Source organism: Carassius auratus, chromosome 7, assembly GCF_003368295.1.
Source record: "Carassius auratus strain Wakin chromosome 7, ASM336829v1, whole genome shotgun sequence".
NCBI classification, from domain to species: domain Eukaryota; kingdom Metazoa; phylum Chordata; class Actinopteri; order Cypriniformes; family Cyprinidae; genus Carassius; species Carassius auratus.
The window spans coordinates 27192953-27265041 of NC_039249.1; the positions used below are offsets into that span (position 1 = coordinate 27192953).

General features: G+C 36.3%; 2 protein-coding genes across 3 annotated transcripts; both read left to right on the plus strand.

The window, feature by feature from the left end:
• The first annotated feature begins 3352 nt into the window (after positions 1-3352).
• On the plus strand, positions 3353-9764 carry LOC113105391 (sterile alpha motif domain-containing protein 3-like). The gene is made up of 7 exons (XM_026266427.1): positions 3353-3374; positions 4108-4147; positions 5544-5667; positions 7147-8105; positions 8554-8604; positions 8741-8833; positions 9170-9764. Exons 3-7 carry the CDS (start codon positions 5661-5663, stop codon positions 9485-9487), a joined length of 1428 nt encoding a protein of 475 aa, XP_026122212.1. The 5' UTR covers positions 3353-3374; positions 4108-4147; positions 5544-5660; the 3' UTR covers positions 9488-9764.
• Positions 9765-18742: 8978 nt separating this feature from the next.
• LOC113106382 (patj homolog) lies at positions 18743-58124 on the plus strand. Of its 2 annotated transcripts, XM_026268251.1 has the most exons (14): positions 18743-18825; positions 22291-22344; positions 24625-24794; positions 28781-28879; positions 29415-29539; positions 30508-30721; positions 32798-32934; positions 35295-35397; positions 37664-37746; positions 39982-40191; positions 41541-41702; positions 50435-50530; positions 51153-51330; positions 56716-56849. In XM_026268251.1, the coding sequence occupies exons 7-12, from the start codon at positions 32827-32829 to the stop codon at positions 50486-50488; spliced, it is 720 nt and encodes a 239-aa protein (XP_026124036.1). In that variant the 5' UTR covers positions 18743-18825; positions 22291-22344; positions 24625-24794; positions 28781-28879; positions 29415-29539; positions 30508-30721; positions 32798-32826; the 3' UTR covers positions 50489-50530; positions 51153-51330; positions 56716-56849. The 2 variants fall into 2 exon arrangements, with proteins under 2 accessions (XP_026124036.1, XP_026124035.1); XM_026268250.1 differs by lacking the exons at positions 18743-18825; positions 22291-22344; positions 24625-24794; ... (6 more) ...; positions 39982-40191; positions 41541-41702 and adding exons at positions 49194-50351; positions 54149-54217 and having other exon boundaries at positions 56716-58124.
• Positions 58125-72089: the final 13965 nt, after the last annotated feature.

Genomic DNA, 72089 nt, shown 5'->3' on the forward strand with positions numbered 1-72089 from the left:
AAGCTACACACAGATTTTTGCTCACATATAAATGAACACAGTGCTGTGATTCACTCTGAAACATGCAACACTCATTAAACCATATTGCAATTTTCAATATTATTATAGTGCTGCTTTATTTGACTTCTGGCTCTCCTCCTGTGCTCAAGCTGTTGAACTCATTGTAAAGCAGCCATTGCTGAGTACTTTGAAACACACAGATAGGGCTTTAAGCGAAGTCATTACTAAACCTGCTACTGATGCATATGAGTGATGAATGGAAACACTTTGCTGTCTAATATTCAGGAATCTAAATGAACTTGTTATACATGAGGGATTCATCAGTTGCTTCTGGCAGTAATAAAGCACAGTTTAACTGGATAGTTTCTCATATTGTAATTGGATTCTTAACAGGTTTTTAATCTTAAAACAGCCTTTTGTCATGCTGGATGTTTTCATTGTTTAATGCTTTGTCTTTGGACAAGACAATGGCCAAAACGTTCTCTTCATCGGCAGTCAGAGGACGAACAGCCCTGGCACTACCACCTGTCTCATTTGCCTCTCTTTTACAATCTATAGCCTTCTGTTTTGTGACACTAGCACAGTCCATCCACTTCCTCAGTTCTTCATATCCATGGCCAGCTGCTGTTAATGGTTTTCTTTTCATCCTTCAAAACCAATTTAAATTCAGTCTTTTAAAATTGTGGTTTCTGCAGTATTTTTAAACATGTTTCTTGAATACACAGGACTTAAACCCTGGAGACCCACTGTCCTGCCTAGTTTAGATTCAACCCTAGTCAAACACACCTGAACCAGCTAATCAAGGTCTCCAGGATCACTTGATAAAACACAAGCAGGTGTGCTGAAGCAGGCTGGAAATAAACTTTAGAGGACAGCAGCTCTAGTTCATAACTTGTATGCCAAATATCCTCATCAAAATAAGCAACATGTGCACAACAATTGATCACTTGCAGATCATTATTTAGTTATCTGGATTATATATTCATTCTCTTGCTAATATACTTGTGTGTGTGCTACTTGTCTGCACACTATATACATAAAAATAATATACACATAGTAGGCACAGAAATAGTAGTTTTTGGTAACACTTCAGAATAGGTAACACCTATTAGTTGCTTATTAGCATGCATATTACTAGATTATTAGCCATGTATTAGTGCTAATTAAGAACATGTTAATACTTTATTCTACATGATCTTATTCTACATCCCTTATCTTACCCAATACCTAAACCTAGCAACTACCTTACTAACTATCAATAAGCAGCAAATTAAGAATTTATTGAGAGAAATATCGTAGTTAATAGTTAACAAGTGTCACCTATTCTAAAGTGTTACCGTTTTTTTTTATTAGAAAAGTAGTTTTAAAAAGAGAGCTACATGCATATGTGGGGTGCTTCCCATTAGAGATTCCAAATGCCTCCTTTAAAAATCAAAATTCCATCTTTGAAATTCGAAATCCTTCTTCAAAATTCAAATGCTTCCTTCAAAATTACCCCTTCAAAATTCTCCCTTTGAAATTCCCAGTGCCTTTTGAAATACCAAATGTTTCCTTGAAAATTCCAAATATCCATATAAAAATTCACAATCCCCCCACTGAAATTCCAAATGTCTACTTCAGAATTCCAAATGCTTCCTCTGAAATACCAAGTTCCCAAATGTCCACTTTAAAATTCTAAATTCTTCTTTTGAAAATTCGAAATGCTTACTTCAAAATTCCAAATATCTACTGCAAAAATCCAAGGTCCACCTTTGGAATTCCAAATGCTCCCTTTAAAATTCTAAAGGCTTTCTTCAAAATTCCAAATTCTCCCTTTTAAATTCCACATGGCCCCTCTGGCAGTTCATCCTAGTGCTGTTCATGCATCTTGTTCATATAGGCAGAAACACGAAGCAATCACACCCCCATCTGTTCGATCAATAAATAATTATCAACACTGATAAACCAACATGATTCGAAAGATGGATGTGCTTATTTGAGTTACTATGTTATTTTGGCAAAACAGTTGTTTCCAAACTGGGGAAAAATGGAAGTGCATTAGCCCTGATATTCCGAACGAGCTGCTGGAAGTTGCAGTGGTTCATGCAGGCAGAGGACATGACCGCAGCAGGGATCTCACAAACATTTCTGATGTCTTGCAAGCACTCAATCTTGACCCTGAGATGTGCTGTGGATTCAGGTTTGATGGTGCATCAGTTCTGTGTTGCCTCAGAGAAAGGGTTTTGAGCAAACTTGATAGAAACCCTTAGGAAGCTTCGCATCGACTCTAGATGTTGTGCAAAGCACAAGACTGAGCATGACCTACTGTCACATAGGTTTTGATAAAAGAAAATGTGTTTTGATCATTTTCTAAAGCTTCGTAATGGGGTCTAACATGCATTACAGCTGTCTAGAAATCCAAAAGCAACCACATGAAAATGGTCTGCAATTCACTTTGGAGCTTTCAGCATGACTCACATAGTAAACTATAAGGCTATAAGAAATGTTTGCTGAGTTTGCTGATATTTCTAGTCAGGCTAAACTCAAATTCAGTCTGAATATCTCTTTTAACTACTGCAAACAAAGACATTTGTGTTTCTTTTCATAATTTTTTAAACATGTTTTGAGAGACTTTTCCACTAAGGGTCTGTAATCCGTCAACCTCTTTGTCAGAGGCAGTTCATTTGATCAAGGAGCTCAAGGAGAGTTTTAGTGTATACAAGGATGAATCAAACAATGACTTTGATCAAACCAAAAAGATAGCTTATGATAAAACATGACATCAAAAAAAAAAATTCTTGCTTCTGTTAAATAATGTTGCCAGCCAGCTTGGACACCTGTATGGAAAATGGCTCTAGTGAAGGACAATTGGGACTTGACAATTCTGTGAAATGGCATATTGGACAGGCAGATGATGGGACTGAAATGTTATTTTAAGACAGACTGATGGGAGCTGTGGGTCAACCTCAAAAACATTTGTTGTTATTATGGTGTTTCCACTCCCATTGTAAGATGAAAGTACCATCTCTTGGCTCACTAAATGTCGGCTGCACTGCTGGTGGGATGCAGTCAAAGTTTAATAATTCAGGTTATGGGTTTATTCCAATCCCTAAGTACAAAACCAACACTGTAAAATGTAACTGATGATCTTACTAATAAAATTGAGTGAATCTAACTTATTTTGAATAAGTTTGTTGACCTTACTAAGTTTAATAAAGTATGGTCAACTTTTTAGCACGGAAAGTTAATAAACTCAAAATATTCAATTACCCTCTACTTAAAATAATAAGTATTTTGAAAATGTTTGAGTTGTCATGCGCGGTGCTACCAGTAGGTGGAGCCGATTAGAAACGGAAACGGAATACCATTATTTCTGGTGAAGAGCACATGGAAAGGTGAGTCAGTGCTTGATTGACTTATTTTTAATGTCTGAATTGCTTTGTATACATAATTAATCGTGTAATAATCATATTAAATTAACTAGTGTTACACATGAACATTGGATGCGTTTTTATTTTAATCAAATTATTGGATTGTGTTGGATTGTGTTAATCGAAATGAGGAGTCTAGCATTGTAAGTCTCTAATTGTTAGGTCCATGCTTTCAATCAAGGAACATTTAAAAAACATTTTTTTTTTTTTGTTTGTGAGTAGGTTCTCAGTGAAGAACTTATAATAGAGTAACTTTAATAAGAATAAAGTTATAATGCATACACTCAAGCCTATGTAGTTTTTTATTGAATTAGCATATTATGTAATGTGTATCTTTGTTCCTATTTATTTATTAACAATGATAAAATAATGGTTACGTTTTTTTTTTTAATCTTCATCCATTCTGGTCTAAAATGTCTGCTATTCTATTATAATTGCTTATATAGTATAGATGATATTTCTATTTTATATGCTGTTACTTTGTTAGTATTTTTCATTTACTTTTTTAAATGGGGAAATTTGTTTGGCTTTAATGCATAATAATAAAACCAACATGAAGTAGAATTGTGATTTCATATTTTGCCATATCGCCCTACCATATTTCATATGTTTGAACACTACATATTGATTCGTAAATGTAAATGCAAAACTTGACATTTAGAAGTGTGTATGTTAATATTATTTTCTTCATTTGCAGAGCTTGTTTTGTGAGATGACTTGAGACATGCAATGGAAATGTAAGTACTGTTTTTTTTCCTGTGAAAAGAGAGCTCTCCTATTGAAGCATTATCGCATTAAACATGGAAGCTACGCCAGAACTACACCATTTCCATGCCTTCATGCAGACTGTTTGTGTTCTTTCAAGTCATTTAATGCATTGAAGGTGCACTTAACAAGAAGTCATTCCCAACACGATGGAGAACAAACAAGTGTATCAAAAGAATCTCAATTAATATTTCACTGTCCACTCTGCGAATTTAAGGAACCTTGTACAGAATCTGAGTTTTTCACCCACTTGCGTCAGCATTTAAAAAGGAATGAAAAGGTTCAGTGCCCATTCAATGACTGCAATTTTGAGACCAGGATTTATTCTACATTTAATGCTCACAAATGTAAGGAACACCAATTAAGCAGTCAGAGGAAGTTAAAACCCAGCATTGCAGTTGAAATTCAAAATTTAGCTGCAGAATTACCACAAGATGTTGCTCAAAATACGTCGTAACCATGAGTCAATGGATTCTACTGAATTTGGCGAAAATGAAAAAGACGACCAGACTCAAAATCTGGATCATTTGCAGAATCAACTAGAACGTAATTTAGGCTTGCTCTTTCTTAAGATGCAAACCATTCTGCATATCTCCGATTCAGCAGTACAGGAAGTAATTCAACAAATCAACCAGATCTTTCTTCTGTCAAAGCCCCTTTTGTGTAATGCCGTACAGCAGATTCTAGATCAACATGGAGTCAGTGATAATGCTTCTGTTTTGAGAGACATTGTGAAAGCTGTCACAGAAAATAATTTGATCTTGAAAATGACTGATTCTGGTGAGCCTCTCTCTACAGTCGGTAAAAGAGCATCATATTTTCAGAAAGAGTTTCCAATTGTTGTACCAACAGAATATAAACTTGGGAAAGACTCACAATCATTTGCTTATGTGCCAATTCTAAATATGCTACAGGTGCTTTTAAACAGAACTGATGTTTTTGAGAAAGTTCTTGCTCCTTTTGAAAATGCAAATGGGATCAACTCTTACAAAGACAGCACTAACTATCGTGAGAATGATTTTTTGGTGGCAGGGACATTTAGGATTTTGCTTACCATGTACACTGATGAATTTGAGATTGCTAATCCTCTTGGCACTTCAAAAAAGAAACACAAGATGTTCGGCGTCTATTGGGTTCTTGCTAATCTTCCATCTAAACACCGGTCATCTCTTCAGGCAATTCAGCTGGCACTTTTATGCAAGGCTAGTGAAGTAAAACAATATGGATATGAGAAAGTCCTTCACCCTCTTGTACAAGACCTCAAAACTCTGGAGACACATGGTGTCTTTTTGGAGCAATTAGGGGAATGTGTTAAGGGAACTGTTCTCAATGTATCTGCTGACAATCTTGGTGCTCATTCCTTGGCAGGATTTCAAGAGAGCTTCATCGTGGAACACCCTTGCCGCTTTTGCATGGTGAAAAAGAGTGAAATTCAACAGAAAGACGTACTGTCAGGAAGATTTGAACCCAGGACAAAGGTGAATCATGACAGGCAAGTTGAGGAAGTTTTAAAAGACCAAAATTTGGTAAAACAGTATGGTGTAAAAGGCAGGTGTGTTTTAAATGAGCTTGATCATTTTCACTCTGTCAGTGGCTTTCCACCTGACATCATGCATGATCTCTTGGAGGGTGTAATACCCATTGAAATGGCACTGTGCCTCAATGATTTAATCAACAAAAAGTACATCACCCTTGAGTATGTGAACAGAACAATCAAACAATTTCCATACAAATTCATAGACAAGACCGATCAACCTCAGGTCATTCCAACTACATTTGCCTCAAGAGGCACGATTGGGGGCAACGGCCATGAAAATTGGGCACTTTTAAGACTTCTCCCACTAATGATTGGCTTCGATATCCAGAAAATGATGCAACATGGGAGATTTTAATGCTTTTGAAAGACATTCTAGAACTGGCGACATCCTTCAGATTTACTGATGATACTATTGATTTTCTTGGGGCTAAAATTTCAGAGCACAGAGGTTTGCTTTTAAAAGTATTTCCTCATTTTGTGTTGCGTCCCAAACACCACTACATCGAACATTATCCACAACTAATAAGGACATATGGGCCACTTAGAGATGTCTGGACCATGCGTTTTGAAGGCAAGCATAAGTTCTTCAAACAAATTATTTGTGAGACAAAAAATTTCAAAAATGTCACACAAACTCTGGCACTCAGACATCAGAGAATGATAGCATACCACATGGACTCGTCATCCTTTTTTAAACCTTCTGTCCAGATGGACAAAGTCACATGTACACTGACTTCATCTTTTCCTGAGAGTGTACAGAATGTGCTTCAGCAGAATTTTGTTACCCAAAGCACTGTCCTTGTCACATCTAAAGTGTGCATTGATGGGATCAACTACAGTCCTGATATGGTTCTGTCTGCTGGTGCAACTTCATGTCTGCCTGATTTTAGGCAAATTGTAAAAAATTGTCATCATCAACACTGAAATTTTGTTTGTATGCAAACAACAGCCAGAGCGTGGTACATTGAGCATCTACGTTCCTATGAACTGTGCAGCCATGTATCAGAAATTACAGTCACAAAGCTGTTTGAATTGAATGACCCTTTTCCACTATCACCCTACAAAATTCAGGGCAGAACATTTGTTACAGCAAAACATTATATATTTTGCTAAATTGAACATTTAAAGGGACAGTCCACCTAAAAAAGTAAATTCCGTTATTTACTCACCCTCATATTATTTCAAACCTACATGACTTTCTTTTGGTGTATAAAATATATTTTAAATAGTGTTTATTAACAAACAGTTTCAGTTCCCCAATGACTTCCATGGCAACCTGAACGTGTTTGGTTTCCAAATTCCTTAAGTGTACAGCAAAAGAAAGTCATACAGGGTTAAAACAACATGAGGGTGAGTAAATAAAATAATTTCCAGTTTTATCCCTTTATTATTGTGAACTCGAGTGTAAATTTAATTGATTTTTCTCATTGTTAGGTTCACAGAACGCAATGGAGACAAGAACTATACTTAGAGTGATAGTGAATGAAAATGACATACGGAAAATCACACTGCATAGTAAACCACAAACTTTGGAGACATTGATGGAGCATCTTGAAGAGAAGTTGGGTCTTCCATACAAGTTTTCTCTTCAGTACGAAGATGCTGATTTTAACAATGCACTAATTAACCTCACAGACATTGCAGATTTACCTGAGAGGCCCACCTTAAAGGTGATCTCTCTTGTACCATCTCCTACAGCAAGTACAGCTGACACAGACATTGTATCTTTGTCTTCTGAAGAAGGGTCATCTCATGTACGCCAGGCTCAGTGGCCAGAGACATTTGAAGTCCCCAATTTTCCTGTAGATATTGAGTTCCGATTGCGCCAAGGAAACCTTCTGTATATGAGAGACCAGACATATATGCAAGTTCCCAGGGACATGAAGCACGAAATTCTTGAAAAACTTGCTGAGTGTATGTACAGCTTCAAAGCATATCCCTCTGACGAAGATTTCAATGATGTTGCATCTTCACTAGTCAAAAAACATCCATGCCTCACTGAACCAGGTTCCTCCACTGGATGGAATGGCTGGAAGAACAGCCTCAAGTTTAAAATGGGAAATTACAGAACGAAGCTACGAAGAGCTGGATGCACAGATGTTCTTATAAATGTAGGGAAAAGGGGAGGCCAAGATCCTTTGAGAAGTGTTAAAAGGCCTAAACATTTTGAAATTAATTTTCTTCCCAATTATCCTGCTGGTGAGGATGAGTGCAGCATGGAATCTAAACGCTTACAACTTGTGGAGGAAATGAAAAAATGTCATCCAAGTTCCACCCTGATATCACAGAACATGGATTCCACTTTTTCCTTGAGGAGAAAGGAGATTGTTGAGATTGAGTCTCCAGTAAAAGAGACTCTTCAAAGATGGCCATCACTCTTCACAGAACGACAAGTAAGTAACAAATAAATCACACAACCTATAACAACATTTACTTACCCTCATGCCATTCCAGATTTATATGAATTTCTTCAGATACAAATTCTTAAAGTCGTCCATCTCTGAGTGTGAAGAATGTGAAAGCTCTTAAAAGTATATATACATTGATCGTGACATCATTCCATATGACCTTATATTAACTCTCTTTTTCTAAATATACACATTTGCGTTTATCTGAAGAATATCTGTTACATTTGGGACACCATGAGAGTAATTGTGGCTATTTTCAAATATCCCTTTAACACAGTAACCAAAAGCCTAATAGATAAAGCATTGTTCTTTTTCCTTTTACAGATCAATGCAGAGTTTGTTCGCATCACAAGCAAAAACCTCAAGCAAGATTTTTTCACAGCACTTGATCAACATACAGCTCGATTTCTGAAAATTTTTGAAACCAAAAAAGGGGGCAGTTGGAAAAAAGCTTTCAGAGTTTCTTGATCAAATTAAGTTGAAGGTAAGCTCGTCATTGCTTCTTTCTTAAACTAAATTCTGTAAAACTTCATTCTATGTAAGTTTTTTTTTTCATGGCAATGTCATCACTTAATTTTAAAATGGGTTTCTTTCTGACTAATTTTAACTTCTTTTTCCAGGGCACTGACATCACTGCTAATCGCACAGCAGTTCTTCGTGGACTTCCTCTCCTTCTTGGAGAAGAAACCTCTGACTTTTTCAAAGCAACATTGGCAAGTACCATTCTTTGTATATTTCATTCTAAACTCTAATCCTCTACACATACATCACAAATAGGCATTCAGTCCCAGAAACAGACCAGACACAAAACTTTTTAAATGTAATTGTACATTTTCTTATGTATGTTCTGCCGTCATTGTACTGTTCATTGTGTTTTACAATGTCTAATTTTCACATAACATTTTAAGCATTGTTTATCTCTGTTAGTTGTATGTTGAACAGAAAGTGATGGTACTGATTCTTTAAGATACATGTACATTTGTGAGATTTAATTTTTCTAATGTAACCAGAATTTTAATAGTGCTGTTTTTTTGTTTTGTTTTTATTAGGACTGTGATTGTGACATACCCCAGATTTCCATCGGGATTCTGACTGTGATAACAGAAGGCAGCCAGGATTCTTCACAAGCACTGCATTTAGAGAATTCACACACCGCAATTATCCTTGAAGGAGCCATTGTGATGGACAATATTGAAAACCTCCCGGATGCCATGTGGCTACTTTTTGGGCTGATATATGCGCTCAATTTGGAGTACCCTCCACAGCTCAAGAACACCTTTGATTTTATTCAAAGAGTGTTTCTTTCTCTGGGACACAAATCCCTGAAACCAAAACTACAGTCCCTTAAAAACATGCTGCTCATGTAAGTGAAGGCTTTTTCAGATTGTTTTAAAGTGATAGTCCGCCCAAAACTGAACGTTCTGTCATTATTTACACTCCCTCATCTCTTTCCAAAACTGTAAGTGAAAGGGTCTAGTCTTAAAACAAGTCACAAAGACATCTTGATAATCTTTTTGGATCTTTTTTTAGTTTTGGTTACCTGGACTTTTAATAGAGGGACATAAACCGCTCAGGGTTAATTTAAAATATTTGAGTTTCAAAGACTATCCAAACTTACAGGTTTGGTATGAGATGTGGGAAGTAAATTATGACAGAATTGTCAGTTTTGGGCTATCCCTTTACTGTATCTTTAAGCTTGTTGCACAGATTTTCTAAAATACACAAAAAGGTTTTGAATCGTATAATGGTTTTATTGTTGAATATTTTTGTTTAACATATTTTTACACTGCAAAGTTTAAAAAATTGCATTAAGCTAACGTTGATGCTTTTAAAAGGTCAACTGTTCCTCAGTTCATTTCAGGTCAAAGATTGTCAAATTCGAAATTCATTCATCAGTCATATATATATATATATATTTTTTGGTTGCACTTGCGCTGCTCATTTGTTAACAGGAGATGTGCTTTTTGTGATTAAAGTAAAAATCGTTTTATATTTAGGAGTGTCTAAAGATTGCTTGGTACACTGTATTTTACAATTGATAATAAAATAATGTTTTACCTGAGGTCAGGTGTTGCTTTTTGTCATCACTTAATTTTTTTAGTTCAGCTTACTTCAATTTTTTAAGGCAATCAGTTTCCACATTTTTTCCTAGTAATGTGAACTCTAATAAGAAGTTAACACAACTAATGATTTTGAGTCAGCTTTACTCAAGTATACTTGATTAAAAAGTTTGGTATACAAATGTTATTAAGTTGTGCCAACTAAAAAATTATAAAATACTTTACTTGGAAATTTTAAGGCAATCGGTTTCCTCAATTTTTCTAAGTAAAGTCAACTAATTACATTTTACAGTGAACCAATGTCTTAGCAAGCAACACTACTTCATGGAGAAAACCTTCCTGTGGATCCAACTGTTTTTTCTTTGTATGTGTGTATGTTAACAACTCTTCTGGTACAGTCTGTCTGATGAAAACCTCTGTGTTTTCATCAATATATGTTTGCTAGAGCCAGGCCACCTGTGCTGCTGAATTTGCTGACCGAATTTCTGAAACACTGTGTTCTTCGAATAATGTTTTTTTCTTTGATGCAACCTGTTAAAAAAGTAAACTTGAAACACAAAACAAGTAAACTGGCCTAATATGGGGGGGGGGGGTCTCTTGTTTTTCCCTCAACTCTTCAATGTCTTCAACTATAAAGTGTCACAGCTTGGCTTGATAGCAGCAACAGTACACCAACCGCACCAAAACCATTTTCTCCATCGTTTGACAGTTTGAGAGATTTTTGGTTTGGAGAATACTGATTCTCTATATTCTACAAATTGAAGTCTTGAAACTCCAAGAACTGAATTTGTTGAGCTTTGTTGTTTGTAGTTAATGTGAGGATCTACTGTATATTGGTGGACTTAAAATGTGGCTTAAAAAAAGTGAAATTAGGACTGAGAGAAGCTCCAGTTTTTCAGATACCACTTGGTTTGATTTAATGCGATTATTTTAAAGTCATTTTTAAGTCTACTTGTCAAGGCCATTGCTTATCACTAATATTTCATTACAGTGCCTGATTCTTTTTGGAGGCTCTTAAAAAAGAATTGTGAAATAAACTTTTGATTCCATTTCAGACTGCAGAGTAAATGGCTGTGGATTGAAGCATTTGCAAAATGCATGAATGTGAATGTAAGAGTACATGTTCCACTGACTGCTGAGGATAACTGCTTGTAAAGGCTTCGGGACTGGGTGTGTGTGTGTGTGTGTGTTCTTGACATGGTGTAATTTTCCCACAGAGTGATTAATCACATGGCTTTTACAGCTCAGGTTATTGGCTTGAGGAAAGATGGTATTGTGATGAATGGGAATGTTGATGCTCTTTCGCCAGGTAATGGTTTCCTCATTCCATGCCTCTCCTCCTCATACATCTATTCTTATTTCTCACACATCATCTCTTTCTACACTTTCTTCCATCTCTTCTCAGTCCTGCTATTCCTCTTGCTCTTTTTTCTTTGGGCCTCATTTTCTTTGCCCTGGGTTTTCAGAGATGACCCTTTCTATGCAGAGCGAAGTCATGACAGTGTTGTGAAAAATGTAGTAAATTGTGCTGAATGTGTTTTGGCTTCAATATTAGCTGGTGTCAACAGTTTTGAATCTTGCATAATAGAGAGTTGTGTATTTCATTATTAAATTAATATACACAAAGCATTTATGTAAATAATGAGGAGTTTAATAATATTTTTTAAAAACTAACACTAGTTTTAAAAAAATGGTGCTAAAACTAGCACTTTAATGTTTATAATAAATTTTTTAAGGACTGTAATACTTTTCCCACTGTTTCTTCTCGCTAACTTTCATGAGTGTCACAACATTAGCATTTTTGGACAATCATTATATACAGTAAGTCCAATTTCTCAACACTTAAGTCACTTTTTCACAGTCCTCCTAACTAACTTTCATGCTTTGCACATCTGTTGATTTCATATTACTACCAAAGCACTTCCATCATTTCTCAAATCAACACATTGTTCCATAACACTACCAAAGATTTTCTACAAACCCTACAAACACACTTTGTCGTGCAAAGTAACTTAAAAATGCTAAAAACGGTAAGCATCACACAAAGTTTTTCAATGTAAAATTACTTTACAAAAGAATAATGACATTTCTCTACTATTTCAAATTCAATGTGTAGAGCCCATGCTTAGGTCTATGGCAACTTTAAATATTTTTTTTCTAATTTCTGTATATGTAAAATGTAGAATTTGGATTGATATTTTGGAAAATGTTGTGAGCAACAAAACGTGTGAAGACACTAAACACAAAAATCATCTCATCTTAGAGTTGGAGTTTGGTAATAATGACTGCGGTCTATTAAGCTGGTAATTCATTTTACAAACTGAAGTAAATCATTTTTATCAATTATTTTTAAGTTTCTCTAGGACTCTTGTAATTGTTGCTGTGCTGACCATTTTCACATTCCCAAAAGTGATATTGTCTACAAGCACTTTGGCCCAAATTTCTCACCCGTTTATTGCATTGTTGGCAATTTCCTGCACATCTGCAAAGACTGAATCTCTCCCTCCTGTGGGAGGCAAACTTTGGATGCTAAAACACAAAGCAATCACTGTAATAGGTCTCAAAATGTCAGTATAAAAATGTAAACCTACTATATCAGTGAAGGATGCAAGCCTCACCTGTGGTTTTGCTGGAAAATGTGTCCTGTTGATGCAGCTGCTGAACTTTTCCACTCTAATCAGTCTTGCATATTTCCAAACAAAAACTATTGTTCAGTTTGTCTCCATTTATTAAAAGATTAAATGAAACTACAACAGCACACCTGGCTACATTTTAGCTGACAGTGCAATTAACTGTTTTTGGAATTATTATTGTTTCATTTTAGTTTTTAATTTCTATATATTTTAGCATAATAATTTAGTACAAAAGCGGTCTTTGGTGGGGAACCCTATGGTACAAAAGCTAAAAGGTGCATATTTGTAAATTCTTACCTTAAAATTGTACAAAATAATACCTTAGAAGTACATAATTATTGTATCATAAATGCTACATGTTAGTCCATCAAGCATACGTACAGTATTAGTATCTTTTGAAATGGTACCACCCTTTTTTCTCAGGAGAAAAGGTTCAAAAGCTGTCACTGGGGCAGTACCCTTTCAAATGCTACACGTTTGTATCTTACTCATGCCTAAAGAATGCAGTTTAATCCCTTAATGGTACATATTTGTACCTAAAGTGTGCATACCTTTTGAGTACCACCCCAATGACAGCTTTTTTTCTCTTATACTGTGTGTGTGTGAGTGTGTGTGTGTGTGTGTGTGTGTGTGTGTGTGTGTGTGTGTGTGTGTGTGCGTGTGTTTGTGTGAAAGGGTTCCTAAATGTACAAGAGTCACTTTGGTTGCCAATTTAGAGGGACAACTTTGCACCTTGTTTACCCCTTATATACAATCATCTACCTTACAGTATTACTGCCCTGAGGTAACCCTCAGTATGCACCGTTTAGGGTTCAATGACCTGCAAAGATATCCCCTCAAGGTTACTGCCATAGTAAAGGTATTTTACCAGTTTTTTTACACATACATTCATATTCATACACAATCTCTGCCAACATTTCGGCCTGCACAACAGTTAATATTTCATCCAAAACGGTTCTTCAAATACATCTCTAAAACTATTCCCCAAGCTGTTACCAAAATACTGAATACTACATGACATAAAAATAGACAAGCAACAGTAATAAATCAATATTGTATATTTAATATATTCTTGATTTATTATTGTATTTTGTTTTATGTTTTAATCTACTAATATCATGTTAAGAAAACGTCACTTCACTGTGTGAAATATGTTTTAAGAAAACATAAAATATTTGTTTTAAGAAAATGTGTAACTTTGTAACTACTCTGTTTCATCAAGGGCGACTCTGAAGAATGTTGTAGCCTCGTGTGATTAAGGTTTATATAATTTAGCATTCCTATTCCATCTTTCTTATGTCTGCTAAAGGTAAACTGGAGAATTTTTGTTTCAGAATGAGTGGTTCCAAACAGGACTTGAGTTTTGGGACAAGCTGCGGGAGAGATTCAGCCGTCTGACTCCATTCACCCAGAACAAATGGTGATAGTGACCCACGCTGAGAGCCAATATGATGGTGTGAGAGTCTGTGGCATCATGTGGGGTTTGAGGAGAAGGATTTCTCACTAATACACAGCCAATTTCACTGTGACAGACACAGCAATCAGAGTGTAACTATTTTAAGTATCTTTTTAGCCTTTATTCTTAAAAGTATATTTTAAAAAAACTGTACTAGCAGATGATATAATATTGATAACTATTTAAAAGGCCATTTAAGTGACTTGAAGAAAGGCAATTTCATGATTTCTTCTTAACACATTTCAGTAGACTTTAAATGCAATTTTTAATAACACAAAATAAATGTTTACTTTAAAATAAATTTTAAATTATAATTTAAATCATGTAATTGTTCCAAACACGCCAGGTTCCGCCTCCACTCAAACACTACGCACGCCCTCACCTGAATACTGAGCACATCCACCTGATCCTCTTTATCACCCAATCACCTCGGCACCAAAAATACCACACACACGCACTCAATCGATGTCTGGTCTCGTTCGCAACAAGGTCTTACCTGTATGCTCACTCTAAGGACTAACTCTTCCTGTACTTACCTCTCTCCAGCGATTCTCCGAAGATCCCGATTCCCAGTGTGCGTGTGTGTGGTTCACCTTCCTCCTCTGACATCTTCACCCAGCTTGCACTGATCCATTCTTCACTCAACCCAACACTACCTGCTCCTCTGCTTGTGTCTATTAATAAACCCATCTGTATGTTACTCCTCAGCCTGTAACAGTAATGTTAAAGTTCACATATTTTGATGTGTTTACTAACATACCAAAGCCACAAAAAGTTCGATTTTTATACGATTTATTATTTTTATTGTAGCGTGTTATTAAATATTATGTTAAAACTAAGATTTAAATGTACTAACTTCCAGCTTAATCATTACAAAGGTTTAATTACAAATATATTTAAAAACATGACATAGAAGTTTTAAGAGAAATTACAGTAAAGTATACACTTTACCATAAATGCTTGTCATACAGCAGTACATTAACCATATTTCAAAGCCAATAAAAGTTATTATAAAATTACATTTAAAGATGTATTTAAGTTCTACTTGAGTTCATTCTAAGTTCAACTTGCATTTAATATAAATTTAAACTATAATACATTTTATATAAGTGCATTTAGCAACATGTAGTTTCCACTTAAGAATTATTTTTCACTTGGAAGGAATGGAAAGACCTTCACCTTCTTCTGCTTCTCCAGACGCCACTGATCATCCTGCTCCTAAACTGAAATTATGTGTGGGAACTTGTATATTTCTGATGGAAATGACTGGCCATATTGCAATAACAACACCTAAGAATTTTCCATTGTATGGTCCAACTCCCGCTTTCCCAACACGCCTGCAGTTTAGGAGAAAAATTTCCAGTTTAATCTGAAGCATCCTGATTATGACAACCAGCACAGCTTGGGTGTTGAAGTCAAATAAAATCCTAATTACATTGCTTGCAAGGCCAAGAATGTACAGTTAGCATCAGGGATTAATATAAGTCATCAGCAGGGGCTTAATGAGGGATGTTTTCTGCATATCACAGATTTGGCAGAACTGATTCACTTCACTCTTAAAGCCAAGCCAGTGGAAGTGGCCCCTGAAACGATCGACCGTCCTTTTAATCCTCAAAGGACCTCCTGTGGGAGGCAAATGATCCAGTCTCATTACAGTTTCTGCTTCAGCGTTCGGTACCACCAACAGTTCCTGGATACAGAGCCGACCTGTTGCTTCCTTGTTGAAGGGTTTCCAGTGTATGCTCCCATCCAGAAAATGGATCATGAAAAAAATAACATCTCACTCTAGCTGTTTCTGAAAACCTGCAAAACACTTACAAATACATACAATACAATGTAATTACCCACTGAGAGAAACACTAGTGGCAGTAAAATACCAACAACTTTTATTCCTTTTCACAAAAATTATGATTACTTTAGCAGATTATTGATTAATAAAGACTTATTTTCATGTGGTTCCTCGCAAATTACCATGTTATATTACCTAAAAACTCTTACCATAGTTCATGAATTGTAAACTAAAACAGTTTGACATTTGCATCACATAAACAGCTCTATATTTTTGGCTTATCTGGTGTAGTAATTAAACAGCATTAAACTTGAGATGCAAAGCACTCTCGTAAGTTCTGTGAAACACAAATCACGATAAAAGACCTCAAAGACTGTAGAAACTAGATAAAATGGGAAGATTGATTCAGCAGTGTGTATTACCTCATGTTTGCTTTAGGTTTGTGAACCATATAGCAAACCTCTCAGAACATTTCCGAACTGCCGTGATATAAACAATGACCATTGTATTAAACTGTTTTAAGAACAATGAACAAACTATTTTGTGAAAGAGAGTTTGCTTTAAAACTTCTGTGAAATGTGCTACAAGGAATGCAATATCATTTTGCAACCATTATATAGACGTACAGTATTCATGCTTTTTCATGACGCTGTGCTGTTAATTAAACCTGCATCTGGAATCAAGGAAAATGATATTGCTTATAGCACATCTGTGGGTGTGTCATGTGTAAAATGCAGTGAAATAGACCTAGATCAATGTATTTCAGGTTCTGCACTAATATAGCCATGGTCACGTATTTCCAATGAGCCTGTGTTTCAGAGACATGGGCCTTGTTTCATTTACAGTCTGTTTATGTGGCTTTCAGAGGCACAGCAGAGGTGAGTTTAACTGAAGAGGTGTTTTTATAGGCCCTGAAGGGACTGTGATACATTTAACTTTCATTTCCATCTGCGGCATTGTCACTTCATTTGATTTGATCAGAATGTCACAACTGGTACAGAGAGGAGACATTAATCCTGTAAAACAGTGAGTGCAAGGGACTTGCTCTTTTCTAGGTGTTTCAGAGCCACAGTTCTCAGAGTGTTTGAGGGCAAATTTATCCAGAAGTTATATACATCTGACAAAACCTCCTTTCGGGTCTTCATTTGTTAAAGCATGAGTTAACAAATTATGTTAACATCTTGGACCATTGTGGCTTGATCTGTGCAGATTTCTCTCCTAAATCAGACAAGGCAGCTTTTTCACTGAGGGAAGCAGTATTATGAACAGGGGATGTGTGTGTTTAAAGTAAAAAAATATCTTAATGATGGATTTGTTTCTTACAAACACACAGTTTCTCAAGATTTGAACTGATGGACTGTAGTGATGTGGATTACTTGTGGATTATTGTGATGTTTTTATCAGCTGTTTGGACTCTCATTCTGACGGCACCCATTCACTGCAGAGCATCCGTTTGTTGAGACACTGATGCAATGCTACTGTACATTTCTCCAAATCTGATGAAGAAACAAACTCATCCTAATCTTGGATTTTCTGAGGGTGAATACATTTTCAACAAATTTTCTATTCATTTCACTTAGTAATTTCAACTTCACCAATTATTTTGTTTCTATGACTTTCTAAAAGAGGAAAAATATTGAGCAATTAAGCTGTTTTGATCTGTTATTTTTAGAAAACAAAACACTATTACCAAACACTAATAATGAAAATAAAAAAAATTACCAAAATGTGCTATCTTATGCATTGCAAACATAACCGAGGAATATTTGCTGAACAGGATGTATTCCTGTGTTAGAGTTTGAGCATGCAGTGTGGCTATTCATGCAGTCAAAGCTATACTCTGATTTGGTTTTTCTAAAGTATTTTCTGGGAGAGGCAGTGCACCTAATTATTTATGATATTCCCTCTACATCCTAATTAGTCTTCCTGACACTGGAATTAAAAACAGGAGAGTTGTGTCCAATAAAAAGTCTTTGATGAATGGTCCTGCTGGTTTTCTTGGATTTTAGGTGCAGGTCACATCTGCTAACGTGCTCACTGCAGGAATATACAGCAGGGTCAACAGTCTGGTACCATAAAAACATCCTATCAAAATCTGGGATTCAAAATCTAATTTAAACTTGTGGCCAACGTCAGAAATTGACTGTGCAATTTATTTCATTAATAATAGAAATATGTCACTTACATAAAAATGTAGATTGGAATAATTTGAAAATGTAAAACTGTCTTTGTATTAGTTTGATATAGCTTCAAGTCTTGCTCTTTGGTCTTTTTGCCTTATGAACTATCCATTTGTACTTTGGGAAAATGTATGCTACTTCACCTTATTTTTTTATTATTATTTATTTAGTTATTATTTATTTTAGTATTTTATTTAGTATTTTTTTCTCCTTTGATCACACTGGGTAAATAATTTTGCCAAACGTGAACATGGGAAACAATTTTTTTTATATATATATGACACATAAACACATTTAAGTGAACCTTTGGTGACCCTAGTCTGATGGAGGAGAAGAGGGGCAGATACAGTATATATATCTACTGTATGGCTTATATGATTTTCTGTGTCCGGTAATAAAAGATTCCTGTACCAAGCAGGCTCTGTTATATATTCCAGTACAGTTTCTTCGGATGTTTGTGAGGTTTGCAGGGGTTCAGTGCCACGGAGCGGCGCAGTATGTGTGTGTGTGTGTGTGTGTGTGTGTGCCCATCTTTAACACAACACAGTCGGACAAGCTCCGTCCCGTAGCGAGATACCGCCGTTCATGTAAGTTGTTCTCAACAGAACCCGTTATTCTCCGTGAATGTGTGCGACTTGCGCGGCGGGCTTTGATCTGGTCAGCTTGAGATACATTGTGACAAACGCGCTTTTGTTGGAACGAAACAGTGTCGCGCGCGCATCATCGATCCTTTGATGCCCGCTGCGGTGCATCGTTGTTTTAAAGCCGTTTCCCGGACTGTAATTGCTCCGTTTGGTCAACTTCTCCCATCCTTCGTCGCGCCAGCAGCCCGTTGCTTCATCCGTGCTCGGAACGAAAAGCGGATTTTATTCCTGAAATGCCTGATAGAAAGAGATCAGCGAGTAACGGGACACTGCCCCCAAACAGACACGTTTATCTGCCGTTTAAATATATGTTTTAATTTTTGTCTCCAAATGAAGGTCTTGTGAGCATTTTTATTAGATGTTATTACCAAACAACCAAATTATTTAAATATTATTTAATTACGTGTGCTTAGACATAAATGTGAGTTGTTTAAATTAATCTCAGTAAAACAAAGCAGCCAGCCATTACATTCAAATTTGTTTTCAATAAATATTTTTATCATACAATAAATAAATGTAACTGTACAGTGTAAAAAATAAAGTAAATAAACAGAATATTCGAATTTACAAAGGAAGTTGCCTCCTATCAGGGCCGTGCACAGACCTTTTGAGGGGCATGTGCTGAAACTGAAAAAGGGCACCCCCCCCCCCCCTTTTTATATCAATATTATTTAGTAAGCCTGCATAAAAGGAAGAAATGGTCACATCTTCATGACAAATTCAATAACACAAAATAATAGTCTCAAAAGCTTTAGATTTATTCACGATTAATAACAACCATAATAATAATATTAGATAATTAGATAATATAGATAAACAGGGTTTTAAGGGCTTCTTTAAAGCTAATACAACAGCAACCTTCTGTGAGCCATGTCTGGCAAAAAATTGATACTGTGGTGGACCAGGGATGTTGGTCTCTCGAAGGTCTCTTATTCACTACACTTTCCCCTAAAATCAGCCAGCAATGAAAAAATAAATAAAAATAGTGTGAAAAGTACAGTTGCAGTGAAAAGCATTTCTGAAGGATCACGTGACACTGAAGAGTATACTGGAGTAATGATGCTGAAAATTCAGCTTTGATCACAAAAATAAATTACATTTTAAAATATTCAAATAGAAAACAGTTATTTAAAATTGTAAAAATATTACACAATATTACTGATTTTGCTGTATTTTGGATCAAATAAATGAAGCCTTGGAATGAATCACGAATTACATTCTGTATGATAAAATATAAAGATTTCAGTGATCTTCTGTAATTTTTTTTTTTTTTTTAGTTACTACTACATTACTGTAGTAAAACCATGTTTTACAACATTTTATAAAGAGAGTATACAGAGAGTATACCATAACATGATTAGCCTAAATGTTAATAAATTAAGTGTATCAGCAATCATAAATCAAAGAAGAAATTTCTTAGAAATATATTATCTAGGTGACGAGGATCACTCGTCGCTTTGTGTAAGTTCCAGTACGAAACAGCGCGGGGGCGCACCTGTTATGATTTTCCGAAGGTAAAAACAAATTATATGTTGTTGTATTACTTATCAATATATCGTTTTTGACCAGCGAATGTGTGCAAATGTGATTTTTTTTTCTGTCCGTCATTAAAACGGCAATGGCGCCTGCCGCTGCGGGCATCACATTACATTTTCATCTACAGGTTACAAACTAGTTTTTTTAGCTATATAGACGGAGCGCTCAGTTTTTCCTGTGGTAAAATGCATTTGGCCAAATTAGCATTTTATAAAAGATGAAATGCTACTATCTGCACATGCTATTTAAGTGTTGGCTATGTATTGGCTATATGGCAAATGCTAGCCCTCTCTCTCAGGCGACGTCCCACATGTCTCAGTGAGTCAGTCAGACATCAAATAAATAAAATATGAGCCTTTATAGACAGTGCTTATTAGTACTTCTTCAAACAACAAGATATTTATTTACCCTTCGCAAAACTTTGTTCAGCTCAGCTGTTGTCTACTGTGCGGCTGCTGTGGAACTTCAGTTGATTCAATGAGAGGGGGCGGAGTTATCAGCTTACTGACAGCTTGAGGATCGAATAAGATTTACACAGCACGTTTTAAGAACTTTCATTTGGTAAAACAGACAGACAGACGTAAAGGGTGACCAATAGCAGCGATAAAAAAAAACAAAAAACACCACCAAAAAAAGGGCACTTCGGAGTGTAAGGGCAAAAAGGGCATGTGCTCTGCACAGGTTGAGCCTTACCTGTGCACGTGCCTGCCTCCTATTGCAGTCTCTCTGCATCAGAACTTCGTTTAATTCAATTGTCCTTGCCGTTTCTTTGTAATTAAGTGAAATGTACTTGCAATTTCTGAGTGGAAGTACATTTACAACTTTTTTCTTTATTAAAAATAACATTGCAAACATATGACAAAATAACACAATTCTGGTGTGCTGCATGAGTTTGGACATTATTGAACTAGTGACAAAAAGTGTGTTTTGAGGGACTCAAATAATGCATACTTGAAACAATCAGGCAGCCATTGTCAATGTTTGACAGCTGTGGATCAGAATCTCTTTAATGTGCAGATAGCACGCCAGCTTCATCTGTGTGACATCAAATAGTGATAGTTCATTCATTACTTCATCAGACTGTAATTGCAGCGTAATAGACACTACTAACTTATCCTAGATATATGTTGTGTTTTGTTGCAGAAATGGCATACGCATGTGTTTGAAAAAAACTTTTGTTTGGTCGTGGCAGCATGTAGTTTTACTCTTGAAGTGTGTTAGGAGGGAAAAGACTTGATCTTCTCCTGTAGCGTCTCACAGTAGATGTCACATACATATAAATGTAACTTTAGAAATGTCTTGACTGTGTGATATCAGTAACAGTCAAACATTTAGATGCTGTCCAGACTGCTAATAGGGCAAAAGTTCAGTCTCTGGCTGACCTCTGATAGGAGATAACGCACACTGGACAGTTTCACATCAGCACGACTTCTTCTGTAAATCTCGTCTTCCTTTCATTGTAGTCAGAGATGATAAAAACTCCCACAATGGCAGCTATTCACTGCAGACCTGTCGCTTACAGGCGTTTCTAAAGAAACCAGTGCCAGTGTCTGTGTCCCATCCTCATGGGAAGCACGGGGTGATCAGAAATCTGGAATCTGAGGGTGCAAAAAAAAAAAAAAAAAATGTATATAGGCTCTCAAACCTTATTCTGCTTTCTGCAAATACAAACTACATTCATTCATTTTATTTCTGTTTTATTTCAATTACCAAAGTCCATTTTTAATAGTTTTAGTTTATAACAACAACATTGGCATGCATTACATGTACAAATTGGTACTGTTCTGTATTTACAGAGAATAAAATGAATGGCATGTCCTCGTCCCTTTAGTCAAATGCACTTGTAACAGTAAATGTAACTGTTAATTTCAGGCAGGTAATGAGGAACGACAACAGGAAGGACACACAAGATGATTGAAACAATGGGTAAGTTCATTTATTTTTGCATTCCTGTGGAAATATGGTCTCTGATGTCTGATTGGTCTGCACAGGATTGTGGGTAACTGACCGTTAGCAGGGAGCTTGACTGACAGGTGATCTGACCAATCAGAATGTGGATATTATCTTGTCGGACAGCTACTGAAACTTTTTCAATATAACTACATATAAAGATGTGCGCAGGGTTAAGCTGTGCAGGTGTTGGCTTCCACAGTAACAGAAATAAGCCATTCTTCTTGTGCCAAGTGCCATAAGATCAGAGTAAATGAGCTGAATCTCACAAAACCTTTCGGGAGCATATATTATATTCAACCTTAAAGTCAAAATACGAAATTGTATTTGAGAGGCAGCATATCCTTTATACAAAATGTAATTTAAATAATTAGAATTATTAAATAATAATATTAATTTGCTTTTGGAGTGAAATATGAGCAGAACAAGTTCTTGACATGTTTTGTAAGATAATCCCTTGCAGTCTGCAGTTGTTTATATATATATATATATATATATATATATATATATATATATATATATATATATATATATATATATATATATATATATATAATTAGCTTGTAACATTTTTGCATTTTGCATTTATACTTTCATCCAAAAAACAGCCTGTTCTACCAGAGAGGAGCAGAGAGAGAGAAAGTTCAGCCATTATTTAACCAGGAAAAATAAAACAAGCAAAAACATAGTAATTAGAAATTATTAAAAAAAATTATAATAATAAACATTTAATTGGACAGGTTCTTGGCATGTTTTGATAAATCCAAGACAATAGTTTTTAATTTTATATAGAATTTTTTATGTGTAGAAAAGTTAGTCATTAAGTGTGTTGCTGTATATCCAATGTTTATTTATTTAGTTAGTTCTAATCATAATTCACTACTATACTCCAGATCTTGAGTTAGAATCCACTACCAGTCAAAAGTTTGGGGTCAGTAAGTTTTAAAGAAAATGATCATTTTAAATCAAAAGTGATAGTAAAGAGATTTTTTGAAGATCATGTGACACTGAAGACTGGAGTAATGATGCTGAAAATACAGCTCTGATCACAGGAATAACTTATATGTTAACATTTAATAAAATCTAAATAAAATATTTGAATTATAAAAATATTTCACCACTCAGTCCCACACATACACACATGAGAAATATGCTTTTCATAAAAGTTACTTTACATGTATTAATTTTATTCAAAGCAGCTCATTCCACCAGAGAGGATCAGAGAGAGTGAAGGCTCTGGAAAGCCACGTTGTGCCTCATTGAGAAGGAATAAAAAAAATGTAGATGGCTGACAGGAGAGCGTTAATTCTCTCAATTTAGTTAATTCTCTCAATTTGAGAAGAAAAATAAAAACTCTTGAGACTTAAAATCTCTTTTACGAAAGAAAGTGTTGTGTTTCTCACAGCATAAGTCTAAGGAGATCATAGAAACAACTGGCATGATCTAAAATATTTAAAACAAAAATTAAAAGACTTATGTATTTGAGGTCCACATAAAATTTCTGTCCATTGCAGATTTAACATTAACAAACTTAATGGGAGTCATACATAAATTAAACCACTCAGGAAAACAGGTTAATTAGTACTAATACAGAAATCTGACCTGTTAATGTATGACTAATAAATATGTATCACCTAATGTTTGTTAAGACCGTTTCATCCAAATGGATGCAAATTTAACATGCAACTCAGTTGCATAAATGTTCAATTTAGGCCAAAATATACGTGGGCATACAATATTATAAAATGCAGCCCATATCTATTAAATTAGTTCACAATAGTCAAAGATCATATTATATTATGTGGTTATAGTCTAATTAATAAGCTCTACCCTATAAATTGTCCTAAACGCTTTTAAAGATAGCTATGTGCATGTGTTTTTTCCAGCTTTGCCTGTGAATTATCGACTCTCTTGCACTTGCGATTAAAAGACAGAGCAATGAAATCCTCCACAGAAAACACTCCACGCCGCTCTGAAGATCCACTCTTCCCTCAATTATTGAAATATTCCCTGAATATTTAAGCTGATAACGTACCTGTGTGAGAAAGAAAATGAATTATAGAAAACCTTTCTAGCACAGCTCATCACAGACTGACGGATCTATTACTGTTTCTGACACGATAGTCAAACTTTAGTGCATAAACAGAAATGAAAGGCTGTCTTAAGCTGCAATGGTTTCTGTGATTGGAAATCATTTTTGATGGTGGTCTCCAGAGTTTCCTCACAGGTGTGTGTGTGTGTGTGTGTGTGTGACAGATACGCAGCGTTGTCTGCATGCCATAGAGAGGTTACAGTCTCGCTTGAAAGAAAAGGGAGCAGACGTTCCTGCCGAGGAGAAGCTGAATCTTCTGACGGCTGTTCTGCAGAGTCCTCTGTTTCACCAGATCCTCGCGCTGCAGAAATCAGTGCAGCATCTGAAAGAGCATGTAAGAACAAAACACAACACTGCAGGAAAAAATACTTTGGTTTTGTTGGGCAAACAACAAGCCAGTTCTAACAGAGAGAAAAAGAATAATTGATTTATTTACCCTCCATGTAGAAATTTCTAAGAATATTCATATAAGGTCAGGTGCAAAAAACCCATTCTCCTCTGACCTCTAGCATCAACAAGGCATTTTCGCCCACAGGACTGCCGCATACTGGATGTTTTTCCCTTTTCACACCATTCTTTGTGAACCCTAGAAATGGTTGTGCGTGAAAATCCCAGTAACTGAGCAGATTGTGAAATACTCAGTTCGACTCGTCTGGCACCAACAACCATGCCACGCTCAGAATTGCTTAAATCACCTTTCTTTCCCATTCTGACATTCAGTTTGGAGTTCAGGAGATTGTCTTGACCAGGACCACACTCCTAAATGCATTGAAGCTACTGCCATGTGATTGGTTGATTAGATAATTGCATTGATGAGAAATTGAACAGGTGTTCCTAATAATCCTTTAGGTGAGTGTATGTATATATATATATATATATGAACCATATATATATAGCACAGAATGCTGCCTCGTGTCCTTGGTCGTTTCAGACATGCTGACATCTTAAGATTTGAGTCTCAGTTGATTATTCAGTCATTTGTTTTAACAGTCCGCTTTGAATCCTTGCTGCCCTGATCTGAGCTGATTGAGATTACGTGATTATTCAAATCACAAACAATGAAAAAAATACTGGAAAATATTCATAAGTAAGGCACAGCTTAATTATTTAGGGAGAAGCTTCGCTGGTTGGGCAGATTTGGGGGTTTTTGAGCTTTGTGTGTTCATGGAGAGTTTGGCACCGGCAGCCGTTTGGTCTGAAGTATGCGAGTTATGCTGGAACAGAGGAATGGAGATTACCAGATCCCCAGGGCCTTGCCTCTCGCTCTCTTCACTCACATACTTATGAACTGCAGAGTGGAACGCTGTTAACAGCCCGTGTGGAAGAAGGAAACCATCTAATGTCAGTCTAAAAGTTATGGACTCGTATAGAACACAGCTAATAACCCTTTTGAAAAAAGTGCCCTTAACTGTATAGAATGTGCACTTGTAGTGTACTTCAAATCTTGAGTGTGTTTTTATAAAACTACACTTGCAGATAATATAATAGTGTTCATGAACACTTCTCTTTTGCCGAGATAATCCATCCACCTCACAGGTGTGGCATATCAAGATCCTGATTAGACAGCATGATTATTGCACAGGTGAGTCTTAGGCTGGCCACAATAAAAGGTCACTCTAAAATGTGAAGATTTACTTTATTGGTGGGGTCCGGGGGGCCGAAAACCAATCAGTATCTGGTGTGACCATCATTTGCCTCATGCAGTGCAACACATCTCCTTCACATAGAGTTCCCGTGGGATGTTGGTCCACTACTCTTCAATGGCTGTGCGAAGTTGCTGGAAATTGGCAGGAATTGGAACACGCTGTAGTATACGCTGATCCAGAGCTTCCCAAACATGCTCAACGGGTGACATGTCTGGTGAGTATGCTGGCCATGCAAGAACTGGGATGTTTTCAGCTTCCAGGAATTGTGTACAGATCTTTACAACATGGGGCTGTGCATTATCATGCTGCAACATGAGGTGATCGTGTGGATGAATGGTACAACAATGGGCCTCAGGATCTTGTCACGGTATCTCTGTGCTTTCAAAATGCCATCAATTAAATGCACCTGTGTTCGTTGTTCATAACATACACTTGCCCATGCCATAACCCCACCACCACCATGGGCCACTCGATATACAATGTTGACATCAGCAAATTGCTCACCCACACGATGCCATACACGCTGTCTGCCATCTGCCCTGTACAGTGAAAACCGGGATTCATCCGTGAAGAAAACACCTCTCCAAAGTGCCAGACACCATTGAATGTGAGCATTTGCTCATGCAAGTCGGTTACGATGAACTGCAGTCAGGTTGAGACCCTGATGAGGACGACGAGCAGCATATGAGCTCCCTGAGATGGATTCTGACAAATTCTTTGGTTATGCAAACCGATTGCTGCAGCAGCTGTCCGGGTGGCTGGTCTCAGACGATCTTGGAGGTGAAGATGCTAGATGTGGAGGTCCTAGGCTGGTGTGGTTACACACCTGTGGTTGTGAGGCCTCTTGGATGTACTGCCAAATTCTCTGAAACGCCTTTGGAGATGGCTTATGGTAGAGAAATGAACATTCAATTCACAGGCAACAGCTCTGAAGGACATTCCTGCAGTCAGCATGCCAATTGCATGCTCCCTCAAAACTTGCAACATCTGTGGCATTGTGTGGTGTGATAAAACGGCACGTTTTAGAGTGGCCTGTTATTGTGGCCAGTAGTGTTGTCAAAAGATCCGGTACTTCGGTACCAAGTCGGTACTAAAAAGTATCTTTAAAAAGTACCGACAGCACCGAGGACTCGGTCAACCCGGTTCTTGACGCATACAGCGCTATGATTTCTGTGAATCAGAAAACGCGGACGGAATCTCAAAATGAAACCTACATTTTAATATGGACAGTCACCGAATTCGTAAAGTTAGCATAAATTAATCAAATCAAATCTCCATATGGACTAGTATCTGTAAATCTGTAAACCGTGGATTTTCACTGGTATCGTAAATTTGTTACTTAGGCAAAGGTAAACATCGTGATTGCTTTAGCAAACACCTTTAATAACCTGAGAAGTTTCTTTTGGTTCTACACAAACCTGCAGGGTTGTTTATGCCAACTGCTGGCGTCTGGCTCTGTCTGTGCTGCTATAGTTACCAGAATACACAGAGAGAGAGAGAGAGAGAGAGAGAGAGACATGAGTTCATGTGTGAAGTGGAGCAGAAGTCATTTTTGAAACGTGGACGAGCCAAACTGGAGGCCTAATCCTCTTACATGGGAAGACTAACAAATCCACACTCTCGCAGAGCTGACATAGTTTAGAGCGCATTCAAAGCTTGTGCACGACCAGCAACCGAGCCTGGAGTCTGTGGCTGTTAATCTGAAGAGCCTCTGGGAGACGTTTATGAACATTAATGTTTACTGCGTAGTCTGAAGAGCGGCCGTTCGTGTGGAGAAGAGCCACATAAAACCTGCAGAACCTGACATAGTTTGTTAAAGAGACAGTTCACCCAAAAAATTGCAATTCTGTCATCATTTACTCTCCCTGATGTCATTCCAAACCTGTATGAGTTTCTTTCTTCTGTTAACCACAAAAAAAAAAAAAAAGACACATTTTGAAGAATGCTGGAAACCAAACAGTTGACGGAAGCCATTGACTACCATAGTATGACATAGGGATGCACAATATTGGATTTTTGCCAATATCTAATATGCCAGTATTTTTCAACTCATTTGGCCGATGCCGATATATTTCATTTTGTTTTTCCAACTTGATGGGTGGATAAATAATAAATGACAGAGTTCTCATTTTTGGCTGAACTATTCCTTTAATGAGTCACCAACACATGAGATATTCATGTGAAATAGACTCACAAACACTGATAACAGCAAGGACAGAGCTGTAAATCACTGGAGTGCAGATCGGTGAAACTGAGCCGGAAAGACAATGGTTTAATAAGCAATTAACTTCAAACAAACAGCAAATGTTTTAAGGAAATGACTTTACACACTGCAATGTGAAGTGCTTGTTATTTTTCTCACAGAGAGATGCTTTTTTGGGGCACGTTTTGCCGTGGTAATTGATGTGAAATGGTTTGTACTTCATCAGGAGTGTGTGCTCGAGTTGGGGAGGGAAATAAAAAGTTAATTAAGCAGCTCCTGGATGTAATGAAAAACATGTGTGCGCAGATGGCTGGGAGGACAAATTATCACCCGAAATGATCAAAACAAATGAGTTTTCCACGCTCTTTCAGGGCTGTGTATATATTTACAGGCTCAGTGAAAGAAGCTGAATGCTTGGAACACACAGAGCGAGGAGTAATTTGGGCTGTTTTCTGTCACTCTTTCTCTCAGACTCCATAAATTAACCCTGATCTGAAGGACAGCGATGAAGGATTCTCAGCTCAACCTTCATCTGAAGAGTACAAACACATCATCCGCTCCATAGCTCAGGTGACACACAACATCCATCCATCTATTTATCCATCCGTCCGTCATTCCATCGTTCAATCAATAATTCTGTTGTTCCATCCATCCATCCATCTATCTATCCATCCATTGTTTGATCTATCGTCCTATTATTCATCCATCCAATTCAGTTATATTCTCTATATTATCATTTTTTTTTTTTACATTAAAAATATAAAATAGAGATTATGGTATTCTTCAGTGGCATTTTCTCCTGTTTTCCCCCAACTCCTGATGACATGTTGGGCTAAATCAAAGGGCATCAGGGACGAACTTTGTCCCACCAGCTATTTTTGGGCATCTCTGATGTAGATCATTTAAATCTTTGCTAAACAATGTTTAACTCTCATATGGCTCTTAAATAGTCAATAAGAAACCACACATTAAGAAGTTCACTTTCTGAGCACAAACCCAAATAGCTGTGTGATTGTGACTTTATTTGTTGTTGTTCTGTGTGTGCGTGTGCATGCATGCGTCTGTGTGTGTGTGTGTGTGTGTGTGTGTGTCTGTGGGTGTGTAGGGTCGGTACTGGACTCAAATCGACCTGCTGAAGCCGGTATCAGGTGTTGTTGGTTTGTGTAGTGAGAACCGTGGAGAACTTGGCATCTTCATTCAGAAGATACAGGCTGGAAGTGTGGCATACAGGTCAGAACACACACACACACACACACACACAAGTGTTTCACTGTTTTATTGAGGACATTGCATAGCCTTCCAATGATTTTCTGTCAGGTTAATGATATTTATACCCTCTAAACTTACCCCAGAAACATCTGCAGAACACTAGATTTACATCAGATAAGTCCTTTTAACTATTTGGGGACCAGTCAAATGTCACAGTAGAGGGTTGTCAAAGTGTTTCTCCAAATAAGTGAGGACATTTGGCCCTCACAAGTATAGTAAATGAAGTACACACACACTCATCCAGTCAGATGATCAGTGATTTGTACACACAACCCCTCTAGTTCATTCCCATTTTAAAAATAAAGATTACTCATATTTTAAAGATCTGCTGCAATTCTCATTTCTTCCCTTTTAATCACAAATGTGTCACCAGTTCATGTCACATCAGCTCTTTCCTGCTCAAAGTCCATGCTGAAGCTAGTTTGCTGACATGCTAGTGCTTTTTATCAGTTTGGTTTTTCTTTGTGAGAGCACATTTCTTCCTGCTTGTTATGTGCTCCATACAAATATAGATATATCGTACACTTTACTACAAAACGCTGTTGCATAATCATTCTTAGCTCAGCCATGAGGTCATCATTCACATTATTATTATTATTATTATTTTTTTTTGGTAATTTTGTCTTTTCCTTGTGAATAATAATTACACTTTAGCAGACTTTTAAAAAGAGCAATTATTAGGGAAATGTACTTATATAAATACACTTAAGTGTGAACCGAAATAAATATTTTCAGACACTTATTTGCATGTTAATTGCAAACAAATGAAAATAGTACAGGACTTCTTTAAAGAACACTAAAAATCTTACTATTCAAAAACTTTTGACTGGTAGTGTAATATCTGCAAGCTTGACACCCTTTTCTCTGCAGTGATTGTGAGTTGATCTCAGTACAGTTTTGATTGTTAAACGTATGTTTCTCTATTCTAGTGATGGAAAGCTAAAGGAGGGAGATCAGATACTGGCGATTAAAGGTCAGCCGTTGGATCAGAGTGTCAGTCACCAGCAGGCCATCGTTCTCCTGCAGCGAGTGTCAGACTGCGTGAGCCTCACTGTCACCCGCGGGCCCGTCCCGCAGCTCTCCAGCCCCGTGGTGTCCAGGACTCCCAGTGCTGCCAGCACACTTTCAGCTCACTCCAGTGCGGTGAGACACACACACACACACACACACACACACACACACACACACACACACATATAAATACCCCTATCGTCACATATACCAGTGTAGAGTCACTATTACTATTAATCAAACTTATGGTAGTTTCACCTAAGTTTCACTTGGTCAGAACTTGGTGATTTTAGTTTTCGTTTAGTTTTCATTCTAATATTCTAATATGCTTATTTTCTGCTCAAGAAACATTTCTGATTATTATCCAGGTTGAAAACATTCGTTCTGATTAACATTTTTGTGGAAACAATTTGTTTGTATTTCAGAATTCTTTTATGAATATAAAGTTACAAAATAACAGCATTTATTTATAATCAGAAATGTTTCTTATACAGCAAATCAGTATATTAGAATGATTTCTGAAGATCATGTGACACTGAAGACTGGAGGAATGATGCTGAAATTTCATCTTTGATCACATAAATTACATTTTAACTTATGTCCATAAAGAAAACAGTTATTTTTTAACTGTAATAATAAGTTGCAATTTTTTTATCAAATAAATGCTGGCTTGGTGAGCAGAAGAGACTTCTTTCAAAAACCTTCACAAAAGAAATAACTGGTCCAACCCAGCAGTGTCTGCTTCTATTCACGGTAAATAAGCGAATCATTTTTGGAAGGTTACACGACTTGAATGACAAAAGTTGTGTTGAAAGTGGTATAAAAGTTCTGTTTCATGTGAATATTCCTGCTGTGCTTAGTGGGGAGCGAGACATAATAGAGATGTGACACAGCCCATTTATAAAAGGATACGACCCCCTGCTGTTCTCCGTTTGGGATCGGAGATCTTGCAGTTTGTTTCAACTTCAAAGTTATTTTTTTCTAAAATCTGTGAACAGGATAAAGCACTCAAAGTTGTTAAGAGTAAAAAACAATAATAGTCTTTATTTTAAAAAGGTGTCTGTAATGTGTTGAGATTTGAGGTGCCCCACCCTGCTCGCTCAAAATTTTTACTAATAAGGCCCAAAGCATAATTATTATCTAACCACCACAGAGTAATGGGACTTCAAACTGGCAAGCTGTTTCGAACTCCAAAAGAATGTACTTTTGACCTGATTTTGTTGCCATGCCATCGTTTTTCGGACATCTTTATACTATATTTACTAAAGATGCACCAAAATGAAAATTGTGGGCTGAAATCGAAAAAATCAGGATGCGCTTGACCGATGAATGAAACTGAAAAAAGAGGTGCTACAGTGATCTATTAGCCACATTATATAGTATTGTTGACAGAATTGACAGAATTTGAAAGCTGAGACTTTGTTTCCTATTAAAAGTAACAAAGCTCAAAGCCTAGTGTGATTATTAAATGACAGGTGCTACAAATAATGTGAAGTGATGTTCATGGATCACCAGAAGAAGCACAAACTAAAAGACTGAGATCCAGCACTGTGTTTACCTGTTGTAGTTTATCCATGCTTTGTGCATGCTGGATGTACGGATTAGGACTTGAGTGATGAATACAACAGTCAACTGACTGCCATTTTATGGTCACTTGAACAACATGTATTATTAGTGAGATGTTTTCCAAAGAGGTAGAACAGGGGTCGTGCTCGCATAGGGCTGACTGCGTCACATGTTGTTTTTTGGTCCCAGCTAACACGGAACATTCTCAGAGCATTAGCAACAAATGTTCCTCCAGCTATGTCAGTAGAACATTCATTTTTAAATGTTACTACTTGTTTCGGAATGTTCAGACAACATTCAAAAGTAACATTCTCATAATGTTGCAAAGATGTAAAACAAAATGTTCCCCGAATGTTTTGCAATGTCAATTGCATCTTTTGAATGTTCAGGGAGTGTTCAGAAATATTCTGAAATGTTTTCATAACTTAATGGGAACTTTAGCAAAATGATACTAGAACATGTTTTGTTAGCTGGTTGCGTGCAGCAGCAACATCCACTGGATTTATGGCAATCTGATGTTAGCTGGCAATAATAACTGTTACATTTCTAACTAGTATTTTTCAGAAACCGATCAATCCGCCATGAATGCAAAAATCATGAACTTGCGTTTTAACATGCTTTTATATATATGTGCAATTATAGACCCACTGGACTCGGTCGAGCTGGTGGAGATGATCGAACTGGTGAACGATGGAACTGGTTTGGGCTTCGGGATTGTTGGTGGTAAAACCACCGGCGTTATCGTCAAAACCATTCTGCCTGGAGGTATCGCTGACCAGGTAAGTGCACTTTTGACATTTTTATGCACTGTTCTGTTACCATTGGTGGTCTTTCTGGACATTGGTGGTCTTTAGGACAGTCAATTTCATTTGGTGCAATTAATTTGAAATAAAGCGTCATCTGTGTGTCACAGTTACTGACAAACTTGATGCAGGATGACTGACTGTGTGATGTAGGCTATAAATGCAATTATATCCCCCTAAAATTTGAGATATGAGTAAAAAAAGCCGCTTTATGGGTTTTTGTCTCATATTTATGTCATATGATATAGTTTAGCAATATCACAAAAGCAAGAGTTCTATTTTTCCTGAATATCTGCACAATTGCAAATGTGATACTGATTTTATGGAATAGTTCAATAAACAAGAAGTTAGTATGGTTACGTTTATACAATATTGTTAATATTGTTTATCTTTTTTTTTTCTCAATTTCAATAGTTATGTACAAAGCCAGCACCAGAAATGATGTGCGTCTATGAGCTAAACACAGCACTGTTTTGTAACTGAATGAATCCACATTTTTTAAACAGAGTGAGCGAATGATTCAGTGACTCATTCATAAAGACTCGTTTCTGAATGAATCAGCGTTTTGAATGCATTGGTTGAATGACTCACTCACTCATTAAGACTGGCATTTAAACGTTTCATATTTAGAGTATATATTTTTTTAATTAATTCCATGTTTCAATATTCAATTAACAAAGCATTAATACCAAATTACTATGATTATTTATGCAATGTTGAATCAAAATGTTTCTTTCTAAAGCTACTTTTTGTAATGTCTGTTCAATGCTTTTCTCATTTAACACAATGACTTCAAATGATCCTTTGTGGGGTAATTGCTCAGTTAAAATCGATCTGCATTTAATTTGTGATTAATTGGTTTAGTTAATCTGCATATCATCTAATTAATTAGCCTGAAATTTCACCTGACAGCCCTAAAAAAACAAAACTGAAGTCAATTCAACCCAGGAATAAAACCATTTACATTTAGCTGACGCCAAAGCGAATTACAATTGCTATATATGTCAGAGGTCACACGCCTCTAGAGCAACTAGGGGTCTCGCTCCGTGACACATAGGTGTCTCACAGTGGATTCGAACCCAGGTCTCTCACACTAAAGGCATGCATTTTATCCACTGCGCCAGCACCACCCCGGAAGAACATCATAAAATCTGTTTATGAAAATAACAGAAGTTCAAAGTCTCTCTCACTGGTTCTAGGACGGTCGCTTGTGGGGATCACGTCCTGCGGATCAGTGATGCAGATCTGTTTGGTCTGAGCAGTGAGCAGGTTGCTCAAGTTTTGAAACAATCTGGAAACAGAGTCCGACTCCTCCTCAGTTGCGGTACGGCGGATGACGCTCCTGCCATCCTGCCGACCGTCACTGAGCAACAGGTTCAGCTGCACATGTGCCACATTGCTGAACACATTTTGCTCTTTTGAGATCGACTGCATTGACTGATAACCATGCAGTCTTCAATGAACAGTTCACCCAAAAATTAAAATGTGCTGAAAATGTAAGCACCCTCAGGTCATCCAAGACTGTACTGTAGATGAGTTTGTTTCTTCATCAGATTTGAAGAAATGTAGAATTCCATCGATTGCAGTGAATGGGTGAATGGGTGCCATCAGAATGAGAGTCCAAACAGTTGATGAAAACATAACAATAATCCACAAGTTATCCAAACCATTCCTGTCCACCAATTAACATCTAGAAAAGACAAAAGCTGTGTGTTTGTAAGAAACAAATCCAATCCTTTAACACTTGAATCTTATCACATTCGAGGACCAGAAAGATCTGTTTATCAATATAGATATCATATTAATTTTTTTTTTTAGAGAATAGCAGAATTAAGTGAATATAAGAGTGGATTTCCATTCATTTATCTACTATACTTTGGTTTGAATGGATGTTGCAATTTTTGCCATGTCTTCCTATGCCGAAATTCTAATATGAAAAGTTGCAATTTATTAGGAAATATAGCAGGTGTTTTTTATTTTTATTTTTATATTGCCTTTCTCTGATAACATTAAATGTCTTCTTGAGAATATTATTTTAATTACTAATCATTGCATTATGTCCTCAATGTCAGTCTAACGAAAGCCTGAGGCCAGTGCGACAAACCCATTAAGCTAGGAATAATAATTACAAGGGAATGTTTTCTTACCCTAATGAGTTTGTTGCAACTGGCTGCTGATCTTTAATGACATGGTAGTAAAACAACAGCACTTGAGAATTAGCAATAGACATGATGAATTATGTTTTGTGGTATTAGTTTGTTTCAAACCATTTCAAACGATGGTTATGTCAATGTCCTTGTTATTGTGTAATAATCTGTGTTTGTGTCTGCTGTCAGGGTTTTGAGGAAGAGGAACAGGATGCTTTCGATGTGAGCTTGATGAAGAATGCTCAGGGTTTCGCCATCACCATCGCGGGGTATGTGGGGGACAAAACATCAGGTGAGCTGTATATCAGACAGTCAGTTATATGAATAAGCAGATCTGATGTGCAGACTAAACAGACTAATAGTTATTATAAGTGCTGTCAAACAATTAATAGCGATTAATCGCATCCAAAATAAAAGTTTCGTTTACATAATACTGTATATGTGTGTGTACTGTGTATATTGAAAGTGAAAGTAAAGTGAAAGTAAAGTGAAATACAGTCAAGTAATGGTGACCCATAGAATTTCTGCTCTACATTTAACCCATCCAAAGTGCACACACACAGCAGTGAACACACACACACACACACACACACTGTGAACACAAACCCGGAGCAGTTGGGAGTAATTTATGCTTATGAAGTCATGGCCTATACATTTATTATGTATATATATATATATATATATATATATAAATACACAGACATGCATATATTTGTAAAATATTTACATGTATTTATTTATATTTATAGAATTTATATAAAATATATATTTATTTTTATAATATGTATTCATTATGCAAATATAACATATTTTTCTTAAATATATACATGCATGTGTGTGTTTTTATATATAGATAATAAATATAAACCGTACACATACACATACTATGTAAACAAAATCTTTGATTTTGGATGTGATTAATCATGATTAATCGTTTGACAGCACTAGTAATTGTATAGTTATATTAATGGCGTTCCTGAAGGCAAGCATCACTTCAATTATTTCTCATGCCCAGTCTGAAGTTTTAAACTTCAGCATTTAATATTTGTGCTGGACATGAATGATAACTCAGATGTGGCTTGTTGAATATTCATTTACAGGTGCATCTTAAAAAATGTGAATATTAAGGAAAAGGTCTTTATTTTTTTGTAATTTAATTGAAAAAAAAGCAAACTTTCTTATATTCTAGATTCATTGCACACAAACTGAAATGTTTCAAGAGTTTTTTGTTTTAATTCTGATGGTTACGACTTGTAGCTTAGGAAAATTTAAAATTCAGTATCTCAAAAAATGTGAATATTTTCTGAAAAGATCAGTTAAAAAAAGATTTACAAAACAGAAATGTTCAAGATCTCCAAGGCAGGCTTAATGATGCACTCAATACTTGGTTGGTGCTCTTTTGTATGAATTACTGCTTAAGTGCGGTGTGGCTTGGAGGCGATCAGTTTGTGGCACTGCTAATGATGGTAGAATAAAGTACTCCAAAATCTCCTGGTAGATGGCTGCATTGACTTTGAACCAACACCAGCTGATGTCATGGCACCTAAATCATCTCTGACTTCAGAAACTTTACACTGGACTTCAAGCAGCATGGATTCTGTGCCTCTCCATTCTTCCTCCAGACTCCAGACTTTGATTTCCAAATAAAATGCTACATTTTCTTTCATCTGAAAAGAGAACTGTGGGCCACTGAGTAACAGTCAAGTTCTTTTCCTCCTTACCCCAGGTGAGATGCTCCTAAGGTTATTTTATTTTATTATTTTTTTTCTAGTTCAGGAGTGGCTTGGCTCTAGGAATGTGACAGCTGTAGCTCTTTTCCTGAAGACATCTGAGTGTGGTGACTCTTGATGCGCTGACTCCAGCTTCAGTCCACTCCTCGTGAAGCTCTCCCAAATTCTTGAATAAGCTTTTCCTGACAATCTTTTTAAGGCCCTGGTCATCCCTGTTGCTTTGATACCTTTTACTACCACACCTTTTCCTTCTGGTCAACGTTCTATTAATATATTTTGATACAGCATATTTTGAAGTGAATTGAATTTATTTCAGTTAGTTGCAAATGCAACATTTCTTTTTCATTTAATATTTATAGTTTTTTATTTATAGATATTCCTTACTGTATTGTGTTCTGCGTGTTTGAGAAAATCCAAGGGTCTCTTTTAAATCTTATCCTGAAGACAGAGAGAATACTTGAAGATATTACAACAGAAACATTAAGCCGGAGCTGAGATCTAACTTTAGTTCGGTAGATCCTTTGTGTGCATGTGTCAGCCGCCGCACCATATTTAGAGTCAAAATCTCACTCATCCTTTCATCACAGTGCCATGAAGCCAGTTATTATATAAAGAGAGACTCGCACATCCCTGAAGCCCCTGTGTTTTTCTGTCTAGATGAGACAGTGTTTCTCACTCCAGAGGAAAACGCCACACCATAGTCTGTCACCACTTCACTCATCAGAGCTCCAGAAAGACCTAACAGTCAGAGACGTTTGCCATTTCACCACTGATATAAGCGAATCGACTCGCAGAGAACGCCGGGTAATGCTGTCATGTCTCTCTCAGGTCCTGTGAAGCTGTGCTCTGAGCAGGAACAGCAGCTCATGCAGAAGTGGAAGAATGAACTCGGCGCCTGCAGCCAAGTCTTTGTAAGTAACCCCTTTACGCTTCATCTTCTAAGTAGAAGAACTTTTAGTCACCCAAGAACTCTGTAAAAAAAAAAAAATTCTAAACATTAAAAAATATTTTTTTTTATACAATGTGTACTTTGGCATTTCTTTGTAATTATTTGTGAAATTTGCTAGCAGTTTGAGTGAAAATAATTTTCATGAAATCCCAGTTTTCCACTATGCAGATTTTTCTCTATTTTTAAATAACTTGGTAATTATGTGTATGATTTGTCATTCGTTTGTGGTCCCAAATATTGTTGGCAAACCAAAAAACTTTATATGTAGTTTTTGTTATTATGTAAATGAGGAGTGACTGGGTCACATTTCTGCCATGGCAGTTCAAAGATCAAAAAAGGTGGATGATTTTTATTATGTGTGCTTAACCAGCCAGCCCTTGTGAAATTTAATTCAGGTTGATGTTCAAGTTAATAAACTGAAAAACAAAGGCTTGCTTCAGACTGGCTAGCACTGGGATCTGGAAAGATTTATGATATTGTCTTGTTATCCTGCGCCTCTTTGTGGAATTGGACTCTTTGGGTTGTTCAACACCAATCTGATCTTAAACTGATCTTAAACTGTCTGATTCACTCTGATACTCTACAACTTGAATTGTAATATTGAATAATGCTAGTGAATGAGGGATTTTTAAAGTCTGTGGTTGTGTGTTAACGTGTGTTCAGGTGGCTCAAGTGGAGAAGTTCAGTGAGAACAGTGGTTTAGGGATCAGTCTGGACGTGTGTGCCGGTCGTCACATCCTCCGCTCAGTGCTTCCTGAGGGACCTGTCGGGCGATCGGGACAAATCTGTAGTGGAGACGAACTGCTAGAGATAAAACACATCTGTCTGAAACAACCTACCACCAACATGCATCAAACTAATCAAATTGATATAGAAATGTGGTCCAATAAGAAGTCTCTTCTGCAAAGCAAGACTGCATTTATTTGATCAAAAAAATACAGTGGAAACAGTTTTATCATGAAATATTATCATACATTTAAAAATATCTGTTTTCTATGTAAATATATTGTAAAATGTAATTGATTGCTGTGGTCAAAGCTGTATTTTCAGCATCATTAGTCTTCAGTGTCACATGATCTTCAGAAATAATTCTAAAATGCTGATTTGCTGCTCAAGAAACATTTCTGATTATTATCAATGAAAACAGTTTCAAATGTATAGGTTTGGGTGTGTTTGTTCAGGTGAATGGCATTCCCCTCAGAGGAGAGACTCATACAGAGGTTGTTGACATTCTGAAAGAACTTCCTGTTTCAGACGTCGCATCTGTAATCATAAAGACTGAGTCCTGGCTAGGAGGCTATTGTGTGTGAGGATGCTGCAGCTGCCATATAATTTATAGCCTTTTCTCATAGCAGCTGGAATAATGAATTGAAGAAATTTAAATCTACATGAAAAGCTACATACTAATAGTCACACAATGCTGATGTTTTTAACATGTACAATTTGAGAAAAAGTATAAAACAGAAGTAACAGTAACAATAATTTGGGGTTTGATGTTATATTCGTTACTTAGCCAATCGTTAGATTCAATCACCATTGTAGCACAATTAATTGTAATGTTTTTTTCCTCAGTTTGTCAGAACGAAAGTGGCAGACTTGTTACTTAGTGTTCAGATGACAATATTTAGTGAAAATTCCTATTTGGGTCATATATTCCTAAACGTATGCTAGAATCTGTGTTTCCTAAGTACGGTATTCACTCTGGTGTGTGAACTGACAGCCATACATACTCCTCAAAACAATAGATTCATCTGAATGCTGGAACCAAACTGGTCACAACCCACGCAAGGAAGATAATTCCACAAATAACAACAAATGCAGGTTTCAAATAGAAATGGTGACAAAACGGCAAAACTTATGGACTGCAGCTTTAATGCGAGTTAGTTGACATATTAGTTGCAAATTAATGAGAGTTAGTTGACATACTTGCAAATGAACAGGACTTGTTAACTTAGTTAATTTGAGGTTGTAAATAAACGGTAATTAGTTGACATGTAGTTGCAAAATAATGGTAGTTAGTTGACAAATACAGTAGCTGAAGTAGTTATAAAAAAAAAAATAAAGTTTGTTGATATAATGTTGAAAAGTTACTCATAGTTAGTAAAATTTCTAAAGAGGCCTACTAAAATAAGGTAAAACCAATAATGTTAATGTTCTACTCACTTTTGCATGTGTGTATGTGTTCATATGTGTACAGGACCCAATGGACCCGCTCAAGACCGTAATAGTGATTCGGTCGTTAGTTCCCAATGGCATAGCAGAGCAAGACGGATGCTTGTTGCCAGGAGACCGTCTCATGTATGTCAACAACATCAACCTGGGAAGCGCCAGTTTGGAGGAAGCAGTGCAGGCTCTGAAGGGAGCGGACCTTGGCACCGTCCGCATCGGAGTGGCCAAACCCCTGCCCGTAAGAAATACTAGGCTCAATTGTTTTTTTTGTTTTTTTTTTCTAGATGATTTTGTGTTATTGAAACCCGTGGCTGCAGTAACGGGATTCCTTTCACAGGTTCTTTTAATTTTTCATGATGCGGGTCTGTAGTCCTTTAAGGCCTCAGGAAATGAAATCTTCTTGGAGGAGCATGTCTCTATCTTTGTGAAGAGCTCTCAGGGGCTGTAGTTTATCTTAACATCTTCAACTTTTCAAGGCTGTTATTCTGGGATTGTGTGCACATTTTGGCATCTTTGCTTCTTTTTCTCCTCCGAGGCTTGAGGTTTGGAGCGAGTGTGGTGGGATGTCAGTGCTGTGCAGGTCATCTTATCAGGCCTTTTTTTTTCTGAAGATTTAATCTCACGAGAGGCCCTTAGACTGTCTGAGCGTGCCTAACACTTTTGTTCTGCTCTCTCAAGTGCGATAGGGTAACACCACCTCTTAATAAGGTCCAAATGACTCACTTCCAAGAAGCGGAGAAAGAAAAACGGAGAAAGCATTAGAAAGGCCTAATGGTTAGAGAGTTGGACTCGCAATCGAAAGGTTGTGAGTTTGAGTCTCGGGCCGGCAGGAATTGTAGGTGGGGGGAGTGCATGTACAGTTCTCTCTCTACCCTCAATACCACGACTTAGGTGCCCTTGAGCAAGGCATCGAACCCCCAACTGCTCCCCGGGCGCCGCAGCATAAATGGCTGCCCACTGCTTCGGGTGTGTGTGTGTTCACTGCTTTGTGTGTGTGTGCACTTTGGATTGGTTAAATGCAGAGCACGAATTCTGAGTATGGGTCAACATACTTGACTGAATGTCACGTCACTTTTATAATGGATTATATTTCGCATAGTTATAATGTATTATAAGTCTCTTATCTTATCTTATCACACAAAGTGCAAATGTGATACTGATCTTATACAACAGTTCAGTAAGACATTAATATTGTTTTATTTCAGACACAGTGTTTTCCCAATGAAAATATAGAGACAAAGCAGAAGTATTCGTCTTTGAGCAACACACAGCAGCATTTCGTTTCTTAATCCACATTTGAATGAATTTGATGAATCATTAGTTGTGTTGGACTTGGCTCTGCACAGATCGATCGGTGTGTGACATCAAAAGTACTGCCAGAGCAAAGATATCACACGAAGTGCAAATGGCTCGATGACCTAATCATTGTGACATTTAGCACCACCTACTGGCATTATTGAAAATGTTATAAATTTGGAGTCCATGATGATTTTTGAGGGATTATTCTATCAAACTATGTGAAATGATTTTATTTATTTATTTATTTTTTGCCTTAAGAAAACTATATTTCCCCCATGTTATGTCCAGATCGACTGCAGTGATTTGGAGCTGTCTGATGAAAAGGCATTTGAGCATCATTTTCTGGAGGAGGAGGAGGAGGAGGAGGAAGAGGTGCTGCAGTCGATGATTGCTGAACACAGCAGCGCTGATCTGACCTATCTGATGAGTGGCCCCGCCTCCACACAGAAGGTGAACAGAGTCAGCAACCAATCAGATTCAAACATACACATTTCAGGCCCAATCAAATTACATCTTACACTTGGCTTACACTGACCAATCAAAAACACAGATTTAGTCACCTCTGTTTTATCTTTCACTGCCCCTGTGAAAAAGAAGCATATTTTAATAACAGAAGTGTTTCTGACCCACTTGAATACATCATTAGTTCATAATGCATGTCATTTCATAACTACTTCGATTGTATTTGAAATATGGTTAAAATACTGCTGAATGTACTGACAAGAATTTATGATAAACTAAAATATACTTTAATATAATCTCTATTGAAACTTGTGTCATGTCTTTAAATTTAGAATGATGTAGTTGCAAATTAGTACACTTAAAATACTGTATATTAAACCATTTAAATATAATATCGAATAACACTAAAAGTTAAAATGATAATCAAGTACTTTGCATGTGCTTAAGTATGTTACTCAACATATTAAAATAAGTGTACTTCTTTAAAACACAACAAAAGATTATTAAAACATGATGTGTATTTTAATGTACCTTAAATTAAAAGTTGATTTGACATTAATACAAAGGTCACTTTTTAAAAGTTTACTTAAGTGTGTTCAGAAACAGTCATGAAAGTGTCTCTCTTTAAGTCACTTAAGAGGGCTTTTATTTAATTGATACTGTAATAGATGTAAGTACAGATTTTGAAAAATATTCTTTTTAAAATGAAATGCATTTCTTTTCCACTCATGTAACAGTTCTTGAGGTCTTGAGAAGGAAAGAATTATGTTTTTTGACATAAAAAAGCCATTCAAGTAATAGAGCACAGCTGTGAGGGAGAACAGTGGAAGGTAATAATGAGGGGAAAAACTGATCCTAGAAAAATCTAACCCGTTTATTTCCTAAATAAACGGCTGATGCGTGTCATCTGAACAGCCCCATTGACTCGCAGTGCTCCAGACCAGCATGCCACGGGCCAGCCGCTCGCTCTCTGTGCTGGAATTTGCCACTATATTGTGTGGAGTCCCATCAGTTGTGTGTTTATTTGTGTTTTTATGGCTTCTGCTCTGGGAGGCCTCTGCTCAGATTCATAGGCGAGTGATTCGGTCCCTCTTGAATCATTCTGTGCAAGCCAACTCGATTACAGCTGTATGAATCATGGCTACATACACAAACACGCTCCCCTGTCTCGACACAAATTGCTCTCTTCCATTATTGTGCTTCAGCAGGTCATTAACGCTGCTGTTTTCAGGAGATCATCTGCGTCTGATTTGACTCTTATTGTAGATATAAATCAGTGGAGATTCTTACCCACAGAAGTTTTCCTTGAACATAATCTTTCATGTATTATCTCTCCATGGACACAAAACCAAAATAACAATAAGGCTTGGGTTGAATGAATGAAATATACGCGCTGTGTGTTTTATTGTGAACCGCAGCACTGTGTTGATTTACACGAGAGCGGCTCATTGTCTGTGTTCTCGGTGTCATGGACTCTACTTTGCATGATCTGTGAGTTGAGAAGTCGAATGTGAATTCGGGAACACAAGCCGTGCTAACCATTATTATTATTATTAATTTACATAAATAATAAATTACTCTAAATGTAACAAAGAAATTGCAATTAAATGAATAATTCACCAAAAAAAAAACATTACCCCCAATATTTATTAATAGTGTAATTTTATTTCTTTATTATTGCAGCTCTTTAGCATAAAATGAATCTCCAAAAAATATATATTTTTTTATAATTATATATATATATACATATATATATATATATATATCTGTCATAACAGTGACATGTCTGTCGTTTCTATATTGTTAATAATAATAATATATTTTTTACATTTTTAAATTTGATCAACCAATTACAGTTCCTTTTTCCCCCAAATCGTGCTGCTGGCATTAAACTGAACCTGCTCAGAATAACTTCATTATAATAGAATAGAATCCCGCTCATGCTGCTGACCTCTTTCTTCACTCGCTAGGCTTTTAAAAAGAATACTTATTACGGAAATAATATACTCTAAAAGAATAGACTTAAGTGTGACCAGAATGTAATGTTTTCAGACACTTAACTGCATGTTAATTGCAATAAAAATAAAAATGTAAGTTTAAATTTATATTTAATCCAATTAGTTTAACTTTAGAAGGATTTTGACCCACTTTCATTGGACTTAAGTACACATGTATATGTCATTTTTAAGAGGTATACGTATTTTTTAAGTTATATGTAACTTCAGTTCAGATTACATTTACTGTGATGTTAATCTGTCAATGTTTAGAATAGAAAATGTATATTTTATATTGTATATTATATATTTATATATATATATATATATATATATATATATATATATATATATATATATATATATATATATATATATATATATATATATATATATAAAATCCATTTAAGAGAGGCATCAGCATCAGTATTTGTATCTGTGGTTTTTGCTTTCATTTATAGTACTTATTTAAAAGATGCCAGTGTACAGAATTGTAATTATATTATAATATAAACCCATTTTTCTACAAAAATATTTGTTTCTACATAAATTCAGTGTTAATTCAAGTTCAGTGTGAAAATATATTACACATTTTACACATTGTAAACATAGATGCTACAAAAAAAAGTGCAATGATTTAGTTTTATTATTGATTGACAGTCATGTCTCAATTATTTAAAATGCATTGAATTAATGGTCAACTAAAGTACTATCAACTTTAATATAATATAAACAAAAAAAATGATTAAAACCTAATTTAAAATCCACTTTACAATAAACCTTCTTTTTTTTTTTTTTTCAAGTGCAAAGGTAACGTGAGCTCTTTCGAATAGGAACATTACTCTGTATACATGCAGCAGGTGATGTGATGAGAGGTTTTCCCCAGTCACTGATTTCACTAATGATTATGATGTGGATTTGGGCTGCTTTTATCCCGGAGCAGCGATTCAAAGCCGTCTGTTTTGCAAGTGTTCGCTATTAGGATAAGAAGATTTCAGCTGAGGGAAATCTTGTGTTCATGAGTCTGCTTTAGATCCACACTCGGCTTTACTGTCACAGGTGTTAATGGACTCCAATTCTTGATCTAGAAGATTGCTAATTAAAGTGCATTTAAGTTCCTGGCACGCTGACTTAACAGCATCCACTACTAAGTGTTCCTCACGGGAGACCAAGATAACCATGCATTCCTCTAATAAACATACACATATGCTGGTAAATCAGTTCATTTTAAATCTCACTTTAGCTTTAATGCCGCCTCTGTAGGAACTATGTGCAGAGGTTCCTAATTCCATAATGTCTGCATCTGCATTCTATTTAATATAATATATTAGTAATCAATGTTTGAAATGCTACCTATAGAATTTTGTTCTTAACTTGAATAAAAACTTAGTCAAATGTCGTCTAAAATAATATAATAATATGCACATATAAGGTAATAAATAAGCATCATAGGTTAAAATATAATGTATAGTAATAAAATTGTTGCTGTGTTGGATTTCTTTGAATTGCATTTCAGTAAAACCTTCTCTTCAATTGTTTCGAATTCTAATCCCAATTCTATAGTAATTTGTGGTGTTATTCATAAATTTAAATTAATAAAAATATTTTTGTTAATTGAGATTAATCTTAAATAAATTAAATATAAGTTATATATGGAAAACCTTAAACTAAAAAATTTAATAAAAAAATAAATAGAAAAATTGCTTTGGTAACTAGCTGAAATAAAATATGTCTTAATTAAAAAGGAACTAATAAAATGACAAAGGCACAAATAAAAGTACTAAGACAAACTAAATAATGAAAACTGAAAATACAAAAATAAGTCAATTAAAAATATGAATAATTAATAATGAACATTTATTTAATGCTGAATTAACTCTGATTCCAATAGAGTGCATTGACAATTCAATTCACCCTTCTTGGTAATGACAGCAATCTGATTTTCTATGAAAAGTTGCTACTTTATTTTCAGTAAAAACCTTCAGTAATCAATGGCATCCGATCATATTTACACAATGTCCAATAATAAATTCTCTTAGTATCTCTTAAACATAGTTTATTAAATTGTGCTGGTTTAAGATGACTTAGAAAATGATATTGCTCCACACACTCTTATGAAGACATTTTTAGGGACAACCTTGATCACATAATTTTAGAAACCGTATATTGGTTTTAAATGTAAATTTCTTGCCATGAACACAGCCAAGGAAGCTGCGTGGCATTAAAACAGCAGCCATCACGTCCAGTGGTGTGTGTGTTTCAGGCATGACGGTGTATGCGCTGAAGGACGGCCGGGGATGCTGATCCGCAGCATCCTTCACAGCGGCTCCATCAGCAGAGACGGCCGGGTCCCTTCACCAACCCTACACCTAACCCTAACCCTCACAGGAAACTTTGTGCATTTTTACTTTCTCAAAAAAACTCATTCTGTATGATTTATAAGCGTTTTGAAAAATGGGGACATGGGTTATGTCCTCATAAGTCACCCTCTCCTTGTAATACCTGTGTCATACCCATGTCATTATACAGAGTTGTGTCCTGATATGTCATAAAAACAAGAGCACACACACATACACACAGTTTTTCAAAAAAGGGCCCCATTAGTTAAGGACCCTGGACTGCAAAATCAGTCATAAGGGTCCATTTCTGAATAAATAATCTTTCATTATTACCTTTTTTCATACTATTATATGTACATAAAATTATAAACATATTTATCAGTTTTGCTGAGGAAAGAAACCAAATGAAAAGGCTGCCAATTTAATACAATTAATTACACAGTAAGTTTACTAATTATTCATAAAAAGCTCATAAATAAGTGTTTGTTTGCTGCATAAACTATATTGCTCAAAAGTGTTATGTCAGTAAGATTTATTTTTAAGAAATTATTACTTTAATTCATCCGGGATAAATTGAATTGATCAAAAGTAACGGTAAAAATATTTGTAATGTTACAAAAGATTTATATTTTAAATAAATGCTGTTCTTCTGAACTTTCTATTCATCAAAAAAAAAAACTTAAAAAAATAAATAAATCATGGTTTCCACAGAAATGGAATGTTTTCAATATTAATAATAATCATGGTCAGGGCGTATTTTAAGGGTGCTTCCAATTCAATAGAGCCATAGCAGAGCTGAGGATTTACATTCACAATAAAAGGTGAACCAGACAGTCATAAAGCAAAGCTTATCAGTGCTCAGCGTCTGGCAGCAGAGAGCTTGTGCTTTATTCTGCCTCCCGCTGTCTGTAAACTGCTCTTCGGGTTTCCAGATCCACAGGTGCTGCGGGGGACGAGCTGAGCCCCTTCTCTGTGTGAGTACCGTCTTCATCACACTGTCTGCTTGCATCGTTTTGTTCTGTCGCTGCAGAGGTTTTGGAGAATCTGATTGTTTGGGCCTCCCACAGCACTGCTTCTATTCTCCTCTAATCGTGAAGACTGGAAGCAGTTCTGTCCTGCTTTCCTCACACTCGCCTCAGTCCAAAGCTGTGTGAGCTGCTTTCTTCTGCTCAATGCATTATTGGGTTTATAGAGAACTAAAGTCAAGTCACAATTATTACAGTTATATCAGCTAACTATTGATATTGTGAACTATTATCATAAAAGTATTTTACGCAAATATAGAAATGCCATGAAATGTACATTCTCGTGCAGTAATGAACAAATTAACTCCAAAGTATAAACACTTCAAGATATACAACCAACTCAAAGTATCTTGTCATGCAAATACAGTAGTAATCAATTAAATAATAATAATCAGTGTTGTATGTTATTGAAATATTATACACAAAGATATAGGAACTAAAAGTAACAGTAAAGACATTTAGACTCACTGGCCACTTTATTAGCTTGCTAGTATTGGGTTGGACCCCCTTTTGCCTTCAGAACTGCTTTAATTCTTCATGGCATAAATTTAGCAAGGTGTAGGAAGCCTTCCTCAGAGATTTTGGTCCATATTTACATGATTTTTACAGATTTGTTATCTCCCGTTCCAGCACATCCCAAAGCTGCTCTATTGGATTGAGATCTGGTGACTGTCGTGGCCGTTTGAGTAAAGTGAACTCATTGTCATGTTCAAGAAACCAGTCTGAGATGATTTGAGCTTTGTGACATGGTGCATTATCCTGCTGAAAGTAAAAATCAGAAGATGGGTACACTTTAGTCATAAAGGGATGGACATGGTCAGAAACAATACTCAGGTAGGCTGAGGCGTGTAAACGATGATCAGTTGGTACTAAGGGGTCCAAAGTGTGCCAAGAAAACATCCCCCAAACCATTACACCAGCACCAGCCTGAACCGTTGAGACAAGGCAGGATGGATCCATGCTCTCATGATCTTTAAGCCAAATTCTGACCCTCCCATCTGAATGTTGCAGCAGAAATCGAGACTCATCAGACCAGGCAACATTTTTCCAGTCTTCTATCGTCCAGTTTTGGTGTGTCTGTGTGAATTGTAGATCTGTTTCCTGTTCTCATCTGACCGGAGCGGCACCTGGTGTGGTCTTCTACTGCTGAAGCTCATTTGTAATTTCAGGGTTAAACGTGTTGTGTGTTCAGATATGTTCTTCTGCATACCTCGGTTGTAACAAGTGGTTATTAACGAATTACTGTTGCCTTTATATCATCTCTAACCAGTCTGCCCGTTCTCCTCTGACATCAACAAGGCATTTTCATCCACACAACTGCCGCTCACTGGATATTTTCTCTTTTTGGACCATTCTCTGTAAACCCTAGAGATGGTTGTGTGTGAAAATCCCAGTAGATCAGCAGTGTTTGAAATACTCAGACCAGCACCAACAACCATTCCACATTCAAAGTCACTTAAATCCCCTTTCTTTCTCCATTCTGATGCTTGTTTTGAACTTCAGTAAGTCATCTTCACCACATCTAGATGCTTAAATGGTGCCATGTGATGTGAGGCCGGTTAGCAATTTGTGTTACTAAGCAATTAATCAAGTGTCCCAAATAAAGTGGCCGGTGAGTGTATAATGTTAAAAAATATTTATATTTCACAGAAATTCTGTTAAAATTATTATTAGTAGTAGTAGTAAAAGCATTTATTAAAAAAAAAGCATGTATTTATTTAAACATTAAGCAGCACAGTTGTTCTGAACATTGACAAATTATGAAGTCTGGAGTAATGGATGCTGAGGAATTTAGTAATAAAGTGTCATTTTAAATATTTTAAACTTTAATATTTAAAATTTGAAATGCATTTTAAAACTGAAGTATAACAGTTTTATATAATTATTTATTCAGTTATATATTAAGAATATTTACTGTTTTTTACTGTATTTCTAATCACATAAATGCAGCCTTGATGAGCAGAAGAGGATTCTTTCAAAAGAATTAATAAAATATTTGAATGGTACTGTATTTCTTTGACAATATTATGATCATTAAAAATAATTAAAAAAAAAAAAAAAAAAACATTTCTTCACAACATTTTAAACTGAAATAAAAACGTAAGACATACCTGCAATAATTTTAATTTTAGAAGTGTGTGGGCATGGTAAATAAAGAAAACATTCATTCACACCAAAGTAGTGAATGATTTTAAATTCACCCCATGTTCACTTAAAACAGAAGTGTCTGAGGTCTACACCACAGAATTGCAAAAATAATGATTGCTGGCAGAGTGACTACACTTTTCGAGAGAGTCACTCTACAAATGGCTTCCTTATGGCATACTTTATTTATCTTAACATTAAGCTGCCATCGCAGAGTACTTCAGTTTCGTGGCAGTATTTTAACTAATATATTAAGGCAAATTTGAATTGCACTGCATAGTGGGTCTAATGTAAAACACTCACATTCCAGCCAAACTCAATCATGCTGCATTTCCTCATCAAACAGCATTGAGCAGGTTGTTGTTTCCTTGGTAACATGCATTCATCGTTCATCGTTAACATTCCAGGCCATCACTTCCTCCTAACATGGTGTGTATTGTGTTGTTCATCTTTGACTAACATCTCTCTCTCTCATGTCAATGATTTGATTTCCAGCCATCGATTCTCATTCATTAATGAAGCGTTTTCACTGAACGTGTGGATAATGAATATTTGATTCATATAGATGTGCCGTGACTCCTAATGTCTTGATCTCTCCGCCTGCATGCATGAATTGTTCAAAACAAGGTTTGATTTTCCTCCATTAGATCTGTCATCTTCACTTATAGTCGAATGATGAAGCAAACAAGCTATTTCTGTTTTGACCCCCGATCCGGAAACATGACAACTCAAGCTAAATTAAAAGATTAATGATTTCACCTTGGGAAGAGATAGGCAGACTATATATCACATACATCACCCACTTCAGAAAAACAAAATATGCATCAATGCCAGTTAAGCTTTAATTGAATTCATTTGTTGATTGACTCACTTTTGCATTTTTGGAAACTATTTTCTGTGGCCATTAAACAACAAATGCCATTGATTGGGCTTAATTTGGGAGATTCCTTTGGAGTTTGATTACACCAGTGTTGATGACAGGTCTGATGAGTCAAATGTCATCATAAGCTTATGAATCTTGTGATTGTGTATGTGCAGAATCACGTATGTTCCTACTGAATATTTAGAGGAATACAGGGCGAGTCAGCATCTCCAAAGTGTTGATGTCTCTGATGGCAGAAACAACACTCAACAGTAGTTACTCCATTCACACTGCATCCTGTTAGCTCTCGCTTACTCATGGACATAAAATGAGAACTTTGTGTTTGTGTTTTTAGTCAGATGGTCTCAGATCTTCCAGAGAGAGAAGATGGAGAAGGACAGGAGAGTGAACGACAAACAGCAGCTTCCAACAGCTGGAATCTACCACGGAGGTGAGGACAGATCAATGCACATGTAACTGGAAAACGTGGACATGTCTATTGGGAATGGATATGTATTAGAAACTGGTTTCTGTTAGTATTCTTATTATACTTCTCATTGGAGCAAAATTTGGTGAATTCATTAGGAAAGGTCTGAACATCAATCTGACCAATTTTGGGTTCTCTCACTCGAACCTGTTCCTCCATATTTCATCAGATCCTCCCCAGATTTTGGTCTGATAATATTGAGATATTAAGATTGAGAATATGAAAATGCCCATCAGATTTGGCACTTTATACGTTCATATTTTTCTCACCAAATATTGGCTCAGTATTGGATCAAATATTGGATATTCAAACCATGTCTGACCGAAGTTGAATTGAATGTACAATTTACACATTATCACTGGTTCAGTGGTTGAAGCTCTTGGCTTATGATCACAATGTTTTGAATCAAATCCGACATGGCAAAAATATTTAAGGCTTGCAAAGTTTGATGCTGTTGGGTCAGAAGGTGGGATCATGATGATGAGAAGCTTATCAATGAAGACAACTGTGGGAAAGTCATGATAATGTATTGATCATAATATTTGGCATTAGATGTTAACTGAATAATCTTTGTGTGTTTGCTCAGAGTGGAGTTGCAAAGGGAAGCTGGGAAATCTCTGGACATCAGCATCATTGGTGGGCGGGGCATGGGTAGTCGCCTTAGCAACGGGGAGGTGATGCGGGGCATCTTTAATAAACACATCCTGGAGGACAGTCCGGCGGGACGCAACGGCACACTGAAGACAGGAGACAGGATTTTAGAGGTACACACACACACACAATTAATTAAATGTATAAATATACATAGAGATCATATTTATTTAAAATTTTCTCTCAAAATTGTGTTTATTAAAAGAACATACAGTTCGTGAAATGTCTGGAATTACAAAATTAATTGTATTCAATTGCATATTTCCAGTTGTTGTTAATATAATTAATAGGTTAATAAAAGTTTGAAAGCAAACTGCTTTGTCAAAATAAAAAGCTAGGAATATCTTAAATTAGCTGACCTAACTTTCTAACTTAACACAAACTCAGTGGACAAATTCACTTTTACTTATAATTGTTTGAAATGTACTTACATTTGTCAAATGTCTATTTAGTTTTAATTATAAAAAGGCACAGCTTCACCCAATATTTGCATGTACGCTGTATTTTTGTGCTTATTGGAGTGTTGCATTATTAGTTTAGCATTATGCTAGTGTCAAACTCCATTAGACTCGATTGTGAATCAATTCACCTGTCCACTTCCTGTGAGAAGTGCAATTTGTGAGGAACATAATGCAGAGCATTGCAAATGAGGTTTGCATTTCGGTTCTCATATCATGGTACAACAGTAAATAGTATTTATGAAATATTTAAACATCAAGTTGAAATGATTCTTGCATTGTTATGACACTCCAAAATGAACTTTTGTACTCAGTGAAGCGGTCTACACTGGAAGTGGTCATACACGGCATAGTTTGAGCAATTTTCTGCTTGCTGTCTGATTTTTTTTTCCAATCATAATGTGGTGTAAATGATATCTCAAAATCAGTTGATGCATTTTTACATTGCATGCAAGCATATTAAAAACACAGTGGTGTGCAGTGTGTGATATTATCAGAAGAATCCCTATGAATATATTTTGAATCTTTAGTATATCGCTCAGTACTAGTACGAACTTTAACTAACATGCGTCCCTGTGCCAAAGTGTTAGGTAGTTTCTGTTCGGCCCTCTTATCTCCGCTCCCAGCATCCCTCATTCAGCTCGGCTTAGCCTTAAGGTCTGCCAGTAATTCAACTTAAACACATTTACGAATGATATTTAATAAGTAACGCTCCATTTATGGCCCTCCAAAGTTCATCCGTTTTGTTGTTAATGTCCCGAGACACGTCCTCCACTTAGTTTGATTTACCCGCAGGCCTCTTTTTTAAAACAATGGCACTTCTAGTTTACATATTAGATGTTTTAATGACTCGTCTCGCAGGATGAAATGTGTTTAAGCTGATATCCTGGCGCAGGGTGAAACTGGCTGCTAACCTTCTGTGTTGTGCTTGTAGAAGCCTCCAGCAGCCCAGCTACAGCTGAAGCGCTCAGAGCAACCAAGAAGTGTGCTAAACTGTACTCAATCTGCACTTGTAGTGTGCTTCAAATCTTAAAGGTGTTTTTTTTTTTTTAAAGCTGTACTTGCAGATAATAAAATATTAATGAACTTAAAGGCCACTCAAGTCACTTTCATCACTATTTCTTTATCCACTTAAGTACACTTTTAAAAGCAATAATGTCAAATTTAAAGTTTTACTTTAAAGTACATTTTAATTCATGCTTCATCCTCTCTTAACTACCATTTTAAATCATCAATTAAGTTTTATTAATCTTTTGTCATGCTTCAACCACTTAACTAAGGTTGGTTTCTTTTTAAAGAAGACAATCAGCAATTTTTTTATTGAAGCATTTAAAAAATAATAATAAAGTGTAACATTTTTTACAAGTATGAGTTTACTTTAAAGGAAACACTTTGTACTAAAATGTTTTATTTTATGTATAACAATATATTTTTTAATCTAAAATAAAATCAATCAATCAAAAAAAAATAATTTTTTGCAGATTTTCCAAAGCTTTCAAATGATTTCTAATTAGGATGATTACTAAAATATATGATGGTTTCCAAAAAGGCAATTGAAAAAGAGCACCAGACAGCAAACAGTGTTGACTAACATACTAAAGCACTTGATTATCATTTTACCTGTAGTGTGATATTGTTATTCAATATTACATTTTAAAGTTAATATGTTTTAAATGTACTAAATTGCAATATCATCAATACGAATGTTTAATTACAGATAGATTCAAATACATTAAGTAACAAAAGTATATTTTTGTTTATCAAAAAGCATTCAGCAGAATTTTAACCATAGTTCAAAGACCATTTAAATAATTAAGTAAAGATATACTTAAGTCCTACTTAAGTGGGTAAAAAAAAGTGATTTAAAATTCAGCTAACTGCATTTTATATATTTTTTTTTTAACTATAAAAACCTTCAATCAAACAAAGACGTGTCCAAAAGCATTAAATTTGCACTGTACATAATAAGTATTTGATTAAAATAAGTATGCTAAAGGGTTTCATTATCTGACTCAAAAAAAAAAAAAAATCCCAAGTCTACAACAGCCCCTCCATACAGTATTTAATGTGTGGTAATAATGTTGGATCTCTCAAACATGTCGTCTAATATCTCCACTGACTGAAGCACCTGTAAAGTCCAGCTCTCTGCGGTCTGTCCTTCTCTTCATCAGACCTTTATAAAGTCTCTGTCCAGATGTGCATTAATGATCCATGCCTCATTCCCGCCCAGCAGATGTCTCTCTGCAGATGGCTCTTAAAGGTAGCTTTGTTTCAATGGCTCTGAACAACAAGTACAAAACACACAAGCAGCAGTAAAGAGAGACTTTCATCCCTGTGCAGGACTTCAGTTCGGATCGTCTGGATCAACAGAGAGCCTGACAATGACATTAGAGTTTAATGATGCTATTGAGGTCATGTAGAGATGTTTTTGTGGGACTGTGTTTGACGAGGACTCTTCTTGAATTTTTAATAGCTGCAGACATCTGCGCTGGATGCAGTAGAGGACATCTCAGCCTTCAGTCTGAAGAGCAGCAGTGAGAAGGTGACTGAGGTGGCTTGGAGAATTCAGGAAAATATCTGTAATAGGATTTCTCTAGTTATACTTTTTAGAGCGAGTGTATGTGGACGCCTTTGTGCTGCATGTTACTGGCTAATAACAGTTTCCTATACGCTGCACTAAGGGAATGGCCTTTTTGTTAACTATGATAACCATGTTATATGATTTTATCCAGTAGATGATCACAAAAGACTGGAAGTTAATAAGGCCTCAAAATGTCTATTATCTACACTGTGCACATAGCATGACATGCCAGTATTATTTTAGTATTATTAATATACTATTATAGTATTTATGGTTGCACTTTATTTTATGGTGTACTTGTTACAGTGTAATTATACATTTAAGTACTGAGTAATCTTAATGACTTGCATGCATAATTTATTGTCATTACAATAGTAAGTACATTTGTAACAAAGACATCTTAAAGTGTTACCGTATGGTTACCGTAAGTTTAGTTTAATTTGAATCATTTTGTTTTGAGCTTTTGTCATTTTCATTAGTTTCTGTTTTTATTACATATTGGTATTTAGCTTTAATTTATTTGTATTGCCGTTTTAGTTTTAGTAATTTTAATTCTTCAATTTCAGCTTAGACTATTGCCTGTGCAACATTTCCAATTTTTGTTTAACATTTTTAGGTTTTTCATTAAATGTTTGTTTTACTTGAGCTTTATCTCAGTTAACAAAAACAATATATATTGTTCTGTTTAGTTTTAATTAATAATAACAACACTGTGACACTATATTTGCCAGTATGCAGTAGAACATGTAATACTATTTATTTATTTTATTTTATTTTTTTCATAACTGATGACTAAATGCCACACACATGCATTGTGATGAAACAATGTTGCATAACATTTTATTTCATTTTTTGTTCAAAAAGTACAGTGCACACTTCTCAGTATCCAGTGTGTAGTAAGCTAGTGTTCTATTCCATCAGTGACAGAAAGTGTGTGTGCTGTCAGAAATCAGCAGAAGATTCTCAGGCCTGCCGTCTCTCTCTCTCTCTCTCTCTCTCTCTCTCTGTGTGTGTGAGAGTGTCTCACTGGTGCTGGTTATTCTCTGTTTTCTGTAGGCCGTTGACACTCACAGTAGACCTTTCCTCCATCTGTCTCCGACTAATACTTTCACTCCTTCAGCGTTTAAGGTTTGTGTCTTGTGTGTGTCTTTGTGTGTGTGTGTGTCCTTTCCCATCTATATGCAGTTATGGATCTGATTTCATAACATTAGCAAATAAAGTATAGCAGTAAAACGTTCTTTCTCTATAATATATTAAAGGATTTTAAATGCATGATGTGAAGGCAAAGAACCACGCGACACGAAGTGCATTTAAAATAATTTAATGCACAGCTAGCCGTTGATTATCACATTTATTCCATGGTAATTTGCCAATTCATAGACAATTTAAAACTAGTGTTGCTGTTTGCAGTGCAATATTTGACCAGAAGAGTAAAAAGTATTTTCTTCAGTCACGGTTCATTAGCTCTAGCATTCTGCCTGCTTCAAATCAGACACAGAGATGAAATGGGTAAGATCACAGTTATTTGAATGAATTATGGCATTTATTTCAATTATTGATCGAGAGAGAGAGAGATGACAGTTGTGTGTGCTTAACCTGCATGCTGCGTCTGCACATCTCTCTACAAACAATTAATTACTTCAAAAACTGCTCCACCTCGATCCTTGCTGAAAAAAGTTTGTGTGCACAGCGCAATTTGCAATCTCCGTCTCTCTCTCGCTCTCGCTCTCGCTCTATCTTTCTCTCTCTCTCTTTGTGTGTGTGTGGGGGGTGTGTGCATCAATTAAAGCAGCGCATAAATATAGAACGTTGATTAAACTGACTTGGGACTACATGTGCATTAAACAGTTTTACTGCATATCTGCCAGCCAATCAGAATCCAGTATTCAGACAGACCATGGAATAACCAACATTTATGCATATAAAATTATATATATTTAAATTGTTTTATTGTAACAATTTTGTACTATTTTAAGTAATATTAGAAATGATATATAAATGTGCAGATATATGTAGATCAGACTGACAAATCTGAGGCTTTTTATAAGAAATGTGTTTAATAGCGCAATACATACATTTGTTGTTACATTTGTAGCACACTGGTAAACTCCAAAACAGGAATAAAATGCATCACAAATCCAATGTTGTGTCAAAATGTCAAGAGCAGCGAGATTATTGATCTAAATTTTACACTGTTACTGTAAAAAAAAACATTAATTAAACATGAATTTAGCAGGCTAACTAATGATTTGGAAGGTTTTTACAGAACAGCAGCATGTTTTGGTTTGTTGGTTCTTCATGCTGAGAAATGAAGAGCATATTAATGTGTTAAATGTGATTTTGATTATATTATGCTTCATATGTCATGCTCGTAATGGAGGATGCCATGCTGACAGATGACGTGCTAATTGGATAGAGATTATATCATTTACTGTGTTTTATTTTTAAAACTCTGGCAGCTGAATCGAGAGGAGGGGAAAAGCTTCCTGTGTCTGCCCGTCGTTCCACATATTGGGGAAACCGACTCGGACACACTGACTGAGATTCCCGACAGACTCGCTCTGCATCATGGTCCTGATGAGGAAGAGGAGGATGAGTATGGATACAGCTGGAGTGAATCTCCCATTCGCTATAACACACAGCGGCCAGCAGAGAGAGCGATTACACTGACTCACGCTCAGCTAGATACAGAGAGAAAGAAGTACACTGTAGGATACTTCATGTTTTTACAAACGAAGACATACCCGAAAGGAGGTTTTGTCAGATGTATATAACTTCTGGATAAATTTGCCCTCAAACACTCTGAGAACTGTGGCTCTGAAACACCTAGAAAAGAGCAAGTCCCTTGCGCTCACTGTTTTACAGGATTAATGTCTCCTCTCTGTACAAGTTGTGACATTCTGATCAAATCAAATGAAGTGACAATGCCGCAGATAGAAATGAAAGTTAAATGTATCACAGTCCCTTCAGGGCCTATAAAAACACCTCTTCAGTTAAACTCACCTCTGCTGTGCCTCTGAAAGCCACATAAACAGACTGTAAATGAAACAAGGCCCATGTCTCTGAAACACAGGCTCATTGGAAATACGTGACCATGGCTATATTAGTGCAGAACCTGAAATACATTGATCTAGGTCTATTTCACTGCATTTTACACATGACACACCCACAGAGGTGCTATAAGCAATATCATTTTCCTTGATTCCAGATGCAGGTTTAATTAACAGCACAGCGTCATGAAAAAGCATGCATGTGTCTACATAATGGTTGCAAAATGATATTGCATTCCTTGTAGCACATTTCACAGAAGTTTTAAAGCAAACTGTCTTTCACAAAATAGTTTGTTCATTGTTCTTAAAACAGTTTAATACAATGGTCATTGTTTATATCACGGCAGTTCGGAAATGTCCTAAGAGGTTTGCTATATGGTTCACAAACCTAAAGCAAACATGAGGTAATACACACTGCTGAATCAATCTTCCCATTTTATCTAGTTTCTACAGTCTTTGAGGTCTTTTATTGTGATTTGTGTTTCACAAAACTTATGAGAGTGCTTTGTATCTCAAGTTTAATGCTGTTTAATTACTACACCAGATAAGCCAAAAATATAGAGCTGTTTATGTGATGCAAATGTCAAACTGTTTTAGTTTACAACTCATGAACTATGGTAAGAGTTTTTAGGTAATATAACATGGTAATTTGCGAGGAACCACATGAAAATAAGTCTTTATTAATCAATAATCTGCTAAAGTAATCATAATTTTTGTGAAAAGGAATAAAAGTTGTTGGTATTTTACTGCCACTAGTGTTTCTTTCAGTGGGTAATTACATTGTATTGTATGTATTTGTAAGTGTTTTGCAGGTTTTCAGAAACAGCTAGAGTGAGATGTTATTTTTCCATGATCCATTTTCTGGATGGGAGCATACACTGGAAACCCTTCAACAAGGAAGCAACATGTCGGCTCTGTATCCAGGAACTGTTGGTGGTACCGAACTCTGAAGCAGAAACTGTAATGAGACTGGATCATTTGCCTCCCACAGGAGGTCCTTTGAGTTTTAAAAGGACGGTCGATCGTTTCAGGGGCCTTGGCTTTAAGAGTGAAGTGAATCAGTTCTGCCAAATCTGTGATATGCAGAAAACATCCCTCATTAAGCCCCTGCTGACGACTTATATTAATCCCTGATGCTAACTGTACATTCTTGGCCTTGCAAGCAATGTAATTAGGATTTTATTTGACTTCAAAACCCAAGCTGTGCTGGTTGTCATAATCGGGATGCTTCAGATTAAACTGGAAATTTTTCTCCTAAACTGCAGGCGTGTTGGGAAAGCGGGAGTTGGACCATACAATGGAAAATTCTTAGGTGTTGTTATTGCAATATGGCCAGTCATTTCCATCAGAAATATGCAAGTTCCCACACATAATTTCAGTTTAGGAGCAGGATGATCAGTGGCGTCTGGAGAAGCAGAAGAAGGTGAAGGTCTTTCCATTCCTTCCAAGTGAAAAATAATTCTTAAGTGGAAACTACATGTTGCTAAATGCACTTATATAAAATGTATTATAGTTAAAATTTATATTAAATGCAAGTTGAACTTAGAATGAACTCAAGTAGAACTTAAATACATCTTTAAATGTAATTTTATAATAACTTTTATTGGCTTTGAAATATGGTTAATGTACTGCTGTATGACAAGCATTTATGGTAAAGTGTATACTTTACTGTTATTTCTCTTAAAACTTATATGTCATGTTTTTAAATATATTTGTAATTAAACCTTTGTAATGATTAATCTTGAAGTTAGTACATTTAAATCTTAATTTTAACATAATATTAAATAACATGCTTAAATAAAAATCATAAATCATATAAAAATCTGACTTTTTGTGGCTTTGATATGTTAGGCAACACATCAAAATATGTGTACTTTAACATTGCATGATTTAAATTATAATTTAAAATGTACTTTAAAGTAAACATTTATTTTGTATTTTTACAAATTGCACTTAAAGTCTACTTAAATGTGTTAAGAAGAAATCATGAAATTGCCTTTCTTCAAGTCACTTAAATGGCCTTTTAAATAGTTATCAATATTATATCATCTGCTAGTACAGTTTTTTTTTTAAATATACTTTTAAGAATAAAGGCTAAAAAGATACTTAAAATAGTTACACTCTGATTGCTGTGTCTGTCACAGTGAAATTGGCTGTGTATTAGTGAGAAATCCTTCTCCTCAAACCCCACATGATGCCACAGACTCTCACACCATCATATTGGCTCTCAGCGTGGGTCACTATCACCATTTGTTCTGGGTGAATGGAGTCAGACGGCTGAATCTCTCCCGCAGCTTGTCCCAAAACTCAAGTCCTGTTTGGAACCACTCATTCTGAAACAAAAATTCTCCAGTTTACCTTTAGCAGACATAAGAAAGATGGAATAGGAATGCTAAATTATATAAACCTTAATAACACGAGGCTACAACATTCTTCAGAGTCGCCCTTGATGAAACAGAGTAGTTACAAAGTTACACATTCTCTTAAAACAAATATTTTATGTTTTCTTAAAACATATTTCACACAGTGAAGTGACGTTTTCTTAACATGATATTAGTAGATTAAAACATAAAACAAAATACAATAATAAATCAAGAATATATTAAATATACAATATTGATTTATTACTGTTGCTTGTCTATTTTTATGTCATGTAGTATTCAGTATTTTGGTAACAGCTTGGGGAATATTTTTAGAGATGTATTTGAAGAACCATTTTGGATGAAATATTAACTGTTGTGCAGGCCGAAATGTTGGCAGAGATTGTGTATGAATATGAATGTGTGTGTAAAAAACTGGTAAAATACCTTTACTATGGCAGTAACCTTGAGGGGATATCTTTGCAGGTCATTGAACCCTAAACGGTGCATACTGAGGGTTACCTCAGGGCAGTAATACTGTAAGGTAGATAATTGTATATAAGGGGTAAACAAGGTGCAAAGTTGTCCCTCTAAATTGGCCACCAAAGTGACTCTTGTACCCCAGAAGGTTTTGAACATTTAGGAATCCTTTCTTGAACCTTTGTGGACTAAACTGTGATCTTTTTACATTCCTATAGCATAAAATGCATTCAATGTTCTCATCTCCTTAAATCCATAAAGGAAATCTATGACCCAAATACAAACCATTTTTTCCCCCAGAACCTCCAAAACACCATATATCATGTGTTAAGACGCTGTTTTAAAAACTGAAAAAAACACATTCAAAACAATGACAAACTTAATGAATTTCTGCAGTAATTATACTGAAATATATAGAAATTAAAAACTAAAATGAAACAATAATAATTCCAAAAACAGTTAATTGCCATGTCAGCTAAAATGTAGCCAGGTGTGCTGTTGTAGTTTCATTTCATCTTTTAATAAATGGAGACAAACTGAACAATAGTTTTTGTTTGGAAATATGCAAGACTGATTAGAGTGGAAAAGTTCAGCATCTGAATCAACAGGACACATTTTCCAGCAAAACCACAGGTGAGGCTTGCATCCTTCACTGATACAGTAGGTTTACATTTTTGTACTCACATTTTGAGACCTATTACAGTGATTGCTTTGTGTTTTAGCATCCAAAGTTTGCCTCCCACAGGAGGGAGAGATTCAGTCTTTGCAGATGTGCAGGAAATTGCCAACAATGCTATAAACGGGTGAGAAATTTGGGCCAAAGTGCTTGTAGACAATATCACTTTTGGGAATGTGAAAATGGTCAGCACAGCAACAATTACAAGAGTCCTAGAGAAACTTAAAAATAATTGATAAAAATGATTTACTTCAGTTTGTAAAATGAATTACCAGCTTAATAGACCGCAGTCATTATTACCAAACTACAACTCTAAGATGAGATGATTTTTGTGTTTAGTGTCTTCACAAGTTTTGTTGCTCACAACTAGTGTTAACGATTCCAAAATATGAAAAAACTCAATATACTGTAGAAAAATGCTGTAAGGTTGCCATATACCTAAACATCTACACATTGAATTTGAAATAGTAGAGAAATGTCATTCTTCTCCTATAAAAAGTAATTTTACAATAAAAAAAAACATTGATTTTATGAATTTAATGATTGTTCAAAAATGTTAAAATTGGACAACCATGAAAGTTAGCAAAAAGAAACCATGGGAAAAGTATTGCGGTCCTTTAAAAAGTAATTATAAACATTAAGGTTAGTGCTCAAAAACTCCTCATTATTTACATAAATGCTTTGTGTATATTAATTTAATAATGAAATACACAACTCTCTATTATGCAAGATTCAAAACTGTTGACGCCAGCTAATATTGAAGCCAAAACACATTCAGCACAATTTACTACATTTTTCACAACACTGTCATGACTTCGCTCTGCATAGAAAGGGTCATCTCTGAAAACCCAGGGCAAAGAAAATGAGGCCCAAAAAAAAAAAGAGCAAGAAGAGGAATAGCAGGACTGATAAGAGATGGAAGAAAGTGTAGAAAGAGATGATGTGTGAGAAATAAGAATAGATGTATGAGGAGGAGAGGCATGGAATGAGGAAACCATTACCTGGCGAAAGAGCATCAAGATTCCCATTCATCACAATACCATCTTTCCTCAAGCCAATAACCTGAGCTGTAAAAGCCATGTGATTAATCACTCTGTGGGAAAATTACACCATGTCAAGAACACACACACACACACACACCCAGTCCCGAAGCCTTTACAAGCAGTTATCCTCAGCAGTCAGTGGAACATGTACTCTTACATTCACATTCATGCATTTTGCAAATGCTTCAGTCCACAGCCATTTACTCTGCAGTCTGAAATGGAATCAAAAGTTTATTTCACAATTCTTTTTTAAGAGCCTCCAAAAAGAATCAGGCACTTGTAATGAAATATTAGTGATAAGCAATGGCCTTGACAAGTAGACTTAAAAATGACTTTAAAATTTAATCGCATTAAATCAAACCAAGTGGTATCTGAAAAACTGGAGCTTCTCTCAGTCCTAATTTCACTTTTTTAAGCCACATTTTAAGTCCACCAATATACAGTAGATCCTCACATTAACTACAAACAACAAAGCTCAACAAATTCAGTTCTTGGAGTTTCAAGATTTCAATTTGTAGAATATACAGAATCAGTATTCTCCAAACCAAAAATCTCTCAAACTGTCAAACGATGGAGAAAATGGTTTTGGTGCGGTTGGTGTACTGTTGCTGCTATCAAGCCAAGCTGTGACACTTTATAGTTGAAGACATTGAAGAGTTGAGGGAAAAACAAGAGACCCCCCCCCCCCCCATATTAGGCCAGTTTACTTGTTTTGTGTTTCAAGTTTACTTTTTTAAAGTTTGTATTAAAGAAAAAAACATTATTCGAAGAACACAGTGTTTCAGAAAGTTGGTCAGCAAATTCAGCAGCACAGGTGGCCTGGCTCTAGCAAACATATATTGATGAAAACACAGAGGTTTTCATCAGACAGACTGTACCAGAAGAGTTGTTAACATACACACATACAAAGAAAAAACAGTTGGATCCACAGGAAGGTTTTCTCCATGAAGTAGTGTTGCTTGCTAAGACATTGGTTGGTTTTGTACTTAGGGATTGGAATAAACCCATAACTTGAATTATTAAACTTTGACTGCATCCCACCAGCAGTGCAGCCGACATTTAGTGAGCCAAGAGATGGTACTTTCATCTTACAATGGGAGTGGAAACACCACAATAACAACGAATGCTTTTGAGGTTGACCCGCAGCTCCCATCAGTCTGTCTTAAAATAACATTTCAGTCCCATCATCTGCCTGTCCAATATGCCATTTCACAGAATTGTCAAGTCCCAATTGTCCTTCACTAGAGCCATTTTCCATACAGGTGTCCAAGCTGGCTGGCAACATTATTTAACAGAAGCAAGAATTTTTTGTTTTGATGTCATGTTTTATCATAAGCTATCTTTTTGGTTTGATCAAAGTCATTGTTTGATTCATCCCTGTATACACTAAAACTCTCCTTGAGCTCCTTGATCAAATGAACTGCCTCTGACAAAGAGGTTGACGGATTACAGACCCTTAGCGGAAAAGTCTCTCAAAACATGTTTAAAAATGATGAAAAGAAAAACAAATGTCTTTGTTTGCAGTAGTTAAAAGAGATATTCAGACTGAATTTGAGTTTAGCCTAACTAGAAATATCAGCAAACTCAGCAAACATTTCTTATAGCCTTATAGTTTACTCTGTGAGTCATGCTGAAAGCTCCAAAGTGAATTGCAGACCATTTTCATGTGGTTGCTTTTGGATTTCTAGACAGCTGTAATGCATGTTAGACCCCATTACGAAGCTTTAGAAAATGATCAAAACACATTTTCTTTTATCAAAACCTATGTGACAGTAGGTCATGCTCAGTCTTGTGCTTTGCACAGCATCTAGAGTCGATGCGAAGCTTCCTAAGGGTTTCTATCAGGTTTGCTCAAAACCCTTTCTCTGAGGCAACACAGAACTGATGCACCATCAAACCTGAATCCACAGCACATCTCAGGGTCAAGATTGAGTGCTTGCAAGACATCAGAAATGTTTGTGAGATCCCTGCTGCGGTCATGTCCTCTGCCTGCATGAACCACTGCAACTTCCAGCAGCTCGTCCGGAATATCAGGGCTAATGCACTTCCATTTTTCCCCAGTTTGGAAACAACTGTTTTGCCAAAATAACATAGTAACACAAATAAGCACATCCATCTTTCGAATCATGTTGGTTTATCAGTGTTGATAATTATTTATTGATCGAACAGATGGGGGTGTGATTGCTTCGTGTTTCTGCCTATATGAACAAGGATGAAGTGGTAGTGGTAGTTTATAGTGGTAAGACAATTTGATGAGGTATTTTGCGCTGTAAAATCATCCTGCATGTTTATTTTTTAGTGGTAGGACAATCTGATTATGTTCTTCCATTGCCTAATAAGAATCCTTGATAAAGTTACTTTTTAGCAGTAGTACGCAGTAGGATTTTTTGATGAGGTTGGATATATCGATAGATATAGCAAAATTTTTGCGCTACGGTAGGAAAATCTGACGAGGTAGGACAAATCGACAGAACACTGCCAGAGGGGGCATGTGGGAGAATTTGGAATTTTGAAGAAAGCCTTTAGAATTTTAAAGGAAGCGTTTGGAATTCCAAAGGTGGACCTTGGATTTTTGCAGTAGATATTTGGAATTTTGAAGTAAGCATTTAGAATTTTCAAAAGAAGAATTTAGAATTTTAAAGTGGACATTTGGGAACTTGGTATTTCAAAGGAAGCATTTGGAATTCTGAAGTAGACATTTGAATTTCAGTGGGGGGATTGTGAATTCTGATATTGACATTTGGATTTTTCAAGGAAACATTTGGTATTTCAAAAGGCACTGGGAATTTCAAAGGGAGAATTTTGAAGGGGTAATTTTGAAGGAAGCATTTGAATTTTGAAGAAGGATTTCGAATTTCAAAGATGGAATTTGGATTTTTAAAGGAGGCATTTGGAATCTCTAATGGGACGCACCCCACATATGCACGTAGCTCTCTTTTTAAAACTACTCTTCTAATAAAAAAGACTACTATTTCTGTGCCTACTATGTGTTTATTATTTTTATGTATATAGTGTGCAGACAAGTAGTACACACACAAGTATATTAGCAAGAGAATGAATATATATTCTAGATAACTAAATAATGATCTGCAAGTGATCAATTGTTGTGCACATGTTGCTTATTTTGATGAGGATATTTGGCATACAAGTTATGAACTAGAGCTGCTGTACTCTAAAGTTTATTTCCAGCCTGCTTCAGCACACCTGCTTGTGTTTTATCAAGCGATCCTGGAGACCTTGATTAGCTGGTTCAGGTGTGTTTGACTAGGGTTGAATCTAAACTATGCAGGACAGTGGGTCTCCAGGGTTTAAGTCCTGTGTATTCAAGAAACATGTTTAGAAATACTGCAGAAACCACAATTTTAAAAGACTGAATTTAAATTGGTTTTGAAGGAGGAAAGGAAATCATTAACAACAGCTGGCCATGGATATGATGAACTGAGGAAGTGGATGGACTGTGCTAGTGTCACAAAACAGAAGGCTATAGATTGTAAAAGAGAGGCAAATGAGACAGGTGGTAGTGCCAGTGCTGTTCGTCCTCTGACTGCAGATTAAGAGAACGTTTTGGCCATTGTCTTGTCCAAAGACAAAGCATTAAACAATGAAAACATCCAGCATGACAAAAGGCTGTTTTAAGATTAAAAACCTGTTAAGAATCCAATTACAATATGAGAAACTATCCAGTTAAACTGTGCCTGTCAGGTATTGTAAGGGAGGAACTCAGGTGCAGACAGGGATTCTCAAACAAAGGGTTTATTACAAAAAGGGGAAAACAAAACCCACGAGGGGGAAAACACGGAGCAAGGTAAAGACTAAATAACTAAAACAGGACTGGACTAACAAGATAAACAAGGACTCTAAATACTAACTATAAACAAACACTCACGGTAATACAAACACTTCTTTAAGGAACAATCACAGAGTGGAACAATCACAATCACAGGTACAATGAACCGACGCAAGACAGAGCACACTAGGAGATCTAAATAGGGGTACTAATCAAGACACGACAGGTGTTACAGATAGGACAATCAAGACACGACTAGGTTAACAAGGGGGGCGGGGCAAGGGAACGAGACAACACAAGCACATGGCCCAAAGACAAGGCCATGCGCTTGTACACAAAACAAGGGTCTGTCATGATCCTGCCTCAAGACTAGGAAAAATCAAGGACACGAGGGCAGGATCATGACAGTGCCTTATTACTGCCAGAAGCAACTGATGAATCCCTATCATTATTTTCACTCACCTCACATGCTGCCTCACCATCTGCATTCATATCAGGTTCTGCGTCTCAGCTCAGTGCCTGGTGCTTTGGCCTTTCTTTATTTTCCATATTTTTGACTGCATGATACACTGTTGTGTATTCACCTTGTGGTTTGTAATCTGAATAGAGCTGATCCTTGTTTATGTGGATAGAAGAGAGTCGTTTATGTCCTTAACCTTTGCATTCAAAACACAGAGAGCTCTCAATTCAGGCATGCATCATGAATGTGTTCTCACACGGTTAGCAAAACAATAGGGCTGTTACTTTTTTTCTGGCCTGGGACAATAAATAACAGCAATTATGCATTTTTTGCTCATAGAGACAATCACCTGAACTGTAAATGCCATGTGATTCATCTTTCTGAAGCTTGCACTTACTGTATCATTATTAAATATCAGGGATATTATTTATATTACTGATTAGTGATATAGTAGGTTGCTTAATTAAATACACATCTACATTTAAATTACATTAAATGTGAAAAAAAAAGATTATACATACAGAAATTTGAGATGAAAGTGTTGCAAATTTTGATCCGGTGAAAATACCTAAAATGATCACTTAAATGTGATGTTGTGGTCATGCATGATGCAAGGAATTAATTACAGCTTTACTGATGATAATGCAGGGAAATAAATAAATATGCTTAAAATTCACAACCAAACTTTTGTACTAATAAGAGCACATCTTTGACTCACATTTGTGTTTGTGGACACATGGCCTGCTAAGCTCTTACAAACAGTGAGAGACAAATCCTGTCTGTCTGCATAAACAAAACACTCAGCATACAACACACAGTTCCTGCACACAGACATTCCCAGCATGCACCAGAGAGAGATGGCTCTCATCTGTCATGACAGTTTAGCACTGAGAGCTGGGACACATCACTGATGGCTTTCAGAAACTGAAGTCTGAGGTGTGAAACATTATCTGGGGCTATTATTATTTTGGACGTCATGTCAAACTGCAGCCTGTTACTGTCCAGATGACAGCCTAACCATAAAAAAACAAACCTGGCCATCTGCAAACACGATTAAAACAACCGAAAACACAGCTTACAGAGCCAAGATTAGGCCTGTGCTATCAGAGGACAAACCTAAAACACAGAGAGCACATTTCTTATATATTCTAGAATTTTCTATACTTGTACACCTAATATTACAGGTTTTACAACTTTATTTATTAACAGTTGTGTTTAAATTGCTTTGATACAAAATGCAATCTGGAACCATATTCCAAATGCATGAAGTGTTTCTAACTCAAATTATGCCATTAGCAGAACTCCATGTATCGAAAGTGTCCAGAAATTATTTCATTCATAGTGCCCAGTCCGTGGCGCCAAAAGTGTGTTATTTTTTCCCGAAAACAGGCAAGTCTTCAGTCCTTTTTTAAAACTGAGACTCATTTCACAAGACCCCGAGTTTTTCATGTATCTCAGTTGTAATGTTATACCGGGTATGCAACTGAGCAAGTTTACTGCATCAGGAGAGCCACACATATGGACCTGGTTACATGATGCAAATGTCAAAATATGTGATTTTTGAAACCATGCACTTCAGTATAGAGTGTTATTAAATAAAAACATATTATTGCACAAGGAATTGCATGAAAATATATATATATATATATTTATTTTTATTGTATTTTTTTAATCAATATTATAACCCCTTTAATCATAATTTATGGGAAATGGAATCAAAGCAAAATACCTATGTTTTCATCGTTTTTGGATGCCCCCAAAGAACCAAAACTAGAAAAACTGAGCACTGTATAAGCTGCAAGTCTTTACACTAGCTACTTATCACCTTTAGAAATGCTTTAATTACAGCATTTTATACCTTTAAATACAATTACTTGTATATAAATTGCATAGTATCTGCCAGGCCAAACTCAAACATAAACAGAGGATTGAAGAACACTTCAATTCTTCAGACCCCCGGCGTATGTGGCAAGGCATACAATCTATCACAGATTACAAACTACCTAACTCTGTGCCCCCCTCCAGCTCTGCCTCCCTCCCAGACGAGCTCAATCACTTCTATGCTCGTTTTGATCAAAATAATAAGGAGATCTCACTCAAAGCTGAGCATCAACCCAGTGAACTGCCTCTCACACTCTCCACATCAGATGTTTACTCCACTTTGCGTAAAGTGAATGGACGGAAAGCAGCTGGCCCTGACGGAATACCTGGTCGTGTGCTTAAAGCCTGTGCAGAGCAGCTGGCTGAGGTCTTCACGGACATTTTCAATCTGTCCCTGGCCCAAGCAACTGTCCCCACTTGCTTCAAAACCTCCACCATCGTGCCGGTACCGAAGCACTCCACTGCATCGGTCCCTAACGACTTCCGTCCTGTTGCACTCACCCCCATCATTGCCAAGTGCTTTGAGAAACTGGTCGCATCCCACTTAAAAGCCTGTCTCCCTGCTACATTAGACCCATTCCAATTTGCCTATCGCAACAATAGGTCAACTGAGGATGCCATCTCAACGGCACTTCACTCTGCCCTCACCCACCTGGACAGTCAGAACACACATGTGAGAATGCTGTTCATAGACTTCAGTTCTGCATTTAATACGGTAATCCCCTCCAAGCTGATCTCCAAGCTCAGCCATCTTGGAATCAGCACACCCATCTGCAACTGGATTCTAGATTTTCTGACTAACAGACCTCAGTCTGTTAAGTTAGATAACCTCTCCTCCTCCATCATCACCCTGAACACTGGAGTGCCACAAGGCTGCGTACTGAGCCCTCTCCTGTACTCCCTATTCACCCATGACTGCGTTCCTGTTTATGGCTCCAACACCATAGTCAAATTTGCAGATGACACCACGGTGGTAGGTCTGATCAAGGATGACGACGAGTCAGCCTACAGGGATGAGGTGCAGCACCTGGCTGTGTGGTGTGCCACCAACAACCTGGAACTAAACACCCAGAAGACAAAGGAGATCATTGTGGACTTCAGGCGGACTAGGAATCATGCACACACACCCATCTACATCAACGGAGCTGTAGTGGAGCGTGTGTCAAGTTTCAAGTTCCTTGGCATCAACATCTCTGATGACCTCACCTGGTCCCTAAACACCTCCACCCTGGTCAAAAAGGCTCAGCAGCGCCTTTATTTCTTACGGAGCCTTAAAAAAGTTCACCTCAGTCCCAGGATCCTTGCTGAATTCTACCGCTGTACCATTGAGAGCATACTCACAAACTGCATCTCAGTGTGGTACAGCAATTGCTCCGCATCTGACCGCAAAGCACTCCAGCGGGTGGTGAAAACTGCTCAACGGATCACCGGCACCCAGTTAACATCCATCGAGAACATTTATCACAGGCGCTGTCTGGGCAGGGCAAGAAACATCATCAAGGATGCCTCTCACCCTAACCATGGACTTTTCACCCTCCTTCCATCCGGCAGGCGTTACAGAAGCCTACGCTCTCGAACTAGTAGGCTCAGGAAGAGCTTCTTTCCTGAGGCTGTGACACTTCTGAATGCCACACCACCTATCTAACCTGCACCTGCTCTTTTACTGCACTGGTCACAGTACTTTACATACATGTATTGCACTACTCATATTTTGCACAGACTGCACATGGTTAAATCCATTACACTATAAACTGTCTAAGTGGTTACTGTACAAGCACAGTAGACTATTTCTACAAAAAATCAGTGCACTACTGTTATTTTGCATATAATAGATTGTTCAACAATACTTTGCACACTCATTCAACTGTATTTATTACCACTGTTCTCACGTTCCTGTTATTCATAATGTATATATAATCCTTCATTGCTCTGTTCATAATGTACATACAATATCTACATTGCATTCATATTTATAATCTGTATATACTCTGCTCAATACTGTATATAGCAACTCCACTGTACATTCTGTATATCATAGCTTTACTTACTCTGCACTTTTATGTATATAAAACACTATATTCTTGCACTTCTGGTTAGATGCTAACTGCATTTCATTAGCTCTGTACTTGTACTCTGCATAATGACAATAAAGTTGAATCTAATCTAATCTAATCTAATGGCCTAAGAATATTGCAGATGCTTACTGAATATGAACTAAAGAGATCTTTCAAATGATTAGAATCAAGTCATTTTGTAGCATAATTTAGTAGAGTGTATTTCATCTTTTACTTCTCACGTCTATGTCAAGCATTTTGAATTGCCATTGTGTTTGAAATGTGCTATATCTTCTGTAACAATGGCTAAAAAAAAGGAAGTATTGACTGGAAGAACCTGTAATTGGGCCATAAATACAAGAACGTACCATTTAATTCAATGATGAAAGCTTTGTTCAGAAGAAAGAGATCAAGGAGAGAAATGCCAGCATCTGGACAGATGATTGTGCTCGTTGATTATGTGTATGAATAGAAAAAACTGTAGGGGAGAACTGGGGCGAAAATAACACGGGACGAAAGTAACAAAGCGATTTTCTCCGAGCCTCTTTCTGCATTTGCATGCCCAGCTATGACAGCATGTTCAGCATGCAATCCTTGACGGAGCTGAGAAATATTGTGTGATTTCCTCATCGTTTCCCGAAGTTAGGTCCGTAAAACTGTTTTCGAGTACAAAAAGTAAATTGTTGAAGCGGTATTTTTTTTATATTATTCGTGTTGTTTTTCTTGTTTCATGTGTCAAAGTAATGACCAATCTACAGGTTATTTAGTGCTTTAACACATCCTAAAGTTTGCATTTTCAATTTTTTTTTATATAAAATTAAATCGAGTTTAAATGTCAGGAGTTCCTGTCGGGACGAAAGTAACAGTTGTTACTTTTGTCCCGCTACAGTCACAAAAAGTATTTATTTTGTTCCAGTGCAAGCTATATTGTGAATTTCTGTGTCTTGCATCATTTCTTACAAATGTTAATGTCATATTATAACAAAAGAATATGTCTGAGTGAGGTTCAGAAAGACAGACAGAGGTCTGGTTTTATCCAGATGTTTTTGAGAGGGTGTTTCTGGACATAGAGGAACATCTTTCTCTGGGCAGCTGCTACGTCACATTTATATTTAGGTTTTAGCCATACCTTAGCCTTTACACCTCCACCTGTGAATTTGCAGTGTTTCCAGATGTTTTAATGCACATTTTCAATTCATGCATAAAAACAACTGGATGGAAAGTGTTACATTATGTTTATAGTTTTTATTTATTTATTATTATTATGCTAATGTGATTACATTGTTATATTGTGCATTCTGTAGCATTTTTTTATTATTATATAAAAATACATTGAAATTTACAATAAAAAAACAGTCAGGTTTTAAGACATCTGATGAAACTTAAACTTACATTTAAAATGAAAATATGAAAATGTAATTTAATAATTTTTGCAAAGATGAAGGACAAAATATGTTTGCAGTTATTTATTAACAAGGTCACAATCAGGTATACTTAAGAAAAATAAGACTAACAGAAAAAAAAATCTAGCTTATATTGTTGTGTTACTTTTGACCCACCTGTGTGTTACTTTCGTCCCAACCGATGGGGTCGAAAGTAACAATGTTCAACTTATGTTCAAAGTGAAATTATACTGAAGTCTTTCTACATTTCTACAAAATACCACCTGGTATTGTAAGACCACACTTCGGAGTTACTGGCCACAGCAGAAATATATCTCTGTATACAACATTATCTTTTAAAATGATGTTTTTCTGAAAAATGGTACTTTCGCCCCTGCTCTCCCCTACTTAGTGTTGTAAAACTTGTAAACAAATGCCTATAAGAGACTGACATGTTCATTTCTGCTTGTGAACTGAGTAAAAATGATAAATGTCACAACTCTGTGATTTTAGGAGACCTCATAATTACGTTGACATTTGATGTTAAGCTGCTAAAAATTCAATTCCCTGTGGCCTATAGATTTGATCTTCAGATTAATTTTAATAATATGAATATCTCATGTATCTCATTACATAACAACTGGAGCTTACCAGTCAGTA

What these genes read in the sequence shown, in the direction of transcription:
- LOC113105391 (XM_026266427.1), top strand. An exon ending in TTGATCAAATTAAGTTGAAG is followed by an intron (nt 8,605 to 8,740) that starts GTAAGCTCGTCA and finishes TTCTTTTTCCAG; the next exon opens with GGCACTGACATCACTGCTAA. An exon ending in ACTTTTTCAAAGCAACATTG is followed by an intron (nt 8,834 to 9,169) that starts GCAAGTACCATT and finishes TGTTTTTATTAG; the next exon opens with GACTGTGATTGTGACATACC.
- LOC113106382 (XM_026268250.1), top strand. Translation starts at nt 50,248, where the DNA reads ATGTGCAGAATCACGTATGTTCCTACTGAATATTTAGAGGAATACAGG. An exon ending in AGCTGGAATCTACCACGGAG is followed by an intron (nt 50,531 to 51,152) that starts GTGAGGACAGAT and finishes GTGTTTGCTCAG; the next exon opens with AGTGGAGTTGCAAAGGGAAG. An exon ending in CAGGAGACAGGATTTTAGAG is followed by an intron (nt 51,331 to 54,148) that starts GTACACACACAC and finishes AATTTTTAATAG; the next exon opens with CTGCAGACATCTGCGCTGGA.